General features: G+C 35.3%; 5 protein-coding genes and 2 pseudogenes across 11 annotated transcripts; 4 read left to right on the forward strand and 3 right to left on the reverse strand.

Moving 5' to 3' along the window:
- The first annotated feature begins 5,156 nt into the window (after nucleotides 1-5,156).
- On the forward strand, nucleotides 5,157-9,909 carry LOC147395241 (uncharacterized). Of its 2 annotated transcripts, none has more exons than XM_086451022.1 (4): nucleotides 5,157-5,475; nucleotides 5,598-5,895; nucleotides 8,260-8,476; nucleotides 8,967-9,909. In XM_086451022.1, exons 2-4 carry the CDS (start codon nucleotides 5,674-5,676, stop codon nucleotides 9,455-9,457), a joined length of 930 nt encoding a protein of 309 aa, XP_086307148.1. In that variant the 5' UTR covers nucleotides 5,157-5,475; nucleotides 5,598-5,673; the 3' UTR covers nucleotides 9,458-9,909. The 2 variants fall into 2 exon arrangements, with proteins under 2 accessions (XP_086307148.1, XP_086307150.1); XM_086451024.1 differs by having other exon boundaries at nucleotides 5,603-5,895.
- A 1,845-nt stretch (nucleotides 9,910-11,754) lies between these two features.
- Nucleotides 11,755-12,790, reverse strand: LOC147395242 (UDP-glucosyltransferase 29 pseudogene; annotated as a pseudogene).
- A 6,663-nt stretch (nucleotides 12,791-19,453) lies between these two features.
- On the forward strand, nucleotides 19,454-21,995 carry LOC147395243 (mechanosensitive ion channel protein 8 pseudogene; annotated as a pseudogene).
- Nucleotides 21,996-23,217: 1,222 nt separating this feature from the next.
- LOC147395244 (transcription factor MYB3R-3-like) lies at nucleotides 23,218-33,394 on the reverse strand. 5 transcript variants are annotated; one of them, XR_015180603.1, is made up of 10 exons: nucleotides 33,243-33,394; nucleotides 32,714-32,875; nucleotides 31,614-31,665; nucleotides 31,116-31,173; nucleotides 28,974-29,068; nucleotides 28,570-28,673; nucleotides 28,098-28,226; nucleotides 25,579-26,645; nucleotides 24,347-24,534; nucleotides 23,218-23,722 (listed from the first exon to the last, which is right to left on the reverse strand). XR_015180603.1 is itself a non-coding variant. In XM_086450752.1 (9 exons), the coding sequence occupies exons 2-8, from the start codon at nucleotides 32,857-32,859 to the stop codon at nucleotides 25,589-25,591; spliced, it is 1,641 nt and encodes a 546-aa protein (XP_086306878.1). In that variant the 5' UTR covers nucleotides 32,860-32,875; nucleotides 33,243-33,394; the 3' UTR covers nucleotides 23,933-24,534; nucleotides 25,579-25,588. The 5 variants fall into 5 exon arrangements, 2 of the variants coding, with proteins under 2 accessions (XP_086306878.1, XP_086306879.1); XR_015180602.1 differs by lacking the exon at nucleotides 23,218-23,722 and adding an exon at nucleotides 23,933-24,240; XR_015180604.1 differs by lacking the exon at nucleotides 23,218-23,722 and adding an exon at nucleotides 23,933-24,240 and having other exon boundaries at nucleotides 33,130-33,344.
- Nucleotides 33,395-35,637: 2,243 nt separating this feature from the next.
- Nucleotides 35,638-40,292, forward strand: LOC147395245 (target of rapamycin complex subunit LST8). Of its 2 annotated transcripts, none has more exons than XM_086450996.1 (12): nucleotides 35,638-35,777; nucleotides 35,912-35,953; nucleotides 36,046-36,186; nucleotides 37,344-37,445; nucleotides 37,534-37,646; nucleotides 37,865-37,934; nucleotides 38,507-38,584; nucleotides 39,118-39,234; nucleotides 39,397-39,491; nucleotides 39,636-39,715; nucleotides 39,814-39,873; nucleotides 39,958-40,292. In XM_086450996.1, exons 3-12 carry the CDS (start codon nucleotides 36,079-36,081, stop codon nucleotides 40,083-40,085), a joined length of 951 nt encoding a protein of 316 aa, XP_086307122.1. In that variant the 5' UTR covers nucleotides 35,638-35,777; nucleotides 35,912-35,953; nucleotides 36,046-36,078; the 3' UTR covers nucleotides 40,086-40,292. The 2 variants fall into 2 exon arrangements, with proteins under 2 accessions (XP_086307122.1, XP_086307121.1); XM_086450995.1 differs by having other exon boundaries at nucleotides 36,056-36,186.
- Nucleotides 40,293-41,705: 1,413 nt separating this feature from the next.
- On the forward strand, nucleotides 41,706-43,292 carry LOC147395246 (uncharacterized). Its single transcript, XM_086450997.1, has one exon. The coding sequence runs from the start codon at nucleotides 41,872-41,874 to the stop codon at nucleotides 42,532-42,534; it is 663 nt and encodes a 220-aa protein (XP_086307123.1). The 5' UTR covers nucleotides 41,706-41,871; the 3' UTR covers nucleotides 42,535-43,292.
- Nucleotides 43,293-50,183: 6,891 nt separating this feature from the next.
- On the reverse strand, nucleotides 50,184-50,894 carry LOC147395247 (metallothionein-like protein 2). The gene is made up of 3 exons (XM_086452485.1): nucleotides 50,735-50,894; nucleotides 50,544-50,633; nucleotides 50,184-50,463 (listed from the first exon to the last, which is right to left on the reverse strand). The coding sequence occupies exons 1-3, from the start codon at nucleotides 50,797-50,799 to the stop codon at nucleotides 50,376-50,378; spliced, it is 243 nt and encodes an 80-aa protein (XP_086308611.1). The 5' UTR covers nucleotides 50,800-50,894; the 3' UTR covers nucleotides 50,184-50,375.
- Between the last annotated feature and the right edge of the window lie 2,639 nt (nucleotides 50,895-53,533).

A 53,533-nucleotide genomic window follows, 5' to 3' on the forward strand; every position in this document is an offset into this window, starting at 1 on the left:
ATTCTAGGATGGGATTTATTTTCTTTCTCTCTTAGGACCCAGTCTTATAAGATTCCCGGGGCAAGTATTGTACTAAAAAATTAGTGGAATCGAGGGTATTAATTATACCAATTAGCTATTAAATTATTAGACCAAACCTTGATGTTTGATTCCTTAATTTGCATGCTTAACACCTAGAAGCTTAGATTAATATTAATTTTGATGACCAATAAAGTGGAAGCTTTAGAGACCTATCACATTACAGTAACATGCCATCATCTTAATAATACAAGTGGGCTGCTTTTCTTTGATAAAAAGCTACACTTAGTTTAATGAAAATTATGTAGTGGAATCTAACTAACAGCATCTTAATCCCAAATAAATAATTTGAAGATAAACTTAAACTAAGAGTGCTACTTTAACCAAGTTAATGACAGTTACGGATAAGTGTTTAGTACACTGGCTTCTATCTAATACAATTATCGTTTGGTAAAAACTTGAAAATATTTTCAATTTATGCAGAAAGTTAAAAATGATCAGAAATAATAAGCTATTTAGATTCATTTTTCAATTTTAATATTTGCAAGAACTTGAAATAATATAATTTTACACGATAATGTGGAAAATATGGATTTTCTCAACGATGATAACAGAATCTTTGATTAAATTAATTATTGACCTAATTTAGCAGGTAAGCATATATGGCAGAAAATAATCAGAGAACTTGCAATCACATAAATCAAGTAACCACGACACACCAAATTTTTATAAGAAAAACCCATTTGGAAAAAAATCACAAAACCTCGTCCAGAACGAATCACTATAGAATTATTAAGTTTACAAAAGCTACCCACACACAAAACGACATACAAACTCAACCCAATCTCTTGACTTCCCGTGACTTGAGATCATTGGCCGTTGGTCACCATTAACAACAAAAAAAGAGATCTAATCTTAATCAAACATTTTAAAGACCTATCGCAATTTAATTAAACTAGCAGTGGGACTATAATATCAATTATTCCTTCGAGTGCTCGACAGTGCCCATCGATGTCGAACAGCCTTATCTATTCGAACACTAAAATCAATTGAGAGAATCATCTCTTGTTTGTTGGTCGTTTGTGTGAAAGAAAGAGAGACAACCGTTGGCATTAGTTGGTGGATTACCAAACATGATTGGGTCCTTAATAATGTTTGATTCCTCATTTGTGGGGTCTCTTCCAACTGGTTTCAAATTAATAATGACCCAAATACTTGGCATCTCGTTCCGATTCTATGGCAATTTGGTTTATTTGAATGAGTGTGCTTCCATTAGTTTTAAATCATAGTTTTAGTTAAGAAATTCATTTAGTTTAGTAATCAAATAAATAAATTGTGAGAAACATTGTCAGGTATATTTTTTATATGAACATGCACATTAATAATTGAAATACAGATTCCATGAAGGTTTTGTTTTGGATCAATGCAGTTCTATTGGCAAAATTATATGTTACATTAGGATCAAACACGTCACATGGAGATCAGTGTTAAAGGGAATGCTTTCGTGCCAAATAGTTATGAGCGGGAGAAAAATGGTATCTCGGGTATACCATGGACATGATATGATCCAACATGGGAAAACATCCAGTGCAACTAGGGGCGGAGCCAAAAATTTTGGTCAGTAGGGGCTCAGTGCTAACGATGGTCGATCAATAGTCATGATTTATTTCAATGAAGATGTGGGGTTCATGACTATAAACAATGATTGACCAATAATCTTCGTAAGAGTAAAAAAAAATTTCACTAAAATCATAGATGTTAGGACTTGTAGGGCATCTTGACTTAGGCTTGATATCTCAAAATTTTATTTTATTCAATATAGAAATTTCAAGATTAAAAAAATATTTTTATGGAGGATGATGGATTTTGAAAAAAAAAAATCAAAAACATTATTTTACATCCCTCCTCCCCCCCACCAAAATAAATAAACTAAATAATAAAAAATTGATTGTTTTATAATAAAAAATTCAAATTTATTTGAATTAATGTAATTGAATCTCCTTCAAATAATTTTTAGATCCAAATTTTGTTATTATGTTAGTAGAGACTGAATAGCGGTTGAAGGTTGAGGGCCCTTTTTTACCTGGTGCATGTGATGTACTAGTGTTGCACGAGACCCAATACTAATCCTTGGACAAGACCATGATCTATTGGTTGGGTAAAGCCAAGATACAAGTCCATTTTATTGTCTATAGGGATACCAGATTTAAAAAAAAAAAAAATTTAATTTTTACTAATCATATATACTTATTTTTAAGTGCATTAAAAACACATACTTGATATTTAAAAAAAAAAAAAAAAAAGGAACAATTTAACCTACAATTTCTCACTTTATAATTGATACCCATGGCGAATTGTTCTCACACTTTAGAAGAATTAACCTAAAATATTTATTTGCTGTTAAAATTGAGAAGGAATGAAAAATACAAATGAACAGTTCTGTTAAAAAGTAAAAGACTTCACAGTTTTAAATCTCGTCTCGTCTATAAATGAAATCGGGTCATCTGAATAAGTTGTTTGAATTTATTGAAGTTGTCTCAATCAATAATAAGATAATGGAGTAACTTTTGAAAAATACATCAGATTTAAGATGACTTGTCAATTTATCTTATTGATGAACGATACAGAATTGTCTCGGTCTCGGACGAGATTTAAAATCATGTTACGCTCTATTTTCATAAGGCCAGTGGGACTCAATTCATAAGAATCGCGTGACACTTTTTTTTTTGGTAATTGGTCTTGAGCTTCTGTCCTTTCTTTTTTGTTGAATTTGACTCTCTCATGGTCATGGGCCTCATGAGATTCGCACTCAAAGTTCCATTGCGCGCGTTAAGGTCAAAAGGTCACCTTGCCGTAAACCCGAAAGTACCGTAGTACCAACAATCAGACCGCTTGTAAGCTTCGAGATCCATAATTCGTCTAGATCTTGTGATAAACTTTAATGTAGATAAAGATGTTCTCGAGCTTTGGGAAGTGGGACCAAAGAAAGACGCCAGCACCGCCACCGTCAATGACCGTTATTTTCTCTCCTTTTCGATTCCTAACAAACTTGGTCTGCAAGGCAAAAACTTAACGTATATTATATAATTCCCGTTATACCCTTAATGAATCATAACTCACAATGTATTTTTTTCCTTTTATTTGAACCATATACTTTAAACAGTTGGCTCTACTTTTTTAGAAAATTCCAGCTAAGCTATTAAATGAACATCAAACTGCCAGGTGTCCACTGAATTTTTTTTCCTTCTTGGACACAAATATTTGTTCTCAAGTGTTTGAGATTTTGGTCCAATATGATATTTCAACTTCTACCCATTGGGTAATATAAATCTCCTTTGAATTTGACCACTAGACTAACTTTTAGCGTTTAGAATGGTACGCATTTTATAAGGTAACAATAAATAATGGTTTCTAATTTTGTAATTGTTTGTTGGATCCATTTGTCAATTATGGATGATTATAATTATAAGAGATCAAATCTTTGTCTCGGCTATTGTAGTACATTTATCATCCAAGACGTAATGGACATGATGACTTAACATTATCCTCACATTCCTTTGGTTTATCATCGATAGACGGTGACAACTAAACACGAGTATTATGCTTGTTACGGGACTTAACCCAACACTTTACAGCACGATCTGACAACAACCATGCACCACCTGTATCCGTGGAAGGATTAGTAATCCTTTTTAGAAATCAAATGGACTTCTATCTTTTTTATTTATTTTTCCTTTTCTTTTATAAATACAAATCAATATATTCTATTTTTAATTTAAAGATAAGAAGAATGAAACTTGAAAAAAAGGGTTAATTTTACTTAAGTTATTATGTGATTCAGATATTGAAAAAATCTAATTTGGACATCAGAATTTTTTTGAAAAATATCACACCAATACTCAAAATTAGAAAAGTGAAGAATTGATTATGTTAAGGATCCCAAAGGATAGTGTTCAAGGAAAAATCCCCTTAGGGTATGTTTGATTGCACATGGAAAATAAGGTGGAAAATCAATTTCCATGGAAAATGACAATTTTCAAGTGTTTGATTGCACATGAAAATGGAATTCATTTTCCACCCCATTCAAAAAGTCCACTAAATCATGGATTTCACTTTCCCACCCATATGGGTGGGAAAATGAAATCCACCCATGTTTTCCATCATCAATTATTCCCTACCACCACCATTACACTAACCTTGTCGTCGTCGTCACCATCGCCGTCGCCGTCGACTCCGTCTCCGACCACCTTCTCTCTCTCTCTTCTTATTTTTCTTCTTCTCCATCCCTCACCTCCTCCGCCACCACCACCACCAAGTTCTCTTCCCATTTTCCTCACTTACCTTCATCGTCACCGCCGCCACCGTCGTCGCTGCCGCCACCGCCTTCACCATCGTCGTTGTAGCAGCCACCGTCGCCCTCGTCGTCGTCACATCCTCCTTCTCCTCTTCTTATTTTTTCTCATATTTTTTTCATGATTTTATCTAAGTGAAATCAAACAATGGAATTTGATTTTCCAACCCTACCTATTTTCCACAACTAATTTTTCATGGATTTCAAATTCCATGGAAAGTGACTTTCCATGCAATCAAACATACCCTTATATTTCACCTACTAAGTGTTGGACATTGATGAAAAATTTGACCCATATTCATGTGTGAGCAAACTTAGGAACATATGGATGAGGTGTTTTACTACTAAGATACCATCATTAACATCTAAATAAATGTCTGTGTACTACTAGCACGTGTTACACAACGTTAAATTAATTGAAATATTAATAGTGGAAAAAGAAGACTTTCTAAGTCAAAATAATCCCTCGTAGACTACCAAATAAAAATGATGAAAGTTTCTCTTGAAATTTTCAAAAAAAAAAAAAAAATTTGATCTTCAGTTACATCCCATCAAAGCTGTAGGGCCCACTGAAGATAATGTATCTCGTCTTATGAGATCATTATCTCTCTTATTACTGCATGAAATTTGAATTTCTAACTAACTTCTGATATCGAATGAACCTGATTTTCCGTCCAGATTCAAATATTTATCCATTTTTAACATAAGGGTAAAATGGTCATTTACTCATTTTCAAGTCTTATTAAAAGAGTCTCGTTCACCATTCCCTTCGTCTTTCATCCTTTGGGTTGCAGCGGGCCTTTTTTTTCTTCCTTCTCAATCTCACACCATTTGGAGAAAAAAACAATCTAAATTACGATACACGGAAGAAAACTAGGGTTAGGGTTCATTGTTCTTTCTGTTTCTGATCTTCTATTTTCGATCCATGAATTGGGAAAATGAAGGATTCTGAGTTTTCTCGCAGTTTTAATTACTGATTCTCTCCAACAAAATCTTATTGATTTTATTGTGGAATTCTCCTCGATTCAAACTAGGGTTTCATTTTATGGTTTGGGATTTTGCGTATGGGGCTTTTTTCTGATTCAAAGAAAGCTTTCTGTTTCCAGGTTATCACCCTGTTTTCCTTAAAAAGATGATATTTTTATCATGAGTTTCGCATTTCCCTTTTTATTTTGGAGGAATTAGGGTTTGATCGAGGAATAATTGCTGAATTCTGTTGGTGTAATAGAACAGTAGAGTTAAAGCTGGGAACTTGGGGGTTAGAACCGAGGGCCGCCGCTGTGCCGGCCCGTGATGTCGGAGGGATGGATTGCCGCATCTCGGCAGCGGCAGGGGATCTGTGGCTTAGACGGATTGGTGGTCAATTTGTGGGTCAGATCGGTGGTTTCAGCCATGAAAGCGAGCATGACTTGGCGGTCATGGTTAGCGATTTCATGGAGAATGGTAGCGGTGGGGCTGATTCGAGGTATAGCAGTGACAGCGATTCTGGGTTATCTGATCTCGCCAATCTTGCTGAGAAGATTACGGTTAGTCTCTTTTCTAGGTGTTATTTTCTTCTGTTTTATGGAAATGTTGAACTTTTTTGTTTCAATTTTTGTTTGTTTCACAGTGAAGATCTAACATTGCAGTTGTTGTTTGAATGTACTAGTTTTAATTTTGAATTACCCTTATCTTAATTTCTGATTCTAATTCAGAGTTTATTATCTTATAATTCCAATTGTTTTGTCAACTTCAATTATTTTTAGGCCAGTGTTCCCATCTATATGACGGATGACAGCAAAAAACGTTCAATTATTTTCGTTCACTTCCCAAGAAAATAATGCAAATTAAGAAAGAATTAAGGGATCCTCTATCATCATGGACATGCAATAGTTACATGTGAATGATCCTAATTCCTAACGTACAGGCTCTTTTTAGGTCTTCTTTCCTTTTATTGGAAGGTTTTTTGATTGCTTTGTTATAATTAATTAGACTTAATCTGAAGTTTTTTGCTATTTTGTATGTGATGTTACATTATCTACTTATAGTTTTAGAAAGGATCATGAAACATAAGGAAACATTTAGAACTCTTGGTACCACAGTAATCTTTTTATTTCCTGTTCACATGGCTAATTCTTTGGGAAATTCCGAAGTTCTGCTTAAATGTGAATCATCATATACACCAAGATCTTTTTTCATTGAATTTGAGCCTTTTTTTTTTGTTTTTTTTGGCGAATGTAAAGGTTTGCTAGCTTGGATCCGTATCTTGGCCTTTGGGTTGAAGAACCAAAATTGGAAAATGCTGAAGTAACATTGAAATTGACATCGTTTCGCACATTGCTGACGTGGATGCGTGTACAGAACCATAGATTCTTTTCATTGAGTTACGAGTGAGAAGCATCTATGATTCTGTGCACGCCAATGTGTGAAACATGTCAGTTTCAATGTCACTCCAACATGACTCACCAAAATTATATGGGTAGTTTTTTATTTTATTTTAAAGTAAATGGTAATTTGGAATTATTTGTAATAATGCAAGGTTGTCAAATACGGGGCGTGTACAGTTGAGTAGGCATTCCTACCCCTAAAAAAGAGATTACCTATGGTATTATTTGGTTTTTATCTGTTCTCTTGGTAGCATAATAGTAGATTTAAAAATTGAATGTGTACAATTTTTTGTAAAAATGATCTGAAACAGCAACTTAAAGATAATTGGAATATTTGTATCATTAATTGACAACCCTTATATTAGATCCATTTAATTTTAGTTGTCATTAACCGTTATTTGTAGAAGGATTATTAATTGCTTGGCTCCACAAGTGTTTGAAGACACATGAAATTGAAAAATATGTAACAGAACCCATTTTTAGTATATGTAATAACTTACATCCTGTGTCTTTTTCATGGTATGGCATATTTAAGTTCTTGTCTCTTGGTTGGAGACCGTGACAAAAAATGCAAGCTGTAGCCCTATAAATAGTTCTCATAGGGGGTGTTAGATTTATAATAGATACATGTAGCTGACGATTGAAGGAGGCGATTGAAAATTTAATGGTCATCCATCCGGGTTAATGAATCGTTTTATTCCTTTCACGTAAAGATATACATAAGTTCCTTCTGTGCCCATGTGGCATACTTTTCCTATTTGGAAATGAGTTGCGATCCAGAGGGGTGTTCCGTTCCTACAGCAATATGCGGCGTCTACGTGGCACATTTTAATTGGGGATTAAATACCTAGGGCTGTGTTCTAATTAGTAAACGGCCTGGTTAGGTGCCTATGCGTTTTAAACTCAAATCAAAACCTTCCTCATAGGCACTGTTCCTATTCTATAGGAACTGGACACCTTACTTGATCCTGAGCCTTTTGAAATTAGACGGGGAAAGTCTAGTGTGATATTCACGTGATCAATCATTTTTGGTTTTAGAATAGGGACAATATTACCCTTTTTTTAGGGGTAGAGATTAGTATAGAGATTAGCATAAATATTAGTTAAGTATTATATGCAATTTATTTCTGGTTCTCCATATTAATTCTATTGAGTCGTTTAATTGCATCAAGGGCCATACCCTCTGTTAATGCATTTCTTCAAATTCTTTCTCACTGTCTTGATACATCAGTCTTTTCGGCCTTCCCTCCTTTTTTTTAGTCTTTGACTTGCAACAATGTGATCCTTCAGTACGTATGACCTGTTCAAGTGTGCATCAAAAGGTTTACATATAATTCAAGGCATGTGATAGGTTTATTAATGGTAGACATGCACATGGGGTGTGATGGATTCAACTTACAGTTCATCTTGATTCAGCTCCTTTGCTTGTGACCTTCCATTTATGGACCTGATTCTCATTGAATTATAATTTTGGGTTTCTAATTGATCTCATTTTACTAATATCTGTTATTTTTCACATTGCAGTATTATAAGCACACAGTTGATCAGTTCGAGAGCCAATTGTTGTCAGCAGTTCATTCGCTAGTACTTTCTATCAATGAGGCAGACATTCATTATGTCAATTGTAGTCCATGCAATGCCAGCTGCATAAGGTTTTTACTGGTAAAACTCCTGAGATGTTCTGGTTATGATGCAGCTGTATGTGCATCCAAGTGGCAGACTTGTGGGAAGGTCCCTGGAGGTATCCCCACAAATCCATCAATTTTTTTTGGCTAGATTTCTATTTTTTGTGGCCTAGGATTTTATGAGCCTAATCATAATTTTAAACAAATACTGGAATTGTTTGAATCAGTGTTATAATGTTGAGATTATAATTTGAGCCAAACCTTTGCAATGTTTGAAGAGTGATTTTTAGTCTTTAATTGGGGTGTAATAGGTGAAAGTTGGGGTGTCAATAGGAGCTCTCTTCTCTGGATCTGCCAAACAATTTATGGCATTTTATAGAATGTCAATGATCAGTTGTGAGGATCACTTGTTTGGGTCAATTTTGAAATACATCTCTTAGGCTGTTCCCACATAGTGGTGGTGTTGAACGCATCCCTGCATTGGACCACCACCATGTATTGCTCCGACACTGAGAATGGCCCCTAGGTTACTTTTCTTGATGTTGAAGAAGAAATTTTAGCTGCTACTAGATCAATCAATTCTGACATTTCTTTTTTATTATGAAGGTGATCATGAATATATCGATGTGGTAACTCACTGCGATGGTGGGAACTCTGAACGCTTTATCATTGATATCGACTTCCGAAGCCATTTTGAAATAGCAAGAGCAGTAGAGTCTTACGACGCAGTATTGAATTCTCTTCCAGTGGTTTACGTGGGTTCTCTTTCCAAGCTGAATCAGTTCCTTCAAGTTATGGCCGAAGCTGCAAGATCTTCTCTCAAGCAAAACTCCATGCCTCTCCCTCCTTGGAGGTCGTTTGCGTATTTGCAAGCCAAGTGGCATTCCACCTACAAGAGGAGAACCAATCCAGATGACAAGAGGATCCCTGACACTAGCATGTCTGATCACAAACAGTGTATTGGACATTTGTGGAGGTTAAAATCTTCTCTTCAATCTGAAATCGAATCAGAACGGCCACTGAAACCCATAAACAATGATAATAATCGGAGGGTGAAGCTCGAAAGACGTAGACATGCCTCGTTTAGGGCCCTATGAATATAGATTTACAGAAATTTACAGGAAAAAAAAATCAATTTGACAAATAAGTGCACTATATCAGAGGCTTCTTTTCAGCAAGATTATTATTTTTTTCTTTCGGATACAAAATAAAGTAATAAACCAGAACCAGAGCATGGACGGATGGATTCGCATGGTCAACAACAACAATAATAGTGACATGCCATATTTTTGTGGAGACATTTTCAAGTTACATTTGGGAGTTTTGCATTTCTCTTCGATTTATCTGCAGCAGCAAGGAGTTCCAGGTTAAAACCAATTGGTACTTGCTTGTACATGATGCTTCATTTTCATAGTTTGTATTTTTTTTTTCTTGCTTTTATTTAGTGTGACATCCTTGCCTCATATTTCATGGGCATAGGAAATTTTTGATTTTTGATTTTTTAATATGTTGTTTTCCTCATGAATTTCAATTGCTTTACTTCTTTTTTTTTTCTCGAGCAGATGCATAAGTTTGCTGCTAGGTTGATTGTAATTCTTTTCTGATTATAGCATTAAATTGATGATCATAACAGTTTCTTTTTTGTCACGTGTTCTTTTTTTAATTCATATATATTATTATTATTTAAAAAGTTATTTATTAAATTTTGTTGTTTGAGAGAACAAATCCATTACTTCTGATGGAAAAGCAATTCAAAGAAACACAAGATGATATTACAAATCATCTGCTATGGAGTAATATATCACTAGTACTCTATTAGTCATGGTAGTTGGTAATTATGATCCTTATTTGATGAGAGCGCTCTGTATCAATGCAATATGTGGTGCACTCTGTATCAATGCAATATGTCGTAGTTGGTAATTATGATCCTTATTTGATGAGAGCGCCTAGTATCAATGCAATATGTGAAGACAGTCAAAATTTGGTGGGCCTGTGGGGTCCATTCAAATTTGACGTATCTAGAAGCTTTGAATATTTTTCATGAATCAGCTCATTCCGAAACTTCTAACCCACATCAAAAGTGATATACAAATTAAAGGTAAAAAATCAATGATCCACAATTCTTCAATTTGTAAATCACTTTTGACGGGGTTAGAAATTTCATAATGGGCTGATTTTTTATGACAATGATCTCAATGGTGAGGAGATCATCCTCATCAGCTCATTCTGAAACTTCTAACCCATATAAGATAAAACGTTGGCTGTTGAACATGACCACATATATGTAGATGGATTTTGTTGATGTGATCATTGATGATAAGCAATCAATGATTTAAAACAATGGTGGTGTGTCAAGTAAAAAACTGTGCATCAAAAGTTAAGTTCTTTGTATTATATATCACGGTAGAATATGAAATTCAAACTCTTAAATCTGCTTTTTGATAGAATCCGTGGTTTTTCACCATTCCTCATGAAAAAATGAAAAGAAAAGATAATGTAATAAAAAAGAGAGGAAGAATCTCTTGATTTAGTTGGATGAGAAGCTCTTCATAAGAAAAAATAATCAAAGGCTCACTAAAACATCACTAACATGAAGGCCAAATCCTACTCGTCACTGATGTCAAGTTGGCTCGTTCAAGTCATCTTTCCCCAAAGAGTCAAGCTATTTAAATAAATTTAAATTTATTTAATATTAGTAGGTGGCATGTGCGTTTGATTTAAATTTATTAAATACTAGTAGGTGGCATGTGTAAATGCACATGTATTATATTTTTGTAAGTATATATTAAATTTTTTTAAAATAATTTTATATCATATATTTATTATTACATATACTATATACATATATATATATATATATTAATTTAAAATAATTAAGGCATTTGTGTACGTAACATAATAAAAATGATACTTTTGAAATTTTAGAAAATTAAAAACTAAGGGTCTATATGATAATGTTGTCAGCTTTTATGATAAGAAAAAGTTACGACTGAAAAAAAAAAAAAAAACTTGTTTGACAGACTTATCTTATTATAAGAAGGATTAATAGATGCTCGGTCATGGAATCTACCTTTTATATAAGATAGAAGATTTAAATTTTATTAATTATTATATATCAAAAATAAAAATCCCAATTGACTCAGATCATGGACAAGTCAATTGATGGGGGAACATGATTGGTTTAGCCAAACTCAATTGTTAGGCTTAATCGTCCCATTGTCGAAATAAAAGATGGAAGTAAAAGAAAAAATGAGGCTAAACTAATTTCATGCAATCTTTGAATATGGTTCTTGAAGTTGAGATCAGACCTTTTCCTCCTTAACCTATCTACCCTTCTTAGACCTTAGGGCAATTTCTATTTCTGATTCTTGGTAAGAGTCGCTTCTCAAATCACTTATCTTCTCTCACAAAGTTGAAGCATCTTCTCAACCAACACATCTATCTCTTCCTCTCCTTTCCTCATCTTCTTACTTGTCTCTTTTGCCCTCCTCCTCCTCACCTCCTCTCCTTCCTTCTCTACCACCACTTCTTTAATCACCTTTGCAATCTCCTTTCTTTCAAATTTCTCATATCCATCCTTGTTCTCTCTCTCTTAACCTCCACACCTACACCAAGCTCCACCACCAACCTAGCATTTATAGGTTGGTCAATATGCATTGGCATAGCTATAAAAGGAACACCAAACTTCATTCCCTCCATCACTGAACTCCATCCACAGTGACTCACAAACCCACCAATGCTACAATGACTAAGTATCTTCCCTTGTGGGGCCCAATCCTCTACGACCAATCCCCTCTCTCCAACTCTGTAGAAAGCCTAGTGGTAATACTTCATCAATCCTAATTTTATCTCCCTCTGGAAACCTTATAACCCATATGAAGTTAACCTTACTAAGCTCTAATCCATGACCCATCTCTTCTTCTATCTTCTCCTTTGACATGAAGTACTCACTACCAAATGAAACAAACACAACTGAAGAAACAGCTTTCTTTCCAAGTCAATCAATTATAAACTCTGATTCCTTGTCATCTTCTATGGGCTCTTGAGCAAGAGGTCCTACAAGTAGAATCTCCTTCCCCAATAAAAAAGAGAGATAGTCTATGTATTTATCTTCAATCTCTCTATAAGTCTTGATCAAGATGATGCTCGAAGATTGATCCATGGACTGAATGTACCGATCTTTGTTCACTGTGTCATTCGTACAAGAATTAAGCAACTCGGAAATCTTTTTATCTTCATTTTCGAGAATATATATCTTTGAAAATGGAAATTCCACACCAGGATTCTTGCAGATGTGATAGAAATAGCTAGAAGCAGCAGCACCTATAGTAAGGAAATTGATGGCTGGGATATTTAAGACAGCAAGCAATTTCATGTATCCATGGTTGGCTAAAATCATAAATTAGCAAATCTGGTTTTAGAGTGGTCATGTGGTTTGAGAAGGATGGTTTTATTAGGAAAGCAGATTTCTGACATAAATTGAATCCCTTGATTTATGCTTAATATTAGGAAAGCAGATTCCTCACATTAATGGAATCTCTTGATTTATGCTTATTAGGAAATTACCCACATATGTTTAGCCTTGAATTGTGGTTCTGTATACCAACCATGGCTTGATCTACTTGCATAAATATTACACAATATCAATGGAAAAGTTACTGGTTGCATCATCATATTATACTTCTCTTTATGGTATCAGAGCCTGGCTTAAACAAGCATTATTTTTTTATCTGTTCTTCTTCTTCCCTTCTTCTTCTTCCTCTTCTTCTTCCTCACTTCTATCAAAATGTTTGAAGAAAATACTGGAACCAGTCAAACAAATCTCACTGTTTCAAATTCCCTTAACCTTGAAAATAGTTTGATTTCCATAAACTCTGCTGCCCAAGCCCCTCTCAAACTTAATCCAGAGAATTATATCTCTTGGAACACACAATGGTATTCGCTTCTCATCGGTTATGACCTCTTCGACTATGTCGATGGCACTATTTCTTGTCCTCCTTCAACAATCAAAGAAAACACCAAAGAAACCATCAACCCCAATCACACCTTCTGGATCCGACAAGATCATCTCCTTAGAAGTGCTCTTGTTGCTTCCCTCTCTGCACAAGTTATACCGTTTGTGGCCTCTACAAAATCTTCAAGCGATATCTGGTCCAAACTTGAAACCATGTACGCCAAGCCGACTCGTGGACGTATCATGAGCATCTGTGACACACTAAGCAAGACAACCAAAGGCACCACCAGCATCTCTGCCTACATGCAAAATATCAAGACTCTTGTTGATTCCATGGCAACTGCCGGTGTACCACTGGATGATGATGAGATTGTTTTCCACGTTCTCAATGGCCTTGGGACTGATTACAAGGAAATAGATGCTGCCATTCGTGCACGTGACACCGTTATTTCCTTTGAAGAGTTACACAATAAGCTTAGCGATTATGAGGCTTATCTCAAACGAGAATCTCAAACTGATGTTGTTCCCATTACTGCCAACTTTGCCAACAAATCGGGCTCCCACAACCGAAGCAACCACCATCAAAATAGGCAAGGCAAAAATGACAATTACTTCGGTGGCAATCAACAACAACGTCACGGCCAAGGTCAAAATTACCAACACAAAAATGGTAATAATTCTACTCACAATTTCAACAAAGTTGTGTGCCAATTTTGTGATAAGCCAGGACATGTTGCAAAGAACTGTCGTAGACTCCCTAGTGCTATGCCGTGGATGTCTCAACCATCCTACCCGTCGTATTCACCAAATTTTGCTGCACAGCCGCGCCCTTCCTTTGCTCCGCCTCGTGCTCATTTTGTCGCTCAACCCTCTCAATCCGCTCCTAGTTGGCTCTTTGATTCAGGTGCTTCACATCATGTGACCTCTGATCTTAATAATCTATCTCTTCACTCGGAGTATGAAGGTCACGATGACATTATGATTGGTGATGGTAAAACTCTCAAAATTACTCACACTGGCACCACCAACCTCTCTTCCTCCTCTAAGCCTATTTTCCTTTATGATGTTCTTTGTGTTCCCACCATGAAAAAGAATTTAATTTCTGTTTCAAAATTTTGTTCCACCAACAATGTTTCCATTGAATTCTTACCCTCTTCGTTTGTGGTGAAGGATCTTCATACGGGGGCACGTCTAATGGAAGGAATGAATAAAGATGGCGTTTATGAGTGGCCTACCAATGCACCGACCTCATCTTCTCCAATTCTTGCTCTTGCTACTGTTTAAGCGAGTCTTCAAGCTTGGCATAATCGCCTTGGTCACCCATCTTCAAAAATTTTGAGTCATGTTATTCGTACGTCTAATTTACCTTTATCATCTTCTGTTCGTCATTTTGAGTCATGTAATTCCTGCAAGTGTAATAAAATGCACAAGATTCCTTTTTCAGTTTCATCTCTTCGTAGTAAATCTCCGCTTGAATTGGTTTATTCTGATGTATGGGGACCCTCTCCAATCCTATCTCATGATGGTTTCAAGTATTATCTTTTATTTGTTGATCATTTTACGAAATACATCTGGCTTTATCCCATGAAACAGAAATCTGAAGTTTCTGTTATCTTTCCAAAATTCAAAGCTATTGTGGAGAAATATTTTCAACGACCATTAATTTCATTTTATTCTGACAATGGAGGGGAATTTCTCAAACTGAAAGCTTTCTTTGAGACCAATGGTATTTCCCATTTTCTTACACCTCCGCACACTCCTGAACATAATGGGACTGCAGAGCGTCGACATCGACACATTGTCCAAACAGGTTTAACCATGCTCAGTCAAGCCAACCTACCACTCCACTTTTGGTCTCATGCCTTTCTTACAGCTGCCTACCTCATCAATCGAATGCCTACACCAATTCTATATATGCTTTCTCCTTTCAAAAAGTTGTTTGGGACCTCACCTAATTATGGCAAGCTTCGAGTATTTGGGTGTCTTTGTTATCCTTGGCTTAAACCATATACACATAATAAATTAGAGGCTCGATCAATGCCGTGTATCTTTCTTGGATATTCTTCCACTCAAAGTGCATTTAAATGCTTTGATCCCTTTACCAAAAGAATCTTTGTGTCACGACATGTTGACTTCGTCGAATCCACCTTCCCTAACAAGTCTCTTGATACCCTTTTACCTAGAAATTCATCTAAATGTCTTTCACATTGGTTACCTGCTATCCATGATCCAACCCATACATCCTCTTCTATTCAAAATCCCACATTTTCCTCAACCACCCATCTGGTAACTCCTTCCCATAAAAATATCTCACCAATCTCTCACCCTCCATGTGATAATTCCTCATTAATTCCTAGTGATCAAATCCCCTCAAACACTCAACAAAATTCTCTACCTTCCATGGTGCATGGTCAGTTGTTAATGCCCTCTTCATTTTGTTCCTCTATTGACAAGTCTCTACATGAAGATTTCATACCACAAACGGAGCCGCCCTCTCCACCTTTAATTTCATCACCTACTGTTAACCAACAACCACTACCCTCGCCACCCATTACAAGATCCAAAAATAATATTTTCAAGCCTAACCCGCGTTTCTTCACAGCTGTCAAACTCATCAATGACCCTCTCTTTGAGCCCACCTCACCCACTCAAGCTCTTAAATACCCGCAATGGCGTGCAGCAATGTCCGATGAATACAATGCTCTTATTCGAAATGGTACTTGGCTACTTGTTCCTCCTGCACCCAATCAAAACCTTGTGGGATGCAAATGGGTGTTTCGAATAAAAAAGCACCCTGATGGCTCTATTGACCGTTATAAGGCTCGTCTAGTAGCGAAGGGTTTTCATCAACGACCAGGTTTGGACTATACTGAAACATTTAGTCCGGTTGTCAAACACACAACAGTTCGCATTGTTCTTTGTCTTGCCGTTTCTTCTGGTTGGTCCTTGCGTCAACTTGATGTTAACAATGCCTTCCTTCATGGCCATTTGACCGAGGATGTTTTCATGCAACAACCACCAGGTTTCATTGATGCCAGCAATCCATCTTTTGTGTGCAAGCTTCACAAGGCTCTTTATGGTCTTAAGCAAGCACCTCGTGCTTGGTATAATGAACTACGTTGTTATCTCTTATCTCTTGGGTTCTCTAACTCTCAATCTGATAATTCGTTGTTTATATACTCACATGGGGATGTTATGCTATTACTCCTTGTTTATGTTGACGATCTTATTCTCACCGGAAATTCTCAAGTGCTGATTAACAAGGTTGTGCAGCAACTTGGTGACAGGTTCTCTATCAAAGATTTGGGTGCTTTAAGCTATTTTCTTTGCGTTGAGGTCACCTCTACCGCAACGGGGCTCTTTCTCTCCCAACAAAAGTACATTCGTAATTTACTTGATCGTACCAAAATGCTTGATGCTAATGATGTGCAAACTCCTATCTCTACAACAACTACTCTTTCTTTGGTAGATGGTTCTAATCTGGCAGATGCCACTGAGTATCGTCATGTCGTTGGTAGCTTACAATACTTGTCATTTACACGACCAGATATTGCCTATGCAGTCAACAAATTGTCTCAATTCATGCACAAGCCGACAACAAATCATTGGAGTACAGTTAAACGAGTTTTACGATATCTAAAGGGCACAATGCATCATGGTTTATTCCTTCACAAGAACTCCCCTACCATTCTACATGCTTTTTCCGATGCTGATTGGGCGGGTAACAAGGATGATCGCACCTCCACTAGTGCCTATGTTGTTTTTCTTGGTAAAAATCCTATCTCTTGGAGTTCAAAGAAACAACGATCTGTTGCACGCTCCTCAACTGAAGCTAAGTACCGGTCTGTTGGATCTACCACAGCTGAAATATGTTGGATCCAATCTCTTCTTCATGAACTTCAAATCCCTTCCAAGCAGCCACCGGTTATCTATTGTGACAATGTTGGTACTACTTATTTATGTGCAAATCCGGTCTTTCATTCTTGCATGAAGCACATAGCTATTGACTTCCATTTTGTTCGTGATAAGGTGCAGAATGGTGATCTTCGTGTTACTCATGTCCCTTCTAATGACCAACTGGCTGATGGACTTACTAAACCTCTCTCTCGACAACGCTTTCATTCTCTTCAATCCAAGATTGGTGTCTCTAACGGGAGCACCATCTTGCGGGGGCATATTAGGAAAGCAGATTTCTGACATAAATTGAATCCCTTGATTTATGCTTAATATTAGGAAAGCAGATTTCTCACATTAATGGAATTCCCTGATTTATGCTTAATATTAGGAAAGCAAATTCCTCACATTAATGGAATCTCTTGATTTATACTTATTAGGAAATTACCCACATATGTTTAGCCTTGAATTGTGGTTCTGTATACCAACCATGGCTTGATCTACTTGTATAAATATTACACAATATCAATGGAAAAGTTACTGGTTGCATCATCATATTATACTTCTCTTTAGGTTTAGCCATGTCAAAGGCAATCTTGAGCGTTGAATAGAGGTGTGGTGGTAGTGATTTGGTGGTGTGGTAGTGAGGAGGGAGGTTTGGGGTGAGAGGAAGATGGAGATCAACCAATTGTATTAAAGGGTCGATGGTTTTGTGGGTAAGGTTGTGTTCTTTGATGGAGTCTAGGTTGGTAGGAGTGGAACATAAATATATGTAGAAGTTTCTTTGGGAGAGTTTCTTGGCTAGTTCTAAGAAAGGTAATATGTGACCATGAGCCAACCATGGAAACATTAGAGTACTAAGGTGGTGTTTGTTTGCGCTATTTTTCAGTGTTTATTACTGAAAAAAAAAAATCAGTATTTTTGTCAAAACAATGCGTTTGTTTACTCTATATTTTTAGCGCTTATTGCTAAAAATAAGTGAAAAAAATTTAGCGCTATTTTGATGCTGAAAAAAAATGTTGAAGTGGTAAGCACTTTGCTTTTTTTGGCACAAACAAGTATACCCTTTGTTTTTTTGAGCATGGATAAGTATGCCCTTATACTCAAAAGGATATTACCTCTTATATCCCATAGATAAGTATATAAGCACCCCAGAAATTAATAAACCCACATCATGACCAAATTGTTTTGTCTTATATGGGTTAAAAGTCTTGGAATGAGTTGATTTTGGTGAGGATGATCTCTACAATGAGGAGATCATTCTCATCAAAAATCAGCCGATCCCAAAATTTCTAACCCCATCAAAACAAGTTCAAGAATCGTAAATCGTCCATTTTTTTTTTTTTTGAAAACTAATTTGACGTGGTTAGAAGTTTTTGAATGGGCTGATTTTTGGTGAGTATGATCTGTAACCATATAGATCATCCTCACTAAAAATTGGTTCATTCCAAAAACTTTAACCCATATAAGATAAAAAAAAATTGGCTATGGTGTGGGTTGTTTTTATAATTACACATCTCATTTTCATCGAAAATTATTCACCCCAAATTAAGTTATTTCAATGTTGATTTCAAATTTTGGTGACTTATATGACATTATTTTTAATTTAAAATTTGTGAACTTTTAGAAATAAAAATTATTATTTATAAATTGAAAATTTGAGTATTAGTTATTATTTAAAAATGAATTATATTTTAATTTTATAAAAAAATAATATATTTTATTGTATTTAATAAGAAATGGGAAACATGCAAACAATGTATAATATGATTATAAGGGTAAAAAAGATAATTGACTAATTCCAGCAATGTGTAACAAACATGAATCTGCATCTAAACAAACAACTTTTTCAGCACTTGAATTTAGTGCTTATAAGTTTCAGTGCTTAATGCTATTCAGTACTTATCTTTTTCAATTTAACAAACAACACCTAAGTCTGTGATCTTTAGAATCTATAAAGCCACTGTGTGTGTATCGATTGATCTGCCTTGCTTTTTTATGATGGGTGGATAAAGGGGATCTCTTTCTCACACACAAACTTTTGAGTCAATTCAAACTTGGACGAGTCAACTCAACTCAATTGGATTTTGAGGTATCCAATCAATTTGAAATAGTATTTGATGAGGTTAGATTAAGGTTATATATACATATAATTTACTCCGACTTGAGGGATCCATATAGGTAATATTTTAGATGGTCTAAGTGCATTGAGTCATTACCAACATTGTTAAGAAAAATATAAGCAATGGAGAACGAGAAGAAAAATAAGATGCAATCACATAGAAATGTAGAGATTTTACGTGGTTTTCTCAAGATTGATGTACATCCATGGATCAGACCAATTTCATTGTAAAGAGAAAACTCATAATTATAGATTACACCCTTTCATCGAAAAAGAAAAAATATATACTCTAGGAAAATATTTTACATAATATTAGTGAAATTATGAAAATACCCTTAGAAAATTTTCTTTTAGGAGCTCCGCCCCTGAACCCCATCTTCCGGGCAAGGGTCCATTGGCTCCCCTTTCCAACCCCCCAACAAGCTCAACACCAAGCTCTATCAATGGGATGCTTGGCTTGGTTAAATGTACCTCCTTATTGATCATTACCATCAGCTCCACAAACCACAACAAACATGAAGTATCAAAAAGCTACTTTAATAATGTTTTAGATTTTTAAACTTATGTCAAATTTTGTAAGTAAAATGTGTTAGAATGGTTTAAAATTTTTATGAGAATGATCTTCACGGCACGGACAATTCATAGCATGGTTCGATGATCGAAAGTGTTCTTCAGTAGTTGCTCCAAATTAGAATTCAGCCCCTCTAGGGCCATGCTTTACATTACGTTAGTGTGGGCATCAAAATTTTGAGAAGGCCCCAGCAAACCTTATAAATCAAAGTAAGGCCGTAAAAGTTGGAAATGGATTCATATGGTTCAAATTAGGTCCCATTATATAGAAGATCAAGCTCAAAAGTCAAGAAAATCTTCTTAGACGATAAAATGCAAAGTCCGGAGAGAAGAAAATCTATAAAAGTCTCTAAGAAAATTAAGCACAAATAAAATCACCGTCAAAATAATTTTTTCAGTTGATCAGACACGAAGTCCGGAGAGAAGAAATCTATACATGTCATTTTTATTTTTGTACTTGACTGTTAATTAGAAGATAACATTAAAATTTATATCTCATTTTTATCAAAATCAATAAAAAATTATTTGCGATCTTATTTTACGAATCTTGAGATAGATTTATAAAATTTGTTGTCGATAATTAAATTTAAAAAAGAAAAAAAAAAATAATATATATAAATATATATATATATAGGGAGGGGTTCGACGGACGTTTTGGAAAACGTCTAAGAAAACCATGTTTCTCGTACGTTGGATGGAGAGAAACGGACGGGGGAGATGGAGAGAAACGTCACTTCAATGAAAGAAACAAAATTTCTTTATTTTTCAAAATACTCCCTCGACTTTTCTCTCGTTTCTCTTTGTTTTTTATTTTTTTTATTTTAACAAAACCTCTCCTCTGTTTCATTGAAACTCGACAGAAATCATACAAACCCATCTCTCCTCGGAGAGCCCAAACAATCGGCAAGTTTCACTTAGAGAGGTCAAGCTTTCGTTTCGAGAATCTTCCCAGAATCATGGTGAGATTACTACTGAATCCATTCGAAGACGGTGCAAAGAATCATCAGATGAGGAGAATCACAGTGGTGATGATAAAGGAGGTGATAAAGGAGAGGTCTTGGGATGCAGTTCAAATGCTTCGTTTCGGAGTAGTTCAAGCTTCTTGAAGACTAAGACCTTGAAATCGAGGTTAATGGACCCTCCACCAGACGAACAATATACGAAATCAGGAAAAACAGTGAAATCAGGGCAATTGAAATCTGGTATGTTGGGTAGAATAAATGATGAAGATGAAGAGGATCCTTTCGCCGTAGAGAACATCCCACCAGAATTCAAGAAAGGAAATTTCAGTTTGTTAACAATCGTTCAATGGTTGAGTCTCATTTTAATTGTGGCAGCTTTCGTTTGCAGTCTTTCGATACCTTACTTTGCCAAGAAGAAGCTATGGGATCTCCCTCTATGGAAATGGGAGCTCTTAGTTCTTGTTTTGATCTGTGGGAGGTTGGTCTCTGGTTGGGGAATTCGAATTGTAGTCTTCTTTATAGAACGTAATTTCCTTCTTCGAAAATGGGTTTTACATTTCGTTTATGGTGTTAGGAAAGCAGTTCAGAATTGTTTATGGTTGGGTCTGGTTTTGATTACTTGGCATTTTATGTTCGACAAGAAAGTTGAACGAGAGGTCAATAACAAGATCCTTCCTTATGTTACCAAGATTTTGATATGTCTCTTGTTGGGTACATTGTTATGGCTTGTGAAGGCTCTTCTTGTTAAGGTCCTGGCATCATCCTTTCATGTGAGTGCCTACTTTGATCGAATTCAGGAGTCCTTGTTTAATCAATATGTGATTGAGACACTCTCGGGAATGCCATTGATTGAGATAGAGAACACTCAAGAAGAGGAGGAGAAGGTCATGGTTGACGTTCAGAACCTTCAGAACGCGGGTGCTAAAATGCCTACGGACCTCAAGGCCACGGCTTTCCCTACTATGAAGAGTGGAAGGGTAATAGGCAACGGGGGACTTCAACGAATCCCTCGGGTTGTAAAGAGTTTCAGGACTTCTGGGGCAATTTCTAAGCAACAGAGAGGAGAGATGGGTTTGTATGGTTTCTGTCGAGTTTCAATAAAACAGAGGGGAAGGGGAGAGGTTTTGTTATAAAAAAAAAAAAAACAAATAGAAACAAGGGAAAAGTCGAGGGAGTTTTGTGAAAAATAAAGAAATTTGTTTCTTTCATTGAGGTGACGTTTCTCCCCATCTCCCCTGTCCGTTTCTCTCCATCCAATGTATGAGAAACGTGGTTTTCTTAGACGTTTTCCAAAACGTCCGTCGAACCCCTCCCATATATATATATATGGGTCACGTTATTACGACCCCCTTTGCGACACACCTTTTTGTCTTATATGGGCAAAAATGTTTGGAATGGGCTGATTTTTTGTGAGGATGATCTCTATGGTGAGGGGATCATCCTGGCAAAAAATCATCCCATTCCAAAACTTCTAGACCGTCCGATTTTTGTTGAAAAATTATAGACCGTCCAATTTTTGTAAATCAATTTTGATGGGGTTAGAAGTTTTGGAATGGGATGATTTTTTGCCAGGATGATCCCCTCACCATAGAGATCATCCTCACAAAAAATCAGCCCATTCCAAACATTTTTGCCCATATAAGACAAAAAGGTGTGTCGCAAAGGGGGTCGTAATAACGCGACCCATATATATATATGTACTGCCATCGAACTCCCATATTTAAAATTTATTTTTATTTGACCTGTCCAAGTTGACTCATGAGTCAGTGACTTGACTCAGTAGACATTAGAGTCGAGTACAGTTTTTCTGTTAGTCCACATAGTGGAAGAACACACAAACTGCCAATCTCATTAAGTCTTTCTAAATAGACGTCTTTGCTTTTTTCGACCAAGACATTACACTTGCCTTGTTTGATTTGGTAACGAAACCTACCAGTGATATTACATCAAACAAATATTCTAATCTGAAGGACAGAAATAATTAGTAAATCTAAAGGCTATAAAATCGAATATATAGCGATTCTTCTTCTCTAGATTCTAGAGTCTGGATGCAATGTCCTGCAATTTGGATACATTTTTATCAATTTTTTACACGAATGCCTTTATATACAATTTTTTGGACAATTTAGACATAACCCTCCAGGTTTTGGTGAATATTTGAGGTACCCTCTATTTTGAACTAAGTACAACTCTCTCCACCACCATCATCTTTGAGAAACTAATATAAAATGATGTAAATTGCCCCTCATATACTTCAACAACGACAACGATGACAAAGACAACAACAAAACCTAAACCTTATACCAAATATTTGGTGTCAACTAGAAGAATCTTGTTCCTCGATTTGAATCTCTCCAAAGTCGGGTCTTTTGTTTTTATATTTACTATCTTCACAATTTACAATATTTTGTGTCTTCCTCCTACTCTTTTAAGACCTTCAACTTAAATATTTCTTCTAATTGGAGTTGTAATGGCCTTTGTTGAATATGCCTAAACCATCTTAATCAACTTTTTATTAGTTTATCACCTATTGGAGTTACTCAGTCTTAGTGCTATTTATCTTAAATCCCTTGAACTATTAACATATCTCTTCATAATTATAGTTTATATTAATTCAGTCTTCACTCATATCAATCGATACTACATCATCTGCAAGTAACACATCAAGAAACATGCTCTTGAGAACATGAGCAATTACTTCATCAACAACCTAAAGCAAATAAATGGCCCTTCAATCTCAACCGGTCGATGCCGAGCCAGGCAAAAATACAACCCTTTGACAGCCCATTAACAGCATCTGTAAGGATACTTGGTTTAACAGAAAGTTTGAATGTGTTAAAGGATTGGAGTAGGGAGACTCCTGGAAAACAAATTTATCACTGCTTTAATCTTCTTGCACAAAAAAATCCCATTGGATGTAACTCTGTCTAATTACTAGAGTTCATCTAAGATATAAATAAAAAAAAGAAAAGAAAAAGGAAATGAAACAAAAATCAGTTCCACAATAGCATTTTCTCCTTGAAAAGGGCTTTCAGAATATAAACTTTTCCATTTTGTGACCCACATAATCTGGGTTTCTAAAGGTGATTCTCTAAATTCCAATGCAAGTTAATATAAGAAATAAAGAGTTCTATTATTTACAATTATCTTAATGGGTTAAGAAACATATTTGGAAAACAAATTCTTGGCCCTTTCGCCATCATATAAACAAAGATTATTGGATCATTTATCACTGACAAAAATACAAGCCCTTTTGTAAGTAAGGAAGAAGAGAGAAGGTGAGTCAAGAAAATACCAAGTTATTGACAATAGTTGGGTTGATCAAGAATGGCGTTCAAAGATGATTGGGAAAGCAAGATTGTCAAAGATCTGATTGATCTGTGATTTAGAATGTTACTTAAATCAAATGAATGTTTGAAATTAACATTCAGTACACTACTGTTGATAACAATCTGAATGTTTTCATGGGAAACATGGGACATACCTTCCTTATTTGCATGTAATCAGTTATGTTGAATTTTGCACGGCATGAGTCCTGTATTCAATTATTTTGGCACGAGGAAAAGAGAACAATCAGCTACATAATGCATTAATGACGATGGTAATGCACAAGTTTATGTGCAACTTCAGCAGCCAACTTAGATCAACTCCAACTTCCTTTCACTAAATCAACTGCAAGGAGAGAGAAATGTTGATTGGAAAAAAAAGAAGTTAAAAGAGGTGTTTGTGTTTATTTAAGGGAGAAAAAACTACAATAATCTCCAACAAATGTCCAAAGAAGTTTAGGAGATAAATGCTCAAACTAAACAGACAAAAATACTATTAACGCGCAAAGAATCTGAAAGATTTTGACACCGCATTTGGATGCTTGAATGCTAAAACATATGAAGTAGAATAAATGAAAAAAAAAAAAAAAAAATCAACATAGAACAACCCAAAAGTTAAAAAGGCCAACTTTACTCTATTTTTTGTTTTGATTTTTGATCGTAAATATGTACACATCATCATCGTTGTTATCAGAGCTTATCCCAAACTTGGGGTTGTCTGAACAAATCTTGTTCCTACACAGGCTACACTGAATTCTGCCTATTAATTCTAGTGTATTCATATCTGTTCTCACTGCATAAATCCAGGATCTTTGCAGTTGGATGAATGAATCTTGTTCCTCTATTCAATTTTGTCTAAGATCATGTCTTTTGTTAATTTGTCTTCTATTAATTCTAGGGTGTTCATATCTACCCTCACTATACCTCAACCCATATTCGTTTTGGACTTGCTCCCACTCTTTTAAAACCTTCACATTCCTTCTAATGAGACAATAATTGGAAACAATGTGCACAATAACTACAAACAACAGTATTATGTTACGTAGCTAGAATACTAAGCAGCTTATGAACAGTGCTGGAGCTCATAGCTCCACTGGTTGATGTTGCTGCACAACAAACACGAGTCCATTAAATCCCATTTATTCCACCATTGGTGCTCTGCAAAGATGTTTGTGTTAGAGTAGACCAACACATTCAAGGCATGTCAAATCAGGTCATGGATCTTGACTGAGTTCCAAGTCAGGGCCAGCTGTGGGACATAGCTTAACTACTCAAAATCTAATAAACATTGTGGGATAGTAATAAATAGAAAGGAAAAAAAAAATCGCATACCAAGGGAACTTAAAAAGCACATCAATTTACAAAGTCAATAGTTCCAGAAAATACTCACATTTTATGTATTAAGTGCCCCCCAACTTTATCGTTTGTAAACAATCCTCAGTAACATGAGAATTCCCTTTGATTGAAAAATTCATTGGTTGGTTGCAACTGTTGAACTTTTCTTCATCCAATTTGATATCAATTTTCTTAACCATGGACTTGAAAACAGAAGTTCGCTTTGACCTTAACCGGTATGGAGGAGAGGCATTAAAATCCTCCAAACTTGCATTTAGAGACCCCGACTGATCTTGGTGAGTCCCTGTCCTTACTTTTTCTTCAGGGTTATGTAAACTGTCCTTGATTTCTACCCCATCCGTTTGACCAATTCTATTCAAGGGCAGTGGAGCATAAACTTCTCTCTTTCTTTTTCTTATTATGGAAGGAGTATTTGGAAAGCTCTTAGCAGCATTCTTTAATATCGATTCAGCGCTTTGCCAACCCAAACCAGTGGCAGTACCTTTCACACAAGGTGGAGTGAAGAAACTGCTAGGTGACATAATCAAATTTGAGTTGAATTCCGGCTGCATAGAGCAATATCTGTCTCTGAGGGTTGAATGTAAGGGACTACCAAAGTTCTCTAACTGTGGTATCTTGTAATACAATGAACCAAATGCTGGAATTCTGAACTGGAATGGTGTTCCTATAGCCTTTTCATCTTGATTAATTTCTTCGCTTCTTCTACACTTCACTGAATTAGGTGTTGAATCAGATTTGGTACAACTAAGATCTAAATTTGATGCCCGTGGCTTGCATTCAACGCCATCAGAGTTACTGGGAACAGTTAATGGTACACCTACCAAATCATTTGTATCTAGGCTTGGAGGGGTTGAATACAAACTATCCATGCAGTTTTCTTCCAATTTACACAAATCTGCGATTCCCAAGGAATTTTGGGTAGTTGAGTCCAACCCTTTATTAGTACAAACAGAAATTTTCTGAGTATCTGTAGGTCTGGATATATCTTTGGAACCATTTTGCCCACTCTTTGAAACTGGGGGAAGTTTCCCCGTAGCTAAATAGAAGTCTAATTTTTTCTTCAAGGAACTGTTCCAGTGATTCTTTATTGAGTTATCAGTCCTGAATACACAAAGCATGGTGGTTAAAATCAAGACAACCCAAACTCAATAGCAAAAGCATTAAAGATATCATATCCAACCTAATCAAAGCCCAGCTTATTGATAATATCCATTTAATAAATTAAAATGAAACGACTACACATTATTAAGGAGACTCTCTTTAACCATCCCGGCTGGGGAAGTAGCTGTATGTTAAGGCAAATAACTCTGCAATGATGATGGGATAAAAATTATTACCATGATTTAGAGCCTCTCAATAGAAAAAATTGAGGTGTATCACAACCGTGACAGTAAGAGGTAACAAAAACAATGGTTTCAAAATCCCACGTATGGTTTCAATCACCCCCAAGGCTAAGAAATCTCAAGTTGAAAAGAATCATGAGAAAATTGTTGACTTTTACTATGTAAAATACATTTTACATAAAAGTAATGTACAGTACCCAGAATATTCTACTAACGTCCAAATGGAGAGATGGAATCCACCAGTTGACGGTGTTGAGTACCTTGTTTTGCAGTAGGGGTATGGACCGAAGTTTGAATTTTTTATTTTATTTTTTGTAAATTTACCGTCAGTTATCAGGGATCTGATCAGAACTCTTGTGAGAGGAAGACCCAAAAGAACGTGGCTGGAGGTAGTGAAACCAGATATGAACTTTTAATAAAGAAGCTTGGCTTTGGACAGAGTGGAATTGAGGAACAAGATTTGTTTAGCCAACCCCAAATCTTTGGGATAAGGCTTTGTTGTTGTTGTTGTACCCCAGGCCTCACTTATGAGGGGTACATTTGTCTTTTGAAAATTTTCCTCTAATAATAGGAAGTGAAGTGGGCACTTACCCTTTGTTTTTTTTGAGTCGTGATAAAAGGACACGTTGAAACGTACACGGCTGACATGGCAAGGGCCCAGAACCATAGACCTTTTTTTTCGGGATACACAAGGAAAAAGATCTACGGTTTTGTGCCCTTGCCATGTCAGCCACGTACAGACTGTGTACGTTTCAGCACATCCTATACTCCTATTATCATTAGTCTGTTTTTTTTTTCCTCTTTTTTATCATAGATGAGTCCTTCACCTGGGAGATCTCCTGAACAAAAAATCAGTCAGTGAGATGATTTTAAGCATCTAATTCATCAACTTTTTTGGAACTCTGCACTATATTTTCCTAACCACTGGAGATCTCCTATGCCAGAAGTCAATCCAGTTTGATAATCATGATCATTCAACCCATCCCATTATTTGATATGGTTAGGAAAATATAGTGCAGAGTTCCAAAAAAGTTGATGAATTAGATGCTTAAAATCATCTCACTGACTGATTTTTTGTTCAGGAGATCTTCCAGGCGAAGGACTCATCTATGATAAAAAAATATCTATTCCATAGGTAGACTATATTTATGGTCCAAGGGGTGCCTATTTTTTCTTCCTTAAATCCATTATATCACACCAAAACTCATACCTGCCAGGTAAAACCTTAGCTATTTCTGCCCATTTGTTCCCGTAAATCCTCTGGACGTTTATGAGCGCAAGTTCCTCCTCCAAGGTCCAGGCATCTTTTTTTATCACTGGGTTTAAATGATTGTGCCACCTGAAAATAATTAAAAAGCATTAGTTTTAAGAAAGGACCAGCAATACGAGTCTCTGAAAGAAATCATAGTCAGAATGGATGATGGAATTAAAATGACATGAATTGATCATCTGTACTGTACAAAGCTAGGAGTATGAAAACTACAAAACTATAAAACAATCCAAAGAAACTGAGGGACAAAAAGAACTTCAGGTGCACAGTATAACATTTAATAGTTTCAGCAGCAGGATCAAATTCAATAATGTAAAAAAAGCAAATAAATGTACAGGTTTAATAAAATAAAACAGCATTTCCTTGCAAATACAGTCTAGAATAAAGCATAACAACATCTCATCTAAATTACCTTTCACGACATTGCTTTCCAATGCGACCTGGCAAGGATTTTGCTATAATAGACCATTTTGTGGGCCCATACTTTGATACGAGCTCAATGATTCTATCATCTTCCTATACACCAAATGAGAACCTTTGAATCAAAATTCTGCAAGAAATTTTTTCGGGTCCTATGGAAGGAGCCCAATAAAGGGTTTTTAATGGAAAGGAGAAAGAGGATTGTAAGGATTCTTGCTTAATAAGTTGTTCATGTCTCTACTTATAAATAAAAAAAAAGTTGTTCATGTCTCTGACGTAGGTCTCCTCGATCTCCTTCTGATTGTGCTTTTCTTTTCCTTTCTTTAATGAATTTAAATTTAAAAAAATAAAACAGCAAGAACTATTAGTGGCCAAATACTGAAGTAGCCAACAAACCTCTTGAGTCCATGGTCCCTTGACGAGCTCTGGATTAAGAACTTTCTGCCATCGATGAAGACATTGTACTTCGGATCTATCAGGAAAAAATTGAGCTGCATAAACAAATAATCAATCATAAGACTGTCTACAAAGCCAACATTAATTAAACAGTATACTATTTCTATAATAATAAAATCAGTTATCACAGACTCATGGTCATGAGATAGCAGATGCATATTGCTTTGTGTCATGTCACATATGTACTAATTGAAAAATATAATTCCAAATTTCACAAATGATACATCAGAAAAGGGAAGATGACCTTGATTAAGATGATGGTGACCACTTGCTGATGAAGCGCAAAGAATGAGAACACAAATGAGGTAATATTGAATTTGATGGTTTTGATTGGTTAATAAATCCTAATCTGGATCCATGATTATAATTTTTTTTTTAATATTTTGAACAATATAAACCTTGAATATGATGTGGACCTTTGGTGACATTTATGTTGATGTGATCATGTTATGTATTGTTGCCTAATATGTTATGTCGATGGTTACACTTTTTAGTACTTGTAAGTGAGTAGAAACATTTTATCACTCATATATTCATGTGTAAATATTCAATAACATGTTGTTTTGCTCAAAAGATACGTTGAAAAAATTAGAATAAATGGGGTTAGACACTTTCTAGTGCATATAGTTGTGTGGAAGCATGTTATTATATTCAAAGGTGCCAACTTAGTTAAGTTGGTAAAGGCTGGAGGAGTGTTGATCACATGACATAGGTTCAAATCACCTCTACTAACAACTAACCACTAACCCCTTGCTTGCCTAGCGAAAAATAAAATTGTTATCATACTCATGTATTCATGAGTAGATGTTCAATAATATGTTGTTTTGCTTGAAGATATGATGAAAAAACAGAATAAATGTCTGATGTACAGAATATTTTTTATTTTTATAATTATTTTTATTTTTTGTTAAATTTTCCCAAATTTTCTGAATTTTGCCAATTTTTTCCCCAATTTCCACCTTGCCAACTAATTCCCAAACTTGGTGACTATGGCAATAACTACTGCAGTACATGAACATATGGAAACTGACAAAATGAATGGTGTTGCTTTAACCAAGCTAATCCTATTAAGGGGATACGTATCTACTTTTCCAAGCCACCATATAAAGATTGAAAATATATCTATTAGGTCAATATTTCCCTCTTAAGTACCTAGCTCAAATCTTTAAGAGAACTTTGCATTTGTTCAGAAACCTCTAGTAATTTGTAAATTAAAGCTTCCATCACATATACTTCGGAGATGACCTTCCTAAGTTGATGTCTTGGCTTGTTTAAATCTTAAATAACAAGAACTAGAGCAAGATATTTATTTCTTGCACCAGCAACATGAAAAAGTACCAATGCTTGCCTCAATTTGTCCAAGACATTGTTGTGCTCAAGCAAATTGAATAGACCACCATCTTCAATTAGGTGAGAAGGGTAACCTTGTTATAACAAGGTTGCTAACACTTCAAAAATCATCTTAACATATTTTTCTTTTAATTAATAAAGATAGGTGGGTAACAGAGAGCGGTGGAAGGAATTATTTCAACAAATCAAAGAAGATTTACAAAAAGTACAAAAGCTAAGGCTTTGTTGTGTACCACAGGCTAAAGCTGTGGCACACAATTGAAAGCCAGCTTTTTATGTGGTAAACAGTAGAAATAATAGTATCTTGAGGTACTCACTAAAATAGCATAGCTTATAAATGATAAAGCTGTGATAAATATACTGTGAAATTGTTTAACTAGTCAAAAAAACTCTGCGTACCCTTCTGGTTTTCACCTACGGTTCAAATGATCCAGCTACTAATGGGAATTTGTCTGAATAAAAGAACTAAAGTTGGTGAATGAAGAGATCAGTGCAGTCAGCTAAATGTGAAAGCGAGAGAACTATAAAAAGAAAACATGTTCTAGTACAATACAGTTCAGTAATGGATTATCTTAAAGCCAAAAATCAAATCACAGTTTGAAAAAAAAAAAAAAAAACAAAGGATGTAGATAAACTTATGCACGCGATCTAGAAACAAGCAAGATACGAGACGAACCTAGTTTCTTCCAAAATAAATATAAATAAAAGGTGCTGGAGATAAGAGAGACGAACCTATTTTCTTCCAACACTTTCCCTTAAAAGTTTCAACAGCATTTCTCAATGTTTCATCCTGTACCATGGTCTAGAGGTCAATGAACTGATTTTTCATTGAGACCAAAAAAGAGTAATAGAACACAGGCAGACTATTGAAGGAATAGTAAACGAACATGGATGAGTGCAAGCACATCTGTGCTACGCCTGTATGAAAAAAATAAAGGGAGGTCTTGTAGTTTGTGTTGATCCAAGTACTAGTTTACTAGTAAAAGAAAGGGTTTTTTGAGCTAAATCCGAACTTCAAATCTTTCCTTATGTTGAAGTGCCAACTTAGCTAAGTGGTAAGACATGTGAAGTGTTGTTTCCATGTCCTAGGTTCAAATCCCAACTTCATATGCTAAACACTAACCCAATACCTAAAAAAATTTCCTTATGTATGAATTATAGGCTAAGAGCTTCTGGCAGGCCTATTAAGCAATAAATTTCTATACATATGGTCATGATAAAACTGCCAACCTCTTGTGGAGTCCAGCCACCCTTTGCTCTCCTTATAGGACCAGTTGTTCTCCTACAAACAAATTTAAGTCAGCAGAATTAAGCCCAAAAATCAGTATGGAGCTTCTGTGAATTCTAGATAGCATAATTGAGTTTCAAATCATTATGCAATGTTCATTCTTGAGACTATAGAGAGAACCAACCGAAAAGATTTTATGGAGAATTTCTTTGGAATCGAATAGCTTTAAAAAATGTAGGACCAAAACAAAGTATGGGGAGAGTGACTTTTTAGTTATGGCATGAATAGAGAAGAAAGACCAGAAAATTTTGATGGCAAGAAATAACTCAAACCAACCATTTGAGCTACCTTGGTTCTGTTATTCGTGTATCCATAAGGATGGAGAAATTGAGGAGGATGTGTCCATAGAATTAGATCTGAATGGTTAACATGGAGAGGTGCTTCTATAGGGTTATGTGACCGATGCATCACGATCAAATTACAAGAAAAACTTCATTCGAAGATGATAAGACCAGCTATGATTTATAGATTTGAATGTTGGGTAGTCACATATTCATATATTAAGTGTCTCAAGAGTGTAAAGACTAAAAAGGAAGTTTGAAACGAACATGTTAAACTAAGGGAAAGTCAATTCAGATGGTTTGGTCATGTGCAATGAAGAATGATATCCTGTTAGAATGAATGTGCAAGTTGAAGGTTCTGAAAAAGTAAGAGGAAGACCAATAACATACATGGCCTTAAGAACATTTGAATGGAGGAACGGGTCTCATTCAGCCGACCCCAAATATTTGAGATAAGGCTTTGATGATGATAATGGTTGATTGAACCAAAAAAATTCAGATTCAGCTTATTTGAGCTCCAAAAACCAACTCAAAATTTTATTTTAGAAGGGTAAGGTGGACTTGAACACATGACCTCAAAGTTGAGGTTGCAATATGTCAACCAACTGAGCTATGGGTCTAAGCCTTGAAACCTATTCAAGTTTGTTGAAGGTTCAACTGCAATCAACCTATACGCAACTTCAAGTATCTAATCCTAATAGTATAGTTATAATTAAAGAACTCAAGATTGAAAACGGTAAAAAGGGAATTTATAACACTACCGATGAGATGGGGATGTTGCACCACCATTGCCAATCCCAGGAGACTGAAGAGTGGGGCTACAACTTCCTTCAGAGACAGAGGAACTCGATGTTGCATCCGATTGCTTGTTCTCAATACAACACTGCTCGATTTTCACCTCAGGCATCTCCTCCTACAATCATCTAAAAGACAAAAACAAATCGATTCAAAACTCATCAAGAACAGTCGAATCAAACCATTAAATCAGAACTCCTCACAACAATCCCAGATCAATAGTAATTCACCAAAAACCATACTTCTATATCTCAACACTTCAAGAAGATACAAAGCACAGATCTAAAGATCGGAAAGCAGTAAGCAGATCAAACATAGCCAAAAAATGCGAAACATAAAGAACACGCAGAATTCTAGGGTTTCTGATAAAAAAAGGATCAACCTCAGATGAATCAAAGCTACTCGATTAAAGAAAATTGAGGTGAAATGATCCAAAACAACCGAACATTGAGATTGAAAATGAACGAAAAATTTAGAAATCTGAAACTCAAGTACCCCTCGTTTAATCGAAATGGCGGGAATCGAAGCCAAAGCTCGTCGAGAGAGATGAAAGATTCGAGCCCTCGAAGCCAAGAAAACTCTGTGAGAGTTCTCTTTCAAAAAACCTCGCCCGTTGAAAGAGAGAGAAGGATGCGAGAATAAATATGATATTATCAAGAGTCGTGATAAAATGACTCGCCAGGTGGCATACTCAATCGACTCACTGACTTGACAAGTTCGGGAACCGTAGATCTGTACGCCTCGATATACACAAGTGCATTTCCCCATAAAAAAGTATATCCGGAGGGATGTCTATCCGGAGGCATAAAGATCTACGGTTTTCAAACTTGTCCACGTCAGTGAGTCTATTGAGCATGCCAGTCATTTTATCAGGACTTGTTATCAAACAAGCAAAGCAACTAACGTCATGGTTTTTCGCCGTTAACTTATCGTGTCGTTTGCCGTTATCGTTGAAAACAGACATTTAAACCTCAAACGGCACTTTGCCCTTGTGGGCAACCCGCGTATGTTTCAACCGTTGGATCAATGCTTCCCGGTTCTTTCTTTGCCGTTGATTTCTAAAGAGGGTTTCTTGAACGAGACGTTTTAACTAATTGGGTTGGTTAGGATTTTTTTAATATATGGAGCACGATAGAGTACATGATTTGGATGGTGGAGATCTTTCTATTGTTCGTTGGTTTAATCCTGTGCATCATACTAAGAGAGAGAATTAAAGAACCTGGTATAATGAGGCCAACAAATTTGCGTGGCTAAGATTCTTATAACAACCGAATTTAGATGGTTATGATGAGGACTTTTTTCTACTTCAAACAATCTACATCAAACATATGGTTGGATGAGAAGAAAAACATCAATTTTTTAGAGATTAGTATTTTTCAATAAATATTTTGTTTTTAAGTATTTTCTTAGTCTAACTATAAGAGTTGTCAATGGTTTTAAATTAAATATGAATTGCGATTTGTTACTATCAAGTAAGCCCAGGTTGATGATTCTTGTCCCGAAATCTGATTTGATTAAAAAAAAAAAAGATATAGCGGGGGTGCTTGGAATCCGAACTTACATTTGACTAGGGGACTGGATGAGCCAAGGCATATGAGACTCTCTCCCGGGTAAGTGCAATGTCCGCACATCACACACATCAAGTAAGTGAGGGAACACCCTCGCGGGTAGCCCTGAGGAAATATTATTGCTCATATTGGGTATCGGACCGATTTGATAATTTGACAAATCAATTTTGGATGGAAACGTTTCAATTTGATAGAGACTATATTTGATGATACTAGAGAAAATATATAAATTATTGCTACAAAAAATGATGTTTTATTACCAAATTGAATTTTTTCCAATCCAATCGTCTAACAAATTGTATTTTGATCCAAATATTGCCATTCAATCATAAACTGTCTTGATACATTAAGCATTGGACCCCGTTATAGATCCAATAAGGTCGAGATTAATTTGAACTCATTCTTTTGATAGTCCAACATATTGTTTGTGGGTGTATTTTTCATTAGATCTCTTCAGCCCTTCTTCTTAGATAATCTCCAATTGATGTTTTCACAAGTTTCATTGCAAAAATCTTCTGACTCTCAAGTTAGAGTTCAATTTAGCGTAATAACAACTTAGACTTAAAATGATTTCGTACTTTTGCCTTTGGTTGAAACTTTATTTATAGATTTTCTTCAAGATCTCCCCAAATTTGATTTTTCTAATTTGAATTTATCCTTGTTTTAGAAATACCCTAGGAGAGAATAAATTTCCTTCCTGTGCGAGATTCAGGATTATTCTTTAGTCATGCTTACGTTGTTTATTGTTTTTAACATCCTTATCTTTGCTTATGTGTATTGATGGTCGAGCATCGAAGGCACTAATTGGTCTTATAATAATCTAGTCAATTTTTTTATTTTTTTAAGACATCCTTGTTTTCAAATTGATGATGTACCTTCGATCATATTTTTCCATGAAGACTAACGAAAAATGACATAAAAACATGGATTCGTACATACATCCACTTCAACAATGTGCAAATCGATGTCAATTTCAATACCGCTTCCTCATTTTCCTTTTCTATTAGCTCAATCATAAAATGTCATTTTATGTAAGAGACATATATTTATTTTTTTAAAATTATTATAGTTATATTTAAATAATATTTAGTACATTTTATTTTATAAACTGGATTATATGCTCTATCATAAAATATAATTTTTATGTGTAAAGCACAAACATTTAATTATTGACATCAAGATTGAGCATCTAAAATCCAATTTATAGTATAAAAGTAAATGTTATTTAAATACGAAATATATAACCGTTTACAGGGGTTCCGCTCATCCGAGTCACTGGGTTGGGTGCCGAGACGAGACAGGAAACCGGGTTTTAAAACCATGGAGAGAAACTGTGAAAGTCCGCCGACTCGTTACGTGGTTTCGTTCTCTCTGGATCGTAAATGCTCTCTAAAACCCTAACTATCAAAAACTTAAAAAACAAAGATGAGATGGAAATCTGGAAACGAAGAAGATCAAGAAGGTAGTGTTCTTAATCTTCATCTACTTAACTTACTCTTATTATTGGGATTTAATTCAAGAAAACTTCAATCAAATCTGTAAATTAGTGCTTGCGATTGAGAATTTTCATCAAAATGTTTGGTTTTTCTATTCTAGGTAGATTGATTGTAATGGAATAAGTATCGGTACAAGTAAGAGGTAACAATTCTTATTATGAGTTCTCGATTCTATGTGGATTATTGTATGAATTCTATTTGTAATTGTTTGATTAAATTCTTATATCAATGGAGGTGGGAGCAGGACAAGAGGATATCAAATTCAAAATGAGTCAACCTTCGGTGCTGCTCGCGACGGCGGGCTATGATCATACTATCAGATTTTGGGAGGCGAAGAGTGGTCGTTGCTACCGAACACTTCAATACCCGGATTCTGTAAGATCATTTGTTTATTAGTTGAGATTATGTTTTTTAATCTGTAATTTCCATGTTTTAAGTCGATCAATATCCAATTGCATGTGTAAGGAATCCGTGTGCGTGAGTTTGGTGTGGGGTGGGGGTGGGTTTGGGGGTGCGCGCGAGTGTGCATGAGGGGGTGGGGGTTTGTGAGTTTGTGTGTGTGTATGTGCGTGTGTGCGTGTGGCTTTGAGGGTGTGGGCGAGTAATATATGGTACTAAATAGTTACAGAAGGAATGCAACAGAGTCTAGAGCTGCCTCCAAAAGCTAGAACCCATCAAAGTAGATGGAGATGGTATTCCAATGGCCTTTTGATGAGTTTTGAGTGGAGGGAGGAAGGTCCACACCTTCAAGTTTCTCTTTGCTTTTATGATATATGTGGCCTCCTGAAAATTTCCCAAATTGCATGATATTCAAGTGAGCTGCATCACCTTGCTTACAACATAATCCAGGTTCAAGACACATGGTACATTTCTGTGAATTATCTACTGTTCTGGTTGAGCCACAATCCCATCCCGTTGAAGCTCCAAAACCTGGGTTTCTTGTCTTGCCAGGGAAATTTTCTTTGTCATCACAGGGTGTTACGCTGATTATAACTACTACACCATAGGAGTCTCTTCAATTAGGGTCTCTAGATTGCTATCCTTTTGGATGACATGCAATGGATTTGGTTGAGGAATCATCATACAGGAAAGGGAGTCTCAGACAAGTAGAAAGAAAGTAATGAGGGAATTTCTCGAACTCAAAGGACACCCAACCCAATAAATTCTCCCATTTATGTATGGGAGGAAGACACTTATCAAAAAAAAAATTTATGTATGGGAGGAAGATGCCACCTAGAGAAGGCCGAAAAACATTTACTTGCATTCTGATTCAACAAGTTTCCCTAGTGCTAAAGATAGATACAAGGTTTCATGAAGTTTCGACTCTCCTATTAACCTGGAAATTTAATAAGAATCTCACTGGAGAAATGAAGCGTTTTTAGGTCTTGAATGTTCATCTAAAATGGGGTTTGATGTAAAAAAAAATGTTCATCTAAAAGTTTGATTCTAGGATGTAGGAAATACAGGTCTACTTTTGATGATTTAATGTCTCCCTATATTTGAAAATTGATTTGTTAACATGATACATGCAGCAAGTTAACCGGCTAGAAATAACCCCAGACAAGCAGTACCTGGCCGCTGCTGGAAATCCTCACATTCGATTATTCGAAGTTAACTCAAGCAGCCCTCAACCGGTTTGTTTTCTCACCACTTTTTTTTCTTTAAAGGTTATACTTTCGCATTCTTATTGGCCTATAAATCTTTTTCTTTGTTCAATGGAAGGTGATGAGCTACGATTCGCATACTAGCAATGTTATGGCAGTGGGGTTCCAATGTGATGGAAATTGGATGTATTCAGGTTCTGAAGATGGTACTGTAAAGATTTGGGATTTGAGGTAAAGTAGCTAAGCCTTGTCTGAATTATGTGCGGTTAGCTGAATGGATCTTGTTCCTACATTCATTTCCAGTTAAAGCTGTGAAGTCAATCAAGTCAAGGGTCATGAAAGTTTCTTCGCAAGGAAATAATTTTTGCAAATGATTATTGAAGAATTTTTTTTAACCTTTGCTAAGCCTTGAAGAATTTTTTTTTGTTCTTATCTTAAATTAATTACAGGGCTCCAGGTTGTCAAAGGGAATATGAAAGCCGTGCAGCCGTTAACACTGTTGTTCTACATCCTAATCAGGTCTGTCTTATCCTTCTCTGTCACCACTACAGACATAATATGCGTGAACATTAGTAGGCTTTTTTTTTGGTTTGATTATAATTCATGATAGGTTTCCAAATTCCTTTGGTTAGGATATAGATGATAACTTGCGTCCCCATGAATTTAGTACTACTTGGGTAATGCCACTTGAAAGCAATGATATGGTTTTCATGCTTGGTTGGCCTTTGGGATGCAATATGTGAAGAAGTCTAGGTTTCAGAATGAGGCTTAGGTTCCACATCAAATATGACTGCTGAGTATTTTTGAGAAACATTGTCGACCTATTCTAAGGAGGGGTTTGGTTATGAAGTCAAGCTATGTTGACTGTCCAAGTTAAAGACCTTTACAATACGACGTTATCTTGATATTCATTTTTGCAGCTTTTATCCATTGGGGGTCATTATGTCTCAGTTTCTTTCTTTCTTGAGTAATCCGAAAATTGGTTCTCATAACCGTCCTGTTTGGTTTGCTTTACTTTTTCTCCGAACAAGATTGTATGGCATGTCACAGTGCCACTGGTTGTTAATCTGAAATTGATTTATGGTCTGCAGACGGAACTAATATCTGGGGACCAAAATGGAAACATACGAGTGTGGGATTTGACAGCAAATTCTTGCAGTTGTGAGTTGGTACGTGTTGATATGGTTTACTTGGTGTTTGTAATCAGTTATTCGGTTCTAGGCTCACTATCACAAAGTTTGTACAGAAAGTTTTTTAGCCAGTAAATTCCCATGAAAGTCTAATTATTCTCTTAGATATTTGGAAAATTTACACCATGTGTGAAAATTTGGAAAAGAAAAAACTCAACTTGAGAAAACTGAGAAAAAAATATTAAGAGAATAGTTAGGAAATATACACATTGTATATGAAAATTTGGAAAACTTAGATAGTTTATCTGCTAAATATTATGGGAATAAAGGTTTTTTAAGTTCTCATCATCTTAAGTGGGATTTTTACCAGGAGAAAGTCAATTTTGTGTGATACAGTAAGGTTTTCTTCACTTTCTGAAAGAATACGAGGTTTTTGAAAAAGAAAATTGGTAGCAAAGTTTAGGCTTTCTGCTTGCCATTGCATGCCTAGCCGCATAGGGGTGTATTGTTGTTTGAATTTGAAAAGGAAGATACACATATAGATGCAGTACAATCTTTTATCCAAAAATCAGGTGCCTGAGGTGGATACAGCCGTAAGGTCTCTGACGGTTATGTGGGATGGGAGCTTAGTTGTTGCTGCAAACAATCATGGAACATGTTATGTCTGGCGCTTGCTGCGTGGAACCCAGGTATTTCATTTGTCGTGTAGTTATTTTATTTATTTGTTATTATTTAAATTTATATGATAATGATAAAAAGCTGTAATAAACCTACTTTGGTTTAACCTTGATATTGTACTATTTAATTCCTTGACCATTTTGCATTTTACCCGAAACTTAAATCTACTGCAGACTATGACCAACTTTGAGCCGCTTCATAAACTACAAGCACACAATGGGTACATCCTTAAGTGTCTGTTATCACCTGAGTTCTGTGAACCTCACAGGTTTGATTCCTCTGAAGCACTTTCTCATGTCTTTCCTTTGCATCAAAGAGGGTGTCTGTTTCACCTTTTTACTTTAGAACCTTGCACTGTATTTTTTCCTGAGTGAGATCTTACTACAATTCCCACTGATATTATTTCCTCTAGATATCTGGCCACAGCATCGTCTGATACTACTGTCAAGATATGGAATGTTGATGGTTTCACCTTAGAGAGAACCTTGACCGGTAAATCTCAGTTTCACATCCCTTGTAATCAAGCTTTTTCTGTACCCTTTATCTAGCTTTCCAAAAGTTGAATCTCATTTTATTATGTATGTCTTCAGGTCATCAACGATGGGTATGGGACTGTGTGTTTTCTGTAGATGGTGCCTATTTAATCACAGGTATTGGTCATGCAGCTTATTATATTATTATTTTTTTCCTTAAAAAAAATAAAAAAAATTAAAATGTGCAATTTGTTATGGTAGCTTCATCTGATACAACGGCAAGACTGTGGACAACGGCGACAGGTGAAACAATCAAAGTGTACCAAGGGCACCACAAAGCGACTGTTTGTTGTGCCCTCCATGATGGAGCTGAATCTTCTCCATCTTGAACCTATAGTGGGGGTTCATGTATATAAATGTTCAACAATGTATGTTTTATTTATTGCCCAAGCTGCAATGGCAATTACTATGGTGGAGGTTTGGAGTTGCATTCTAATGTGTGTTTCTAGCCTGCTCTGCTTGGGCTGTGCTTACTAAATATCGGCATGTTTAATGTTTATCCTTGCAAATCAAAAGGTTATTGATTGTCCATGTCATTCGGCGATTTAATCACGTACTCTACCATTACTAATGAACATTGACTTAGTTTAATTAGATATCTATGAGATTATAATTAAATCAACTAAACTAATAATGCAAGTAGGCAATCTCCCAATGTTCATTATTTGGGGTTTCAGAGATCCATCCAACGTGGCCTTTTTTATTTGGACGGCCATCCTTGATAAGATCTTGACTATTGGTTATCTTACTCATCATAGAGTGACCATAGTTGATCATGGTTACTTGATTGAATCTAGTGCGACACAGTTCCAGACCTTATATTCTAAGGTGAAAATTGTTCTGGAGATTGATATCTTTTACGGTTTGATGAAGTCCTTGAAAGGACGGAAACATGAGAAACTTAAAGGGAATGGTATGTTATCTTCATCTTCCAAGCCTTTCCCAAAGATTTGGGGTTGGCATTGCTGCAATGCATCAGATTGTTTAAGAGGGACCGGTGGAACTAAGGGCGGCCAACCTGGTCGATAAAGCTAATCTTCCTCGGGCTGAGGAACCTACCTCTTTATGGATTTCTTGCTCAATGTTTCTGGTGATTTTTTAAATTTATTTTGTACGCTTTGCAATGCTTGTCGCTTTTACTACAACGATTCCTACTTTAGTTTGGGCAGATTCTTGCAGTATTTTTTTATTTTATTTTATTGAATTGAACTTGATGATTAAATATTTCAAATTAGTGGGTTAGAGCAACTCTAGCACACTCAGACTCTCGTTCTGTATTCTTTCCTAACTGCTGTTATATAGAGTCAGAGCTTTCCAAAAGAGCTCTAACGCACTATGGCTATGGCTCTCTCTTTCGAAATTTTCTGGAGAGAGAGAGAGAGTGCAAAAGGCAAATGAAGAGTGAATTTCTCACTCTATCCGTTGGCAGTAAAAAAAAATGGTAGTAGTTGTGAGACAGATTATTGTGGCTGAATTTGTGGAGATTGATTTTTTGTTAGTACGGTTGGCGTGAAGACCTCTTGAATAGGTAAAAGGACTCTCCACAATATAATGCTTAGCAGAGATGCCTCACAGATATGCTTATTTGCGATAGAATTGCTCTTAAACTTTACCTAAATTAACGTAACCCCACTTGTGTACGAATGAGTGCTTTATTATTGTGTTTGATCTTATGTAAGTCATGGGTTGGTTACCAAAGATTCTTTTGGCGTGATGTCCTACCAAACCTCATTGCTACACTGCAGTAGTTCATCATGCCTCATTGCATGGATGCATGCATACATACATATAAACATGCTAGGATGCATACATGAATGGAAAAGAAAAAGAGGTCGAGAAAGGAAAAGAAGAAATGGCAACATCACATCATGAGGGTGTTTCATCAAAAAATGTGAGTAATCAATAATGCCAGCCTACTTTGTTTCTAAGCTTACTTTAATAATAGTAGAAACAATGTACACTTATACCAAACGATGAGAGAGACACTAAACCCAGATATTAAAACATCAAATTCCCGACACCATCACACTATAATCTTTAAATACAAAGTTGAGATAAATCAAACAATATAGCACCAAAAGCCTTAGTTTGGGTGGTTGTCATTTCTCATAAGCCATGGAAGAGAAAGAGAAGAAGAACAAGAACAAAAAACAGAAGCATCAACAGCCAAACAAATGTACATCGGATCTTTCTTTCAAGCCAAGTTCCGACATCAAGGGACTCCGTTTCGGAGGCCAATTCATCGTAAAATCCTTCACCATTCGACGAGCTGCACCTCTCGAGTTCTTACGCCTTCTCGCTTTCTCACCCTCTAACCACCATAACAATCTCAAAACCAATCTCCCCTTCCCTTCAACCACAGCCTTCTTGCCAACCAACTTCACCATCTTGGCTCACCATGCATGGCACACACTCACATTAGGCCTCGGCACCAAGAAGTCTAAAGTACTTCTCTTTGTGTTCGAATCCCAGAGTATGAAGTCCACAATAGATCGCATTTGGCCTCCCGAGATTCCGCTTGGTGAAGTAAATCGAAAACTTTTACGAGGTCTAAGCGGGTGTGAGATGGCTCGGTTCAAGTTCAGAAAAGGCTGCATCACCTTCTACATTTATGCGGTTCGACAGGTGGGTTGTCCTGGGTTCTCGTGTGCCGATGATCTTAGAACAATTCTACAAACTGTGGTTGCACTTAAGGATTTCTTGGATCACACTGCCATGCTTGCTTTGCCAAGTCAAAGGAGTATCACATACTCTCATCCTGTTGCCATGGCTCATTAAACCACTCTTTATTCATTCTTTCTGTTCATTTTTTTTTTCCTTCTTTGATTTTCTTTAGGTAAATTGACTTTTTTTTTTTACATGCCATCTTATGATGGGGTATAATTTTTTTTTGTTTCTCTTTTAAATTTTGCCCTATTTTTATTGTAAATTTGTTTTGAGGACATTGGTGTCCATAGTGAGTATAGAGTTCTCTAATAAATGTTGAAGGTCTTTTTTAAACTTTGAGGCTCGCCATCAAATGTACCATTGAGATGAGAGAAAAAACACAGATTTCTTCTAGCTATCAATATAGGTTTTTTGGGGATCCATTTTAATTGATAATCCCTAAAAGAATGTTTACATCTCAGCTGTTCAAACACAAATTTCCTTTAGATCAGTACAGGTTTCGTAAAATCAATGTCATTAGGGAATCCCTAGGAACAATGGTATTTTGCGAACGAAGGAATCCTTTTGACAAAATTGTCCGTTCATACATGTTTCTAAAATATTTGATTTTTTTTTTTGACCAAAAAGATACTAAAGTTGGGTTACTTCTATGATTTAACTTAACTTTATACCCAAGGTATAAAGGTAAATTTGATAAAATAATAGTAGAAGAGTACCGATTTTAGTAATAACGTATAAATACCAAAATGGGTATCTATACATTTTGATAAATATTTTTAAAAATGTGCCCATTCTAATAATTTTGGAGTCATACTTGGCATTTTATCTTATTATCTTTAAAATAAAAAAAATTGGTAACACTTGTAAAGTTTGAAGTATGGAAATTAGAAATCAGACTTTAGAAGTTTCTTCTAGCGTCTTGTGTCACTGGTCCAAAATTTTTGAATTTTGATTTTAAAATCTGAAATCTCAAGCAAAACAAATGGAAATAAAATTTTTGAAGTCTGAATTTTAAAGATGAACCACCTCCAATTGGACTTCGAAATGTTACCAAACAAGTTTGATGGATAAGATTGTGGTGATCACTAGGTGTCTGTTGGTGCTTTTCTAAGCTGGTAGGATTGGTTAGGTTAGTAAGAGAGGGAAAAGGGAGGGTTCAAGGGTGGTTGGGTTGGGTTGGGTTGAATGATGGAGTTGAGAAAAGCTGTCTTGCAGTAGGCAACGCACAAGGGAGAGGGTCCAGTCCTTTTCTATCTGCAATACTTTTATGGTCTAAAAAGCATAGGAAGGGGAACCATCTTTATTTATTCGCCTTTAATCATATATATATATATATATATATATATATATATGCTAGGGACCCCAATTCCTTCCTATTTGCATCTACATGCATGCATACATGCATACACCCATTCTCATCATATACATGTTCATTTCATCTTTCTTTAGATCTCCCATTAGTTCCTCATTTCTAGGGCTGTCCATGGGTCTTGTTCAGATCAGATTGGGTTGATATGGGCCAATCTTATAAGAGTTGGAATCATTGGATCGACCCTTATTGTAGCTCTGGACGTGCGATTGTAGGAACTAATTGCATCGGAAAGGGTGTAGGGGATGCCCTGCAATAAAGGAAAAAAAAAAATTAAAAATAATTTCTTTTAAGTTTGATCTTAGTTTCGAAAATGGATGGCCACCGAACTTCCACATAGCTCCCAAACTTAAAATTGAAATTCAATGGTGAAAATATTTTTTTTTTTTGGAATTTTTTTCAAAGCTCATAGAATTTTGTCCAATACAACCCTAAAGCATCGGGTCATGTTTTTTGGATGCTACAAGGTGAGCCCAATGACCTGTAATGAGGATGAAATCCTTATTAACTTAGTAAGGCTAGTCGGCCTCTATGTAATATTAATGCAATGAATATATATGACCAGAATCAGGAGACTATTTGTTACAACACCACTTGGATGCCATCCATTTTGTCAAATTCTTTTACACCACCACTGGATGCCGTTGGATCATATAAAATAAATGACATCTTGTCATTGTAAAAAATAGTTGTTCCCTGATCTTGACCCATATATAATATATTAGGATCTAAGTTTTGATCTAATAACAATTGGATCCGGTCTAGCTTGGATCAAATCGGATTTTATATACAAAATATATATAAATAAATTTCACATACTTAAATAAAATTTATAATATAATTAACATAATATTTTGCGTTTTATCGGATCAAGGTCCAATCAAATCATGACATGATTAATCCAAATCCTATTTTATTAGATCAGAATATATTAAATTTTGAGTTTGACCAATCCATTAATAGATCTACACATCTCTGGTAATCTTGATCAAATATTGGGCTCATACTACTATGTGCATATAATATTGAATAAAATGGCCCACAACTTCAACTAATGGAAGACAAAATTTAGAAAGGGAGACGGCTGGAATATAGATCAATCAATTGGATAAAATTACAATTTTGTTTGGGTAAAATGAAATGGGTTTCATTTTTGTAAACAAAATCATTGGGTATTATTAAGAATCAATCAAATACCATTCAATGCTACAAATATTTAATGTATAACTCATTAGTTTGCTATGGAAAATGCTAAAGTAACATTAAAATGTACATTAATTCTCACATCACTGACGTGGATCTATGTACGAAACCATAGATACTTTTCATCGGGATACAAGTGAAAAGCATCTATGGTTATGATTATGGTTATGTGAGCACCTCCACATCAGCAATGTGAGAATCGATATACATTTCAATGTTACTCAGCATAACTCATTTGCTATTGATAATAATACAAAGGACAACAATATTTAATTTAGGAGTCGTGCTGGTGTGACCTCAAAATTGGATTTCATATCACACTTCTTGATATGTAAGTGGATAGAAACCATAGATGCATTTTCACTTGTATCTCGAGGAAAGCATCTATGATTTCCATATGCTTTTGTGGTAGGGTGTGCGATGTGAGGTCCAATCTTGAGGTCACTTTAGCATTATTGTTAATTTAGTCTTGTGCTGGTAGGCCCAAACCAACTTATTATTTATATTTTCTTCCTTAAAGTCTAAACTCTTTCAACTTTGTTACAGGTTCTTTGTGTCACAATGTAAATTATTTTAATGACACAAGTGTCCATCATTAATCTCTCTGTCCACCACAATGAGCATTTGCTTTTATTATCTTCGTAAGTCGCACATATTTGAAGAATTGGCATCATTTTGATGACTTGTATAATAAATTAAATCATGGCATGCAGTGGGCTACACTTCAACAGTTATTCTTTCTATCAGATAGACTTTTAGGTGAATGTTGATGAACTAATTAAAATATGTTTTGAGTGTAATATTGTTTCTAAGAAGATAAACTCGAATTTCAAATCCAGAAATTAAAAATTGACAGAGATAAAAAAGGAAAAGATGTTTGAATCCAAAGAAATGTTTATAAAGTTTAAAATTGAATTTTCTAGAAGGAAATAAGGATTTATTGGTTTTGAAGTAAATTAACGTTACACGTTGAACACTGTAAATATTTAAGATAGACTGAATTTCCCGAATATTTTCTTTTATCTCCCGTTAAATTCTTGATAAATAGAAAAATGTTGGAATCTGTTGACTCATGAAGAATGACTCATGAAAAAACACATGATTGGAAACATTTAGATACAAGATCCAACACTTGAGATTTATGTGTATCTGATAACACATATGCATGTAGTTATGGAACCACCCTAACTACAACATTAAATGATTCGATGTATTTCGACACACCTTAATAAACTACTACATAATTAATACTCTAATATTTTCTTACAATCAGTCATTTGAATAAGGTACTGGCGATTAATTACATTCAATGTGGCAACCCTTGTTTTAGTGATTAAATTATTGATGCATGATCAAAATTGTTTGCCAGCTTGTTAGAGATTGGTATTTGTTTATTGATGAGTCTAAAAAAATGAGTTTATCTTGGTTCTTGAGAGAGAGAGAGAGTAGAGGAGCAGCGATAAGCTCAACTCAGATGGGTCTCAATTAGGTTAATTGTCGGTTTAGGCTAGATCGAAACCTAATGGATTTTTAATCTGAAAGTGATTAAATAACAAAATGGTCTACAATGGATCAATAAATGAGCCGAATGTCGATTCGATCATTGGCAATGACCTCTATTGAATCTCAACAAAAAGTGAAGGTTCATGTTGATCCAATGGGCTTCGTGGCTTGAGATTAAGCCTCTAGGAATCACAATGAAGTAGATTTAATAAAGATAAAGAAAGAAGATGAACTCCTTCAATGAAAGTCCATGGAGAGGTACTTATCACAAAAGATAGATTTTGGGCATATTTACTTCGATCTCTCACAAAATAAGGAGGGACAGAATTGGGCATTAGACCCACAAGTTACAACTGGGCCGTAACACACATTAAAGCTTGAGGCTGGGGAATGATGTAATGGGCTATTTGGGCTTACTTAAGCCTACATTAAAGGAGTGGGACCAATGCTTCTCAACAAAGTCAAAGATGTTGGATGGCTAATGGCTTGCTTGCCCTATAGATGTCTTCTTCTTCAACCACAGAAAGAAAAATGAGAGATGATGTTTCAAACACTCTCCTGAACATGCATAAATTGGTTTCCAACGGCTACAAATTTGAATTCTAACAGGAAAGCACATGGATAAAATCAAATTATTTCCAATTTTGTCTAAACAGAACGTTTATTGACCACCAAAGAACACATTCGGGACTTAATTAAATATCCTTCAACAAAACAAAACATGACTTAACAAGTACAAGTGTTTTGGGATGGTTTTATGATTTTTCATAAAATTATTCTTGGGACCCATTTAACAAAAAGCTCAAGAATGGCACCAAAAATAAAAATAAAAAATGAAAAAAAATAAATTTCTGAGTAGAAATTAATTTTATACCTTTACATTCTTTACGATAAGCATGGCCTAGAGAGATGGGTACACCAAAAAATGGGCCGGGGAGTCCTTTGCTTTTACCATCTCTATCTAAGTTCTTTTGGGTCTTACTACCACTCGTTTACGACTTTAAAATTTTAAATTTCTTCTAATTGGTATTAAACTTCACCTTTGTTGAACTTGCACAACCATCTCAGCTGACTTTCTATTAAATTTAACGTATTGGATCTGCTCCTAAAATTTCTTAAATGTGTTCATTTCTATTTTATTTTTCCTACTTTTTCACTCATCCATCTGAACATTCTCCTCATCTATGTCAAGTCATGCTCTATTAACATGATGTTTCTTGACTGGCCAACATCATCTCCATAAAGCATAGTTAGTCTTATTGCACTCTTATAATTATCCAAATTATACATGTCAAATTCTTCTACAATAGTTGGTTTGGACGGCTTCTCACTTGTTCCCATTTTCTGCTTTTGCTTTGTCAAGTTTGTTGCAAAATAAATACTTGGAAACTCCAAAAGTGCTTTCCAAATGCATTTTCCAACTCCACCTTAATCTTCAAAGCTTGATTTTCTGGTTATTAGCTCAAAGGAGGACCCTTTTTGACTCGCCTCCAAAAAAAACTTGGTTTATTTGACACGAAGATTGCCCATTTTGATTCATTTTAGACAGAGATGGATAAGCACCATTTAAGGACAAAAAGAGGTAAAGTTGCAACTTTTTATATGTATAGTTATTCATTCTTTTGGAGGTGGTTGTATTGTTGTCAACGAACACGATGTTGTGGGCACATTAGCTAGAATTCTTGTTATGGTTTGTGGATCTGATGGTTCAAATCAACAAGGAGTAGTGAGTACTGTTTATTATTAAACATAGTGCTCACTAAAGTATTTTTCGTAATTTCACCGATATTATGTAAAGGATAATTTTGAAGTAACATTAAAATGTACATCGTGGGGGGCATTTCTAACGTGGATGTGTGTCAGAACCATAGATGCTTTTCATCAAGATATGAATTACATCTCGATAACAGCATCTATAATTTTGACACACTTCCACGTCAGAAATATCCCCCATGATGTACATTTCAATGTTACTCCAACATGGGTCTTATGTAAAACCTTATTTAGGTTATTTTTTGGGAGTATATATATATATATATATATATATATATATATATATATATATATATATGTGTGTATATTTTTTTTCTATTTTCAGAAAAAGAGTAATCTGTAATTGAGAATTTTCTCTTTTTAAAGGAATCGATGCGATCCGTGGACATCAATCTTGAGGGAACCATATGAAAATCTGTGCGTTGCATCACGTTCTTATTTTTCTTCTTTATTCTTCTTAAGCCATCCAAATGCTCTTTGGCTTCTTCTCATTATTTTAGATACTTTAAAAGAACATTTTGTTGCAAAATTTCCTTACGTACCCACTTTAACAGAGAGATATCAACAACGTAATCGAAATTTGGAAGTACCACTTATATTGAGTGTATATTTTCCTCCACTCTCGAACGTCAAATCCTAATTAAGCCTCATGACTACCATTTTATAGTCATATTTCTACCTTTCTCCAAAGTCATATATTTGGAATCATAATCCACTCAAGTCCAAGTTACTCTTCTCATTAAAGACAATCTGATATGCATAGCTTGGTACAAATGCAACTTCAACGGTGAAGCCTAAGAATGTTGATAATATAAACTTTTGTTCAACTCCAATTTACCAATGAAACAAAATTAAAAACTTATTAAAATTATGAGATATCTTCTCTATTTTTCTTTTTCTTTTTTAATTTTGGTTGTGGTGAAATTATTAGTTATACCAATGTATATAATACAAAATGACTAAACTACCTTATTCATCTTCAACACATATCTCCAACACTCCAATCAATCAATCAATCTCCCCACCCAAAAAAAATGAAAAAAAAAAAGAAAAGAAAAAGAAAACCCCACCCAAACCAAAAAAAAAAAAAAAAAAGAAAAAAAGAAAAAGAAAACCCTATCTTGTTCTAAAGCTTTGAAGGTGGAATATATATATTAAAAAATCTGACTTGACAAAATGACTAAAGTACCTTATTCATCTTCAACCTCTTGACCAATACCCTATACTTTTCTTACCAAGAGCGTATATCTCTTCCAAGACTCTAACCTCTTTTTCTCTCTCCCCCACGGACTAGGAGTGATTCAACAAATATCAGTCTCCCCAACGACTAGAACAGAACAACTGGAAGGAGTGATTATCATTCCCCAACGACTAGAACAGAACAAATATCATCTCAAAATCATCCAAAATTTTATTACCATTCAGAATATCCCAGACCAAAAAAAATAAAATTAAAACCAGACACCTATTAAGGCATACTATACACTTCCCCAGATTAGATATTTATCAATTAATAGTTGACTTATTAATTAATTTTTAGATAATCAACATATTTTGGTCATCAATCATTCTCCATGGTGCACTTGTTGATCATCAATTTTCACATTACACATAAGAGTCTCTTAAATAAAACATTCAAGAGAGATCAAACCAACTTTTAACAAGAGTCATAGACAAGAGAACCACACTTATTAACTACTAAACAGTCTCTTACTTAATTTTAACAATATAAGAGAGTAGATACACCACTTCTCCTAAGTAGCCATGGATGCCATGGCCACTTTATTTATAAAGCCTTCACCCAAACTCCAAACAACATATTTTAACCCAAAAAACCCCACACAACCATATTCCACATTATTTCATATAATATGTCTCTCTCAACACTTGCAAGGGTAACAGAGAACCACACTTATTAACTACTAAACAGTCTTTTACTTAATTTTAACAGTATAAGAGAGTAAATACACTACTTCTGCTAAGTAGCCATGGATGCCACGGCCACTTTATTTATAAAACCTTCACCCAAACTTCAGAAAACATATTTAAACCCAACAAACCCCACAGAACCAGATTCTACATTATTTCGTATAATATATCTCTCTCAACATTTGCAAGGGTAACACGTGCAAGGGTTGCAATTGCAATGTTCATTCTCTGCTCCTGCCCTCATCTCCAATCCCTCTACATCTCTGCCATTAAAACCAAAATTTTAATAAATTTCATTACTAAAGAATTTAGAAAGATAAAAATATTTAAGATGAAACCCTACTCTTTCTCAGGTGCAACAACCCCAGCTATAACAGTCTCAGCTGTGTTCACCTTCTTTCCTTCCAAACTGAAGTCTGCGTATGTCTTACATCTGCAACCGAACCAGAAAAATTAGAATTTTTTTTCCAAAATTTCAAAAAAAAATAATGGAAAAACATACTCTATTGTTGATTAATCAAACCCAGATCTTACCCTTCAGAACCCTCTCCAGATTTGTCGACATCATCGCAAACACTCTTTTCTTCACAAGAAGACATTTTCTCAAATCAAGAAACACTAAACCAAACAAACGCTCGAGAATGAGTTTACTTTGAAGAGAATCCAAGACATTTATAGAACAATCGAGAGAAGAACTAGCGGTTCAAAACTCTCTACGTGTCACAATCTGAGATCAATTACGTACACACAGTGGTGGAATTCCAGACGTATTCACGGTTCAAAATCTTATAACAAAGGGAAATGCTGGAAAGACACAAAGGTAATAAAAAAAATGATGGAATGACTGTTTGTGTCTAATTCCTTAGAAAGATTTACAGGGCAGACCCATCTGCAATTTTATTACAAAAATTCGTTTAGTTGAACAAACCTTACTTTAATGAATCACGCTACAGATTTCAAATCTTTAAAAGGCTTGTTGGATCCACGTGATTATCAAAATTAGCAATCCAATGAAACAGCCTCGTAGATTTCATGGAAAAGTTCAATTAAAAAAAAAAAAAAAAAACCTTTTTAAGCTAGATAGTAGAGTAGGTGTTGGAAATAGATGGTTTCCCAACTCCCAAATTTAAAATTAAATTTTAAATGGGAAAATTATTATTATTTTTTTTAATTCTTAAAATTTTATCCTTTTTAAGCCTGTAGCATCAAATCATTATTTTTAGATGTCATAAATTGATGTGATTAGAATCCACTACAAGGTATGTTAAATAATAAATTAACTCTATAAATTTTAATTTTATGATGTGAATGCCACTCTAGGATTTTCCCCTATAACAAACAAGATAAAGTGAAGTTTGTTGGGTAACAAACTTTATAAAGGTTTCTTTGGAGTTGTCGGAGCTCCAAGGGAGCTTATGTAATAAAAATACAATAGTTAGATCTGTCTGGTAAATTTCTCTTGGTAATTAAACTAAATTAAATTACTATTTTTTCGATTATTATTTTTAAAGTAAAAAAAAAAAAGAGAACTACATTGACACCCCTCAAATTTTACTTATTACGTCACAATTTAAAATAAAGAAAATAGGGTAAATTACCCTTTCATGAGTTGAATATGAAAAAATTTATATTCGGTATGCTATTCATTTTATTTCCAAAACATGTTTTCTAGCTAGTTCGTCACTTTGTAATCAACGATCTTATTGATAAAATACCAGTTAACTCGCTCTTTAAAATATAAAGGATATTTGACTTTAATATTACCTACGATCTTACTACTAATTTGTCACTGAATTCACTAATTTAAAAAGTGGCTAACTCATTGGGAAACATGTTACCTTCCCTATAAATTTATTAATTATAAAGAAGATGGTTTTTAGATATAAAATAGTATTTATTTATTTTGTTAATGCTTTTATAAATGATGTATAGGTATTTTTTTTAAAATTTCTTTTTACATCAATTTGAAAATGATATTTTTTATAATTTTTGACGAAAAAAATTGTATGTAAATGAGACAAAACCCTACTATCAATCAAGATATTTTTTTTGTCTTATTTATTTACCTAGAATCAGAATCGAAGGGTACCTAATTTTTTGGTAATTCCGGATCTAATTCCGGTCATTTTATGATCAAAATTGGAACTCATAAAACTCTCTCTCTCTCTCTCTCTCTCTCTCTCTCTCTCTCTCTCTCTCTCTCTCTCTATATATATATATATATATATAGGGGGGCGTTCAATGGCCAACTTTTTAGCAAACTTTTGGCAAAACATTTTTCAAAACATGAGTTAGAGATTTTGGAATGGGCTGATTTTTTGTGAGGATGATCTCTACGGTGAGGAGATCATCATCACCAAAAATCAGCCCATTCCAAAACTTCTAACCCCATCAAAAACAGTTTACAAAAAATAGACGGTCCACGATTTTTCAACTGGTAAACATGGGTTAGAAGTTTTGGAATGGGCTGATTTTTGATGAGGATGATCTACTCACCGTAGAGATCATCCTCACCAAAAATCAGCCCATTCCAAAACCTCTAACCCATGTTTTGAAAATGTTTTGCCAAAAAGTTTGCTAAAAAGTTTGCCCTTGAACGCTACCCATATATATATATATATATATATATATATATATATATATATAGGGTCCCGTTCGGCGCCCAACCACGTAACAAACATTTTGGCAAACATTTTGGAGCCGTCAGATACGAAGAAATCGGACGGACAAGATTAAAACCAACACCTATCCGCGTTAAGTTATAAGTTTTATATTTAATTACAGCGCCATCCCTCAATAACATATTATTTCGTATTTCCTCCCTCTTCTCTTTAAATTCAATCGAACAAAAAAAAAAAAACAGAGTTCTGTGGAACCCTCTCTTTCTCATTGAAACCCGCTTTCTCACTCTCTCATTCTCTCTCGTTATCGCTCTCTAGCTGCAACTACGTCCCTCTCGACAGAACCCCTCTCTCTCCCTCTCTCAAACCTTCGATCAATATCTAACGGCTCCATCGTATTTTGTTGTAAAAGCTGGACAACAAAAGAGGAATCGGATAATCAGAAATCAAGCTTTCAATCACTATCGGATTGATAGAGGAAGGGAAGGGCGTGAACGTGATTCCATTCGGTAAACACGATTTTTGAATTTTTCAGCTTTTCTATCGATTTAGATGTAGTAGAGGCCGTATGAGAAAGACTGGTGTGGTGGCTCTCCTATTTAACTCGCTTCATCCCTTGATCCATATTGTGCTCTCGTAATCTATCGAGTTCTGTCGAGAGCTAGAGGGATTCGAGAGGGTTTGAGAGAGAGAGTTCATTCGAGAGGGTTTG

The sequence above is a fragment of the Akebia trifoliata genome, chromosome 8 (genome assembly GCF_017979445.1).
Source record: "Akebia trifoliata isolate Shusen 1 chromosome 8, ASM1797944v1, whole genome shotgun sequence".
Taxonomy (NCBI): domain Eukaryota; kingdom Viridiplantae; phylum Streptophyta; class Magnoliopsida; order Ranunculales; family Lardizabalaceae; genus Akebia; species Akebia trifoliata.

Bases quoted from the DNA above. Each gene is read 5' to 3' on its own strand.
- LOC147395241 (XM_086451022.1), top strand. From the start codon at position 5,674: ATGGATTGCCGCATCTCGGCAGCGGCAGGGGATCTGTGGCTTAGACGG. The intron at 5,896-8,259 runs GTTAGTCTCTTT...TTCACATTGCAG, and splicing joins ATCTTGCTGAGAAGATTACG to TATTATAAGCACACAGTTGA. The intron at 8,477-8,966 runs GTATCCCCACAA...TTTATTATGAAG, and splicing joins TTGTGGGAAGGTCCCTGGAG to GTGATCATGAATATATCGAT.
- LOC147395244 (XM_086450752.1), bottom strand. From the start codon at position 32,859: ATGCCTGAGGTGAAAATCGAGCAGTGTTGTATTGAGAACAAGCAATCG. The intron at 31,174-31,613 runs GTTGGCAGTTTT...ACCATGGTACAG, and splicing joins GTGGCTGGACTCCACAAGAG to GATGAAACATTGAGAAATGC. The intron at 28,227-28,569 runs GTAATTTAGATG...AATTATTTTCAG, and splicing joins GGAAAGCAATGTCGTGAAAG to GTGGCACAATCATTTAAACC.
- LOC147395245 (XM_086450996.1), top strand. From the start codon at position 36,079: ATGAGTCAACCTTCGGTGCTGCTCGCGACGGCGGGCTATGATCATACT. The intron at 36,187-37,343 runs GTAAGATCATTT...TGATACATGCAG, and splicing joins CACTTCAATACCCGGATTCT to CAAGTTAACCGGCTAGAAAT. The intron at 37,935-38,506 runs GTCTGTCTTATC...TATGGTCTGCAG, and splicing joins TTGTTCTACATCCTAATCAG to ACGGAACTAATATCTGGGGA.
- LOC147395246 (XM_086450997.1), top strand. From the start codon at position 41,872: ATGGAAGAGAAAGAGAAGAAGAACAAGAACAAAAAACAGAAGCATCAA.
- LOC147395247 (XM_086452485.1), bottom strand. From the start codon at position 50,799: ATGTCTTCTTGTGAAGAAAAGAGTGTTTGCGATGATGTCGACAAATCT. The intron at 50,634-50,734 runs GTAAGATCTGGG...GTTCGGTTGCAG, and splicing joins TCTGGAGAGGGTTCTGAAGG to ATGTAAGACATACGCAGACT. The intron at 50,464-50,543 runs GTAGGGTTTCAT...TTTTAATGGCAG, and splicing joins GTTGTTGCACCTGAGAAAGA to AGATGTAGAGGGATTGGAGA.